Source organism: Oncorhynchus keta, chromosome 28, assembly GCF_023373465.1.
Source record: "Oncorhynchus keta strain PuntledgeMale-10-30-2019 chromosome 28, Oket_V2, whole genome shotgun sequence".
Taxonomy (NCBI): domain Eukaryota; kingdom Metazoa; phylum Chordata; class Actinopteri; order Salmoniformes; family Salmonidae; genus Oncorhynchus; species Oncorhynchus keta.
The window spans coordinates 12,631,964-12,704,052 of NC_068448.1; the positions used below are offsets into that span (position 1 = coordinate 12,631,964).

The 72,089-nt window shown below is 42.7% G+C and overlaps 2 protein-coding genes across 2 annotated transcripts in view; one reads left to right on the plus strand and one right to left on the minus strand.

Moving 5' to 3' along the window:
- The first annotated feature begins 1,074 nt into the window (after nucleotides 1-1,074).
- Nucleotides 1,075-21,726, plus strand: LOC118372732 (rho-related GTP-binding protein Rho6-like). Its single transcript, XM_035758716.2, has 5 exons — nucleotides 1,075-1,319; nucleotides 1,804-1,891; nucleotides 13,739-13,848; nucleotides 14,191-14,325; nucleotides 17,720-21,726. Exons 1-5 carry the CDS (start codon nucleotides 1,200-1,202, stop codon nucleotides 17,963-17,965), a joined length of 699 nt encoding a protein of 232 aa, XP_035614609.1. The 5' UTR covers nucleotides 1,075-1,199; the 3' UTR covers nucleotides 17,966-21,726.
- Nucleotides 21,727-42,843: 21,117 nt separating this feature from the next.
- The window catches only part of LOC118372730 (voltage-dependent L-type calcium channel subunit beta-4-like), a 50,632-nt gene continuing 21,386 nt past the window's right edge, over nucleotides 42,844-72,089 (minus strand). Inside the window, exons 2-14 of the mRNA XM_052484826.1 lie at nucleotides 58,383-58,502; nucleotides 57,084-57,206; nucleotides 56,697-56,818; nucleotides 56,396-56,445; nucleotides 55,970-55,989; nucleotides 54,355-54,435; nucleotides 52,731-52,789; nucleotides 52,468-52,568; nucleotides 51,822-51,973; nucleotides 50,586-50,681; nucleotides 50,249-50,419; nucleotides 49,965-50,020; nucleotides 42,844-48,226 (exon numbers count right to left, since the gene is read on the minus strand). Of these exons, the coding sequence (XP_052340786.1) occupies nucleotides 49,991-50,020; nucleotides 50,249-50,419; nucleotides 50,586-50,681; nucleotides 51,822-51,973; nucleotides 52,468-52,568; nucleotides 52,731-52,789; nucleotides 54,355-54,435; nucleotides 55,970-55,989; nucleotides 56,396-56,445; nucleotides 56,697-56,731 (795 nt within the window). The 5' untranslated portion in view covers nucleotides 56,732-56,818; nucleotides 57,084-57,206; nucleotides 58,383-58,502 and the 3' untranslated portion in view covers nucleotides 42,844-48,226; nucleotides 49,965-49,990. The remainder of the gene's footprint in view (nucleotides 48,227-49,964; nucleotides 50,021-50,248; nucleotides 50,420-50,585; nucleotides 50,682-51,821; nucleotides 51,974-52,467; nucleotides 52,569-52,730; nucleotides 52,790-54,354; nucleotides 54,436-55,969; nucleotides 55,990-56,395; nucleotides 56,446-56,696; nucleotides 56,819-57,083; nucleotides 57,207-58,382; nucleotides 58,503-72,089) is intronic.

The following is a 72,089-nucleotide window of genomic DNA, read 5'->3' on the forward strand; positions in this document are numbered from 1 at the left end:
TGTGGTTCTGATGACAGCAGACTAACTAGATGTAGTCCATCCCACAACTCTGCCCAGTGATTTGAGCCTGTGGTTCTGATGACAGCAGACTAACTAGATGTAGTCCATCCCACAACTCTGCCCAGTGATTTGAGCCTGTGGTTCTGATGACAGCAGACTAATTAGATGTAGTCCATCCCACAACTCTGCCCAGTGATTTGAGCCTGTGGTTCTGATGAAAGCAGACTAATTATCTAACAGTGGAAATCGTCTGATGGCTATTGTCCTCAGCCCTGATGCCTAGAAAAAAGGGTTCCAAATGGGTTCTTTGGCTGTCCTCATAGGAGAACCCTTTTTTGTTTCAGGTCGAACCCTTCTGGGTTCCAACTAGAACCCTCTGTGGAAAAGGTTCTTCGTGGAACCCAAAAGAGTTCTACCTGGAACCAAAAAGGGTTATTCAAAGGGTTCTACTATGGGGAAAGCCAAAGAACTCTTTTAAGGTTCTTGATAGCACCTTTTTTTCTAAGAGTTCTTTGATCTATGGATCTTGCAGAGTTAAGTCAATCTAATGATTGAATTGGTGACCTTAAAGCCTAGATCTAGAGCAACATACCAGACCATACTCAATGTCCTGAGGAATAATATGCCAACTTGATTTAATGACTGACCAACATACTAATACAGTAGCCTGCATATATTATTTGAGTGTAATGAAATGCAAATGAACAGGTAGGCTAAAATAACTGCCATTGGAAATAGTGAGGTTTATGGTTACAACGTTTGTGTTTTCTTTCAGATTTGTGTTGGACTTGGATCTCTCCAGCACGTATTGCCATCTTGACTTGCAGCCCTAGAGAAAAACTGTCTCATAAACAAAGTCATAATAATTTTATGTGGATTATTTAGGTTTAAAATTGTATTTCTATAACTACCTGGCATAAGGCAATATAACCCATTTAATTTCAGCGGTCAGGGACAATAGAACTCTGCGGCTGTGAAAGAAATACAAGAGAGTCAGGAAAACCGCGCGCCCATTGGCTGTTGGAGCGCACTATAAAGAGACGCAGTATCGACTCTCATTACACCAAATGCAAGCATCCTTCTAGGACTAGACCACACTTCAGAATAGGCTACGGTACTCTACCGCTAACAAGGACGTTTTTCTTTTGGTTTTTACTATTTTTCTTTAATAAAGACTTGTGTTCTTGACTGTTACAAATATGAAGGACAGGAGAAATCCACAGCCGTTGGTGGTGAGATGTAAACTGGTTCTTGTTGGGGATGTTCAATGCGGAAAAACTGCGATGTTGCAAGTCCTCGCGAAGGATTGTTATCCAGAGGTATGCGAACATTTGTTCTCCTGTTGCAATACTATCATTTTAAGATACACATTACATATGTTCTGCAAAGATTCCATATTGATTGAGCGCATGTTTCTGAGGGTTTGATCAGCCTCATAAACGGCTCTTTTAAAAGTTGGGAATACATTGACGATGGATCAATTTCTGATAGAGCATCATCCGCTTCAGGCCAGGATGCCTGTATCTACGGCATGTCCAATAATTCCGTTTTCACATCGGATTATATCACATGTTCTACTGTAGGCTTCTGATCACCACATTTAAAAAGACATATGATCATGCATCATTTTTTCCCATTCATTTTTATTGGGCTAGCCTGCTAATTCGTTTACACTCAAATGTTTACGATTGTCGTATTAGAAGACTGTATTTCACTTTAATGTAGATCTGAATTGTGAAAATGAAGTCCATCACTTGTAGCAGGGAGGATATTAACAGACTGCTATGTCATTCCTCTCCTCAGACGTATGTTCCCACAGTGTTTGAGAACTACACAGCGTGTCTGGAACTTGAGGAGCAGCGTGTGGAGCTCAGTCTGTGGGACACGTCAGGTAACTACATACTCTCCTCCTATATCATCAACCTATATCCGCTATCACTAGTGCAGGGGTACTCCAGGCAGAGTAAAACGAACTTGGTTGTACATGAAACATTTTGAGAATCACTGATCTATATGAACTGGCTACGGTGGCCTACATTTTACCAAGCTTTTTAGAGCCCCGAGTAAGACCTTGTTGAGGGGCCCTCCTTTTGAGAACAGAATGTACAGTACTGGTCAAAAGTTTTAGAACACCTACTCATTCAAGGGTTATATATTTTCTACTTTGTAGAATAATAGTGAAGACATCAAAACTATTAAATAACACATGGAATCATGTAGTAACCAAAAAAGTGTTAAACAAATCAAAACATGATTAATATTTGAGATTCTCCAAACAGCCAGTTTGCCTTGATGGCAGGTTTACACACTCTTGGCATTCTCTCAACCAGCTTCACCTGGAATGCTTTTCCAACAGTCTTGAAGGAGTTCCCACATATGCTTAAGTAAAGTCAATTAGATATTTATGCATTTAATTTTCAATATATATTTGCTAAAATTTCTAAAAACATTTTCACTTTCATTAAATTCCATTTTGAATTCAGGCTGTAACAACAAACTTGTTGGCTGCTTTTCCGTCACTCTGCGGTCCGACTCGTCCCAAACTCATCCCAAACTCATCCCAAACTCATCCCAAACTCGTCCCAAACCATCTCAACTGGGTCGAGGTCTGGGGATTGTGGAGGCCAGGTCATCTGATGCAGCACTCCACCACTCTCCTTCTTGGTCAAATAGCCCTTACACAGCCTGGAGATGTGTTGGGTCATTGTCCTGTTGAAAAACAAATGATAGTCTCACTAAGCCCAAACCAGATGGGATGGCGTAATGCTGCAGAATGCCTTGTTAGCCATGCTGGTTAAGTGTGCCTTGAAAACTAAATAAATCACAGACATTGTCACCAGCACTACTTTCATGTGTTAAAGTATTGAGGGACTGTCCTTTCTCTCTGCTTATTTTAGCTGTTCTTGCCATAATTTGGACTTGGTATGTTACCAAATAGGGCAATCTTCTGTATACCAACCCCACCTTGTCACAACACAACTGAATGGCTCAAACGCATTAAGGAACACATTTCCACAATTTAACTTTTAACAAGGCACACCTGTTAATTGAAATGCGTTCCAGGTGACTACCTCATGAAGCTGGTTGAGAGAATGCCAAGAGTGTGCAAAGCTGTCATCAAGGCAAAGGGTGGCTACTTTTTCCTGTGTTGTTCTGTACATTACATTGTAAATAAATTAGCTTGGTTATGTCTGGTGACATTGTCGGCTAGTGTGGTATACACTGAGTGTACAAAACATTAAGTACATCTGCTCTTTCCATGACATAGACTGAACAGGTGAATCCAGGTGAAAGCTATGATCCCTTAATGATGCCACTTGTTAAATCCACTTCAGTCAGTGTAGATCAGTGGTTCCCAAACTTTTTATAGTCCTGTACTGCTTCAAACATTCAACCTCCAGCTGTGTACCCCCTCTAGCCCCAGGGTCAGCTCACTCTCAAATATTGTTTTTTGCCATCCTTGTAAGCCTGCCACACACACATTTAATAAACATAAGAATTAGTGTGAGTTTTTGTTTACAACCGGGTTCGTGGGAAGTGACAAATAATAATATAATAATAATCAATAATGTTGCTCTTTATTTAACCATCTTACATATAAAACCTTATTTGTTCATCGAAAATTGTGAATAACTCACCACAGGTTAATGAGAAGGGTGTGCTTGAAAGGATGCACATACTGTAACTCTGCAATGTTGGGTTATATTGGAGAGCGTCTCAGTCTTAAATCATTTCCACACACAGTCTGTGCCTGTATTTAGTTTTCATGCTAGTGAGTGCTGAGAATGTCCTCTCACGTAGGTATGTGGTTGCATCAGTGCAATTGGCCAAGGCAGGATACTCTGAAAGCAGCCCAATCCAGAAATCTGCCAGTGGCTTCTGATTAAATTACATTTTACAGAACCGCTTGTTGCAATTTTGATGAGGCTCTCGTGTTCAGATATCGGTAAGTGGACTGGAGGCAGGGCATGAAAGAATCCAGTTGTTTGTGTCATCCGTTTCGAGAAAGTACCTGTGTAATTGCGCACCAAACTCACTTAGGTTCTTCTCTGTATCACATTTGACATTGTCTGTAAGCTTGAGTTCATTTGCACACAAAAACTCATACAATGATGGAAAGACCTATGTGTTGTCCTTGTTAATGCAGACAGAGAGGAGCTCCAACGTCTTAATCATAGCCTCAATTTTGTCCCGCACATTGAATATAGTTGCAGAGAGTCCCTGTAATCCTAGATTCAGATCATTCAGACGAGAAAAAACATCACCCAGATTGGCCAGTCGTGTGAGAAACTCGTCATCATGCAAACGGTCAGACAAGTGAAAATGATGGTCAGTAATGAAAACTTTGCTCGTCTCTCAATAAATAAAAAAAGTCAATACTTTGCCCCTTAATAACCAGGTCACTTCTGTATGTTGTAAACGTGTTACATGGTCACTGCCCATAACATTTCTTAGTGCAGAAAATAAACGAGAATTCAGGGGCCTTGCTTTAACAAAGGTAACCATTTTCAGTGTAGTGTCCAAAACATATTTCAATCTGTCAGGCATTCCCTTGGCAGCAAGAGCCTCTCGGTGGATGCTGCAGTGTACCCAAGTGGCGTAGGGAGCAACTGCTTGCACGCGCATTACCACTCCACTATGTCTCCCTGTCATTGCTTTTGCGCCATCAGTACAAATATCAAAACATCTTCAAATCAAATTGTATTTGTCACATACACATGGTTAGCAGATGTTAATGCGAGTGTAGCGAAATGCTTGTGATTCTAGTTTCCACAATGCAGTAATAACCAACGAGTAATCTAACCTAACAATTCCAAAACTACTACCTTATAAACACAAGTGTAAAGGGATAAAGAATATGTACATAAAGATATATGAATGAGTGATGGTACAGAACGGCGTAGGCAAGATGCAGTAGATGGTATCGAGTACAGTATATACATATGAGATGAGTAATGTAGGGTATGTAAACAAAGTGGCATAGTTTGAAGTGGCTAGTGATACATGTATTACATAAAGATGCAGTAGATGATATAGAGTACAGTATATACATATGAGATGAGTAATGTAGGGTATGTAAACATTATATTAAGTAGCATTGTTTAAAGTGGCTAGTGATATATTTTACATCAATTTCCATCAATTCCCATTATTAAAGTGGCTGGAGTTGAGTCAGTATGTTGGCAGCAGCCACTCAATGTTAGCGGTGGCTGTTTAACAGTCTGATGGCCTTGAGATAGAAGCTATTTTTCAGTCTCTCGGTCCCTGCTTTGATGCACCTGTACTGACCTCGCCTTCTGGATGATAACGGGGTGAACAGGCAGTGGCTCGGGTGGTTGTTGTCCTTTATGATCTTTATGGCCTTCCTGTGACATCGGGTGGTGTAGGTGTCCTGGAGGGCAGGTAGTTTGCCCCCGGTGATGCGTTGTGCAGAGCTCACTACCCTCTGTAGAGCCTTACGGTTGTGGGCGGTGATACTGCCCGACAGGATGCTCTCGATTGTGCATCTGTAGAAGTTTGTGAGTGCTTTTGGTGACAAGCCAAATTTCTTCAGCCTCCTGTCTGTGTGGGTGGACCAATTCAGTTTGTCTGTGATGTGTACGCCGAGGAACTTAAAACCTACTACCCTCTTGACCACCAAAGTCCATTTGATGTCACAAAGCTGTCCAGTACTTTAAAAATATCCTCTCCTGTTGTCCTGGTTTCCAATGGTTTGCAGAAGAGGATGTCTTCCTTAATTGACCCCCCCATAAACGTAACAGACATGTACCAGGAGCTGTGCCAGGCCCGCCACGTCTGTTGACTCATCCAGCTGTAACAGACATATACCAGGAGCTGTGCCAGGCCCACCACGTCTGTTGACTCATCCAGCTGTAACATACATATACCAGGAGCTGTGCCAGGCCCACCACGTCTGTTGACTCATCCAGCTGTAACAGACATATACCAGGAGCTGTGCCAGGCCCGCCACGTCTGTTGACTCATCCAGCTGTAACAGACATATACCAGGAGCTGTGCCAGGCCCGCCACGTCTGTTGACTCATCCAGCTGTAACAGACCAGGCTGTGCCAGGCCCGCCACGTCTGTTGACTCATCCAGCTGTAACAGACATATACCAGGAGCTGTGCCAGGCCCGCCACGTCTGTTGACTCACCCAGCTGTAACAGACATATACCAGGAGCTGTGCCAGGCCCTCCACGTCTGTTGACTCATCCAGCTGTAACAGACATATACCAGGAGCTGTGCCAGGCCCGCCACGTCTGTTGACTCATCCAGCTGTAACAGACATATACCAGGAGCTGTGCCAGGCCCGCCACGTCTGTTGACTCATCCAGCTGTAACAGACATATACCAGGAGCTGTGCCAGGCCCGCCACGTCTGTTGACTCATCCAGCTGTAACAGACATATACCAGGAGCTGTGCCAGGCCCGCCACGTCTGTTGACTCATCCAGCTGTAACAGACATATACCAGGAGCTGTGCCAGGCCCGCCACGTCTGTTGACTCATCCAGCTGTAACAGACATATACCAGGAGCTGTGCCAGGCCCACCACGTCTGTTGACTCATCCAGCTGTAACGCATGTCATTCACTGGCTTGTATGCGAAGCAGTAATTGCTTCAAAACATCTCCTGCCATGTCACTGATGCGTTGTGAAACAATGTTGTTTGATGAAGGGGGCAGTAGCTTGGTGCTTTCCCGGGTAAGGAGGCAGTAGCTTGGTGCTTTCCCGGGTAAGGAGGCAGTAGCTTGGTGCTTTCCCGGGTAAGGAGGCAGTAGCTTGGTGCTTTCCCGGGTAAGGAGGCAGTAGCTTGGTGCTTTCCTTGGTGCTTTCCCGGTAAGGAGGCAGTAGCTTAGGTGCTTTCGGGTAAGGAGGCAGTAGCTTGGTGCTTTCCCGGGTAAGGAGGCAGTAGCTTGTGCTTTCCCGGGTAAGGAGGCAGTAGCTTGGTGCTTTCCGGGTAAGGAGGCAGTGCTTTCCCGGGTAAGGAGGCAGTAGCTTGGTGCTTTCCCGGGTAAGGAGGCAGTAGCTTGGTGCTTTCCCGGGTAAGGAGGCAGTAGCTTGGTGCTTTCCCGGGTAAGGAGGCAGTAGCTTGGTGCTTTCCCGGGTAAGGAGGCAGTAGCTTGGTGCTTTCCCGGGTAAGGAGGCAGTAGCTTGGTGCTTTCCCGGGTAAGGAGGCAGTAGCTTGGTGCTTTCCCGGGTAAGGAGGCAGTAGCTTGGTGCTTTCCCGGGTAAGGAGGCAGTAGCTTGGTGCTTTCCCGGGTAAGGAGGCAGTAGCTTGGTGCTTTCCCGGGTAAGGAGGCAGTAGCTTGGTGCTTTCCCGGGTAAGGGGGCAGTAGCTCTTCCGCTTCATCAGATTCACAACTGTCAGTGTCCGTGCTAGCTGGGCTAACAACAACATGTAGATTTACTGATGCTAGCATTGGATGTGCTCGTGGAAGCAGAACAACTTGTGTCATCGACAGGTGCAGGTGTAGTACTGCTGGTAGTAACAGTATTACCAGTAGAGCAGGTATGTGTCTCTGGAAGCAGAACAACTTGTGTCGTGGACAGGTGCAGGTATAGTACTGCTGGTAGTAGCAGGACTACCAGTAGAGCAGGTATGTGTCTCTATGGAAGCAGACCAACTTGTCGTAGACAGGTGCAGGTGTAGTACTGCTGGTAGTAACAGTATTACCAGTAGAGCAGGTATGTGTCTCTATGGAAGCAGAACAGCTTGTCGTCTACAGGTGCAGGTGTAGTACTGCTGGTAGTAACAGTATTACCAGTAGAGCAGGTATGTGTCTCTATGGAAGCAGAACAGCTTGTCGTCTACAGGTGCAGGTGTAGTACTGCTGGTAGTAGCAGTATTACCAGTAGAGCAGGTATGTGTCTCTATGGAAGCAGACCAACTTGTCGTAGACAGGTGCAGGTGTAGTACTGCTGGTAGTAACAGTATTACCAGTAGAGCAGGTATGTGTCTCTATGGAAGCAGAACAGCTTGTCGTCTACAGGTGCAGGTGTAGTACTGCTGGTAGTAACAGTATTACCAGTAGAGCAGGTATGTGTCTCTATGGAAGCAGACCAACTTGTCGTAGACAGGTGCAGGTGTAGTACTGCTGGTAGTAACAGTATTACCAGTAGAGCAGGTATGTGTCTCTATGGAAGCAGAACAGCTTGTTGTCTACAGGTGCATGTAGTACTGCTGGTAGTAACAGAACCAGTAGAGCAGGTATGTGTCTCTATGGAAGCAGAACAGCTTGTCGTCTACAGGTGCAGGTGTAGTACTGCTGGTAGTAACAGTATTACCAGTAGAGCAGGTATGTGTCTCTATGGAAGCAGAATAACTTGTCGTTGACAGGTGCAGGTATAGTACTGCTGGTAGTAGCAGTATTACCAGTAGAGCAGGTATGTGTCTCTATGGAAGCAGGCCTTACTTTTTTTTAACCATTTATCCATCTTCGAGCAAACGGAATGAGCAGCAGGTACGTTTGACTACATACAGACTGTTAGTGGATTTCCTGCGAGAGAGTAACGATTAATGTGATTGGATGTTAATTATTTGACTAGTCTACCTGTATTTGACGTTGTGTTGTTATTTCGCTGAACACTAGATGGTTTAAATTTATTTTTGGCAGTGAAACAAGGCGAGAGAAAAAACTCACCCAAATAAACTATTTTCAGGACCCTGTCTTTCAAAGATAATTCGTAAAAATCCAAATAACTTCACAGATCTTCATTGTAAAGGATTTAAACACAGGTTCCCATGCTTGTTCAATAAACCACAAACAATGAATGAACATGCACCTGTGGAACGGTCGTTAATAAGACACTAACAGCTTACAGACAGTAGACAATTAAGGTCACAGTTATGAAAGAGGCCTTTCTACTGACTCTGAAAAACACCAAAAGAAAGATGCCCAGGGTCCCTGCTCATCTGCGTAAACGTGCCTTAGGCATGCTGAAAGGAGGCATAAGGACTGCAGATGTGGCCAGGGAAATAAATGTCCATACTGTGAGATGCCTAAGACAGCGCTACAGGGAGACAGGACAGACAGCTGATCATCCTCGCAGTGGCAGATCCCATGTAGCAACACCTGCACAGGATCTGTACATCCGAACATCACACCTGCTGGACAGGTACAGGATGGCAACAACAACTGCCTGAGTTACACCAGGAACGCACAATCCCTCCATCAGTGCTCAGACTGTCCGCAATAGGCTGAGAGAGGCTGGACTGAGGGCTTGTAGGCCTGTTGTAAAGGCAGGTCCTCACCAGACATCACCAGCAACAACGTCGCCTATGGGCACAAACCCACCGTCGCTAGACTAGACAGGACTGGCAAAAAGTGCTCTTCATTGACGAGTCGTGGTTTTGTCTCACCAGGGGTCATGGTCGGATTCGCATTTATCATCGTAGGAATGAGCGTTACACCGAGGCCTGTACTCTGGAGAGGGATTGATTTGGAGGTGGAGGGTCCGTCATAGTCTGGGGCAGTGTGTCACAGCATCATCGGACTGAGCTTGTTGTCATTGCAGGCAATCTCAACGCTGTGCGTTACAGGGAAGAAATCCTCCTCCCTCATGTGGTACCCTTCCTGCAGGCTCATCCTGACATGACCCTCCAACATGACAATGCCACCAGCCATACTGCTCGTTCTGTGTGTGATTTCCAGCAAGACAGGAATGTCAGTGTTCTGCCGTGGCCAGGGAAGAGCCCGGAGGTCAATCCCATTGAGCACGTCTGGGACCTGTTGGATTGGAGGGTGAGGGCTAGGGCCATTCTCCCCAGAAATGTCCAGGAATTTGCAGGTGCCTTGGTGGAAGAGTGGGGTAACATGTCACAGCAAGAACTGGCAAATCTGGTGCAGTCCATGAGGAGGAGATGCACTGCAGTACTTAATGCAGCTGGTGGCCACATCAGATACTGACTGTTACTTTAGATTGTGACCCCCCCTTTGTTCAGGGATACATTTTCCCATTTCTGTTAGTCATATGTCTGTGGAACTTGTACAGTTTATGTCTCAGTTGTTGAATCTTATGTTCATACAAAATATTTACACGTTAAGTTTGCAGAAATGAAACGCAGTTGACAGTGAGAGGACTTCTTTTTTTGCTGAGTTTATGTAGTCCCGTTGGAAAATATAAATGGACTGTTTAGAAATGTGATTTTTAAATTTATTTATTTAGCGTACCCCTGACGGCATGGCGCACACCAGTTTTGGAATACCTGGTGTAGATGAAGGTGGGGAGACAAGTTAAAGAAGGTTTTTTAAGCCTTGAGACAATTGAGACATGGATTGTGTATGTGTGTTATTCAGAGGGTAAATTGGCAAGACAAAATATTTATGTGCCTTTGAACGGGGTATTGTAGTTGGTGCCAGGAGCACCGGTTTGTGTCAAGAACTGCAATGCTGTTGGGTTTTTCATGCTCAACAGTTTCCCGTGTGTATCAAGAATGGTCCATCACCCAAAGGACATCCAGACAACTTAAAAAAATAAATAATTATCTGTTATTTTACCAGGTAAGTTGACTGAGAACACGTTCTCATTTTGCAGCAACGACTTGGGGAATAGTTACAGGGGAGAGGAGGGGGATGAATGAGACAATTGTAAACTGGGGATTATTAGGTGACCGTGGTGGTTTTGAGGGTCAGATTAGGAATTTAGCCAGGACACCGGGGTTAACACCCCTACTCTTACGATAAGTGCCATGGGATCTTTAATGACCTCAGAGAGTCAAGACACCCGTTTAACGTCCCATCCGAACTTGACACAACTGTGGGAAGCATTGGAGTCAACATGGGTAAGCATCCCTGTGGAACGCTTTCAACACCTTGTAGAGTCCATGCCCTGATGAATTGAGGCTGTTCTGAGGGCAAAAGGGGGGGATGCAACTCAATATTAGGAAGGTGTTCCAGTGTATATGGTGTACATAACCGCAAGTGGAAAAATATATATATATATTATATCCATTAGATACCAATTGGAAGTCCTTTTTAATCAGACTTAACATGATTATCCATCTAAGCCTCTCATTTCTAACCAGATGAAGAGATAAGAGTCACCTTCCGCTGATGCCAAATATAACAAATATAATCAATAAACAAGAGCGAGAGACTCAAGTAACCAAGACGTGTTTGTTTGCGTGTGTGGCTGTGTGACTGTGTGCATGCCGCTGTGTGAGTGCATGTGTGACTGTGTGTGCCTGCATACATGGTAACATGCGTTTCCATGCATGTGTGTGTGCCCCAACATTGTTTTAACAGAGAATTGTGTAGAGCGGTAGCTGGGTAGGTGGGTGGGCCGCAGGACAGCAATGTGTAAGATGATTGGCAGTTGCGGCCAGCCTTTAAGGAGGGATGGGAGGAACGCCTGATGCAGATGGAGGATTCCAAGGCTGTTGCTGTGGTAACGGCAGAGGGACTGGAGGTATTACGCTGCGCTGAGTGGAGGGAAGACTAGGGGGTGTGTAGAGGGGGCGAGAGGGGGGAGGCGGAGAGAGAGGGGGGTAGTTGCTTAAGGATTCCGAGTACATGAGTGGGAGCGTCTACCTGCTCTGCTGCTCCCAGCCAGCCAGCCAGCCTCGCTGTTCTGTTCCACTTGTTTAATCCAGTGATAAAAATATCAATGTGGATTTAGTGTCTTGATTGTCATCTTCTCCCACTCTGAAACACCAATAGGGGAGAGGAGAGGAGGATAAAGGAGGAGAGGAGATGAGAGGAGGATAAAGGAGGAGAGGAGATGAGAGGAGGATAAAGGAGATGAGAGGAGGATAAAGGAGGAGAGGAGATGGGAGATGGGAGGGGAGGATAAATGAGGAGAGGAGATGAGAGGAGGATAAATGAGGAGAATAGAGGAGAGGAGGATGGGGAGGAGCGGCGAGGTGGATAAGGGAGGAGAGGAGATGAGAGGAGGTTAAGGGAGGAGAGGAGATGATAAGGGAGGAGAGAAGAGAAGGAGGGGAGGAGACGATAGGAGGATATGGAGGAGAGGAGGAGGATAGGAGATGAGAGGAGGATAGCTAGGAGATGAGGAGATGAGGAGGATAGCTAGGAGATGAGGAGATGAGATGAGGAGGATAGAGGAGAATAGGGAGGAGATGAGGAGGAGGATAGGAGATGAGGAGGAGGATAGGAGAGGGAGGAGGAGGATAGGAGATGAGGAGGATAGGGAGGAGAGGAGGAGGATAGGAGATGAGGAGGATAGGAGCGGAGAGAAAAGAGAGAGGGGAAAGGGACAGCAAAGTACAGCTCAGCATGCGAAGTGATACCCCTCAGAGATTACCCCTGGTCTCTGTCCTCTCTTTCTGTCTCTCGCTATATGTCTCCTTGTCTCTGTCTCCCTCTCTATCTCACTCAATTAAATTCAATTCAAGGGACTTTATTGGCATGGGAAACATATGTTAACATTGCCAAAGCATGTGAAGTAGATAATATACTAAAGTGTAATAAACAATACAAATGAACATTAAACATTACACTCACAGAAGTTCCAAAAGAATAAAGACATTACAAATGTCATATTATCTATATATACGCTGTTGTAATGATGTACAAATGGTTACAGTACAAAAGGGAAATTAAATAAACATAAAAATGGGTTGTATTTACAATGGTGTTTGTTCTTCACTGGTTGCCCTTTTCTTGTGGCAACAGGTCACGAATCTTGCTGCTGTGATGTCACACTGGTATGACACCCAATAGATATGGGACTTTATCAAAATTTTATTTGTTTTCAAATTCTTTGTGGATCTGTGTAATCTCAGGGAAATATGTGCCTCTGATATGGTCATACATTTGGCCGAACAGCTCAGTTTCTACCTCATTTTGTGGACAGTGTGCACATAGCCTGTCTTCTCTTGAGAGCCAGGTCTGCCAATGGCGGCCTTTCTCAACAGCAAGGCTATGCTCACTGAGTCTGTACATAGTCAAGGATTTCTTTAAGTTTGGGTCAGTCACAGTGGTCAGGTATTCTGCCGCTGTGTACTCTCTGTTTAGGGCCAAGTAGCATTCTAGTTTGCTCTGTTTTTTTGTTAATTCTTTCAAATGTGTCAAGTAATTATCTCTTTGTTTTCTCATGATTTGGTTGGGTATAATTGTGTTGCTGTCCTGGGGCTCTGTGGGGTGTGTTTGTATTTGTGAACAGAGCCCCAGGACCAGCTTGCTTAGGGGACTCTTCTCCAGGTTCATCTCTCTGTAGGTGATGGCTTTGTTATGGAAGGTTTGGGAATCGCTTCCTTTTAGGTGGTTGTAGAATTTAATGTCTCTTTTCTGGATTTTGATCATTACTGGGTATCGGCCTAATTCTACTCTGCATTCATTATTTTGTGTTTGACGTTGTACACGGAGGATATTTTTGCAGAATTCTGCATGTAGAGTCTCAATTTGGCATTTGTCCCATTTTGTGAATTCTTGGTTGGTGAGCGGACCCCAGACCTCACAACCATAAAGGGCAATGGGTTCTATAAGTGATTCAAGTATTTTTAGCCAGATCCTAATTGGTATGTCAAATGTTTATGTTCCATTCTCTCACTCTCTCTCTGACTCTACTGCGCTCAACTAAATGTTGTTTCTTCTTGGATATGATGTCTCCTTTCTGCATTATCTTGTTAAAACAAAAGAGTCTACTATCATTGACCTTGGACAGTATTTGGTGAGGGTGTTAGACCAAACTATTTTTGTTTTTCTACATGTTCTTCCCTTTACTACATCTGAATGTTGTTCTGGGTGTCTGTAACAAGCCTCTGTCCTCTCCTCTAGGTTCTCCCTACTATGACAATGTGAGGCCTCTCTGTTACAGTGCCTCTGACGCGGTGCTCCTCTGTTTTGACATCAGCCGCCCAGACACCTTCGACTGTGGGCTCAAGAAGGTAATGGCTCCCATCTCTCACTTTATCTTTCTGTCTCTCTCTTTTCTCTCCTTTTCTCTCAACAGTATTCATAACTATCTGCAAGTCCCCAGAGATGTTTTCAATCCAGCTACCAGGCTCAAATCATCTGGCTTTTATTGGACTTTTCAAAACTTGCCATTCAAAACAGAGACCAGGCAACGTATTGCTGCGTTTTAGTTTATAGCTATGTGATTCACCAGGTCTGTAGACTATTTATCTTGGTAATCACGAGGGGAATTACATTTGTAATTTGGCTAACTACCCCAAATCATGACCTGTTCATAATCATGTTGGTAAATATCTGCTCTGTTGTCTCTCCAGTGGAAGACAGAGATCTTAGATTTCTGCCCCAGCACACGCATCCTTCTCATTGGCTGTAAGACCGACCTGCGCACAGACGTCTGCACCCTGATGGAGCTGTCCAATCAGAAACAGGTCCCCATCACCCATGAGCAGGTGAGACTGAGAGGACACACATAGGCCAGGGTTTTTGTTAGCCGGTAATAGCTGGCTTTTTGTTCACTTAAATAAAAAAAAAGCAGATTAAAAAAATTGTCCGGGAGAAGAAGAAAAAACCATTGCTTTTAAAGCTCATTGATGGATAAACCAGTCAATGGAAATACAGTGGGGAGAACAAGTATTTGATACACTGCCGATTTTGCAGGTTTTCCTACTTACAAAGCATGTAGAGGTCTGTAATTTTTATCATAGGTACACTTCAACTGTGAGAGACGGAATCTAAAACAAATATCCAGAAAATCACATTGTATGATTTTAAAGTAATTAATTTGCATTTTATTGCATGACATAAGTATTTGATACATCAGAAAAGCAGAACTTAATATTTGGTACAGAAACCTTTGTTTGAAATGACAGAGATCATATGTGTCCTGTAGTTCTTGACCAGGTTTGCACACACTGCAGCAGGGATTTTGGCCCACTCCTCTACACAGACCTTCTCCAGATCCTTCAGGTTTCGGGGCTATCGCTGGGCAATACGGACTTTTAGCTCCCTCCAAAGATGTTCTATTGGGTTCAGGTCTGGAGACTGACTAGGGCTCTCCAGGACCTTGAGATGCTTCTTACGGAGCCACTACTTAGTTGCCCTGGATGTGTGTTTTGGGTCCTTGTTTTAGGCCCCCTTACTGAGGGAAGGAGGTTGTTGGCCAAGATCTCGCGATACATAGCCCCATCCATCCTCCCCTCAATACGGTGCAGTCGTCCTGTCCCCTTTGCAGAAAAGCATCCCCAAAGAATGATGTTTCCACCTCCATGCTTCACGGTTGGGGTGGTGTTCTTGGGGTTGTACTCATCCTTCTTCTTCCTCCAAACACGGCGAGTGGAGTTTCGACCAAAAAGCTCTATTTTTGTCTCATCAGACCACATGACCTTCTCCCATTCCTCCTTTGGATCATCCAGATGTTCAATTGGCAAACTTCAGACGGGCATGGACATGCGCTGGCTTGAGCAGGGCGACATTGCGTGCACTGCAGGATTTTAATCCATGGCGGCGTATTGTGTTACTAATGGTTTTCTTTGAGACTGTGGTCCCAGCTCTCTTCAGGTCATTGACCAGGTCCTGCCGTGTAGTTCTGGGCTGATCCCTCACCTTCCTCATGATCATTGATGCCCCACAAGGTGAGATCTTGCATGGAACCCCAGACCGAGGGTGATTGACCGTCATCTTGAACTTCTTCCATTTTCTAATAATTGCACCAACAGTTGTTGCCTTCTTTACAAGCATTTCGCTACACTCGCATTAACATCTGCTAACCATGTGTATGTGACAAATAAAATGTGATTTGATTTGATTTCTCACCAAGCTGCTTGCCTATTGTCCTGTAGCCCATCCCAGCCTTGTGCAGGTCTACAATTTTATCCCTGATGTCCTTACACAGCTCTCTGGTCTTGGCCATTGTGGAGAGGTTGGAGTCTGTTTGGTTGAGTGTGTGGACAGGTGTCTTTTATACAGGTAACGAGTTCAAACAGGTGCAGTTAATACAGGTAATGAGTGGAGAACAGGAGGGCTTCTTAAAGAAAAACTAACAGGTCTGTGCGAGCCGAAATTCTTACTGGTTGATAGGTGATCAAATACTTATGTCATGCAATAAAATGCAAATGAATTACTTAAAAATCATACAATGTGATTTTCTGGATTTTTGTTTTAGATTCCATCTCTCACAGTTGAAGTGTACCTATGATAAAAATGACAGACCTCTACATGCTTTGTAAGTAGGAAAACCTGCAAAATCGGCAGTGTATCAAATACTTGTTCTCCCCACTGTACATTTGACTGGGGTCTATAGGTTCATGTGCATAGTTTTGTGGAATTAAATTGGCACACGTGTACAGCATGCAGATACAGAGCTTTTGAGTGGAAAATCTGTCAGACAGCGCGAGAGCTGCTGCTGCTGCTGCTGAATCTTGTGGTGCTTTCAAGACAACTGGGAACTCTGAAAAATACGAGGTCAAATCATGGCGTCAGTGATCGTCAGGTCAGAAAGTCCCGAGTTTTAATTCCGAGTTGGATTTTTCCCAGTCAGACCTAGTTACTTTCCCAGTTGTCTTGAACGCACTGAAGACAGAAATCTTAGATTTCTAAGTTCCCAGTTGTCTTGAATGCGGCATCAAACAGCAACAGAAGGCAGGCTTCATTCGCGCATCACACACAACACTTTGCAGTATTGCTTGAGGGAATATGCATTTTGAAAACATATACTGAATGTTTAATAGATATTATGAGGCACAACGGTGTTTTCCTGCTAATTGTATTATGGAACGCACATTTGAGCGTAGCCTGCTGCTTTATAATGTGAATAAATAGTAGTTTATCAACATTTTAAGCTTAACCTTCTGATCTGTTGCATCAGACATTTATTTTGTATGTAGCCTGGTTTTGGGGTCTATCATCCCACAACTATCCCAGAGTCTGTTTGGAATAGGTGGCCTAAACTTTTCTACTATGGTAGATTGACATCGGCTAGTGATTTAGCTGTTGGTTATTTGTCTTGTTGTCTGAGGAAAACTAAATGTGGACAGGTATTCTATCTTCAAAACATCAGAATTTGTAAGAATGAATTACTGTATTCTAAATGTGATTTCTGTCATGCTGAGCAGCGTGGGTGGACGCACTAATCAGATTACACACCCAATGAGCAGCGTGGGTGGACGCACTAATCAGATTACACACCCAATGCACATGGGTTCCGGTACATTTCTTATGTCTGGTAAATTAAAATGTTGGCGGTCAAATGTCCGGTGCCACATTTTCCTGATGGAGACCTTGACCACACACACACACACACACACACACACACACACACACACACACACACACACACACACACACACACACACACACACACACACACACACACACACACACACACACACACACACACACACACACACACACACACACACACACACACACACACACACACACACGCACACACACACACACACACACACACACACACACACACACACACACACACACACACACACACACACACACACACACACACACACACACACACACACACACACACACACACACACACACACACACACACACACACACACACACACACACACACACACACACACACACACACACACACACACACACACACACACACACACACACACACACACACACACACACACACACACACACACACACACACACACACACACACACACACACACACACACACACACACACACACACACACACACACACACACACACACACACACACACACACACACACGGGCCTGTTCAGATAGAGATGTATGGTGGAACAGAATAAGCTCTCAGCCTCTCTCCTCTGCCCCTTCCTCCCCAGGGTTCCTCCATGGCCAAGCAGCTTGGTACTGAGGCCTACCTGGAGTGTTCAGCGTTCACCTCAGAGAAGAGTATCCACAGTGTGTTCCGTACGGCCTCTCTGGCTTGCATCAACAAGCTCCAGCTCCTCCCCAAGACCAGCCCCACTCAACGCTTATCCAAGAGGCTCCTCCATCTCCCCAGCCGCTCCGAGCTGCTCTCCACCACCTTCAAGAAGGAGAAGACCAAGAGCTGCTCCATCATGTGAGTGGAGACCCGGGGCGGGGGGGCTTTCGCTCCCTTCCAACACGCTGCTCCGATTCCCCAGAACCCCTTGACTGTTTGGTTCGGGGAAGGTGTGGTTGGTTTCATCACGATAGCTTTAACATGAGAAGGCTCTTCCTCCATGCTGACCCCCCCCAACCCCGCCCCAAAAGTCAAATAAACTCAGAACAGGTGGACACCTTGTCCTGAACTACTCTTCAGTGCATATCTAATCTTTTTCACTACTGTAACTTGGCTTTTTGATCATTAGCGAACCATTTTTCTCACCTGTTACAGTAACGGTATGCAACCATGATGGTGTGACATCACTACTATTTAGGAACATGTTGATTTGTCCAAATTGGAGAAATGTGCAACGTGTGACAAAGCTTTAACATTGGGATGTAAAAATGCCTCTCAAGACAATTAAATACCTATTTTAAAAAACAAAATTGAGCATGATAATATCTCAGACATTACTGAAAATTGTATCCCCTCTGTATTACAGAGTGTCAACTATAAGGTGTAGCAACATGAGCAAATCAGTGGTCAAACAGTGTTTGTGATCTTCTTGATTAAGGCCCAACGGGGGCTGACTGTTTGAGAGAGACGTGGAGAGAGGAGTGTTTGATGGGATCATAGCATGAACAGAGGGCCATTACATTTCTCATTGTCTCGGCCGTGAGGAGAGGAGGACTTGACGGATAAGGGCTGATTGCATGAACAGAGGGCCATTACATTTCTCATTGTCTCGGCCGTGAGGAGAGGAGGTCTTGAAGGATAAGGGCTGATTGCGTGAACAGGAAGGTGTCAGGCAGACAGACAAGCAGACAGGCGGACGAACGGACAAGCAGACAAGCAGGCAAGCAGGCAGACCAACAATCAGGCAGACAGACAGACAGACAGATATACACACAGACAGACAGACAGACACCAGTGTGAGCCATCTGCTCTCAGTCAGTGGAGTACCAGGTTACAGAGGAAAAGTACAGAACAGATGGATATTGGAGCTTTGGGAGAAGAAAAGAGGGAAGTGACAAAACAATGTGAATGTACTGGAGCTTCCAGAGATAGAAAACAATGTGAATGTACTGGTGCTTCCAGAGATAGAAAACAATGTGAATGTACTGGTTCTTCCAGAGATAGAAAACAATGTGAATGTACTGGTGCTTCCAGAGATAGAAAACAATGTGAATGTACTGGTGCTTCCAGAGATAGAAAACAATGTGAATGTACTGGTGCTTCCAGAGATAGAAAACAATGTGAATGTACTGGAGCTTCCAGAGATAGAAAACAATGTGAATGTACTGGTGCTTCCAGAGATAGAAAACAATGTGAATGTACTGGTTCTTCCAGAGATAGAAAACAATGTGAATGTACTGGTGCTTCCAGAGATAGAAAACAATGTGAATGTACTGGTGCTTCCAGAGATAGAAAACAATGTGAATGTACTGGTGCTTCCAAAGATAGAAAACAATGTGAATGTACTGGTGCTTCCAGAGATAGAAAACAATGTGAATGTACTGGAGCTTCCAGAGATAGAAAACAATGTGAATGTACTGGTGCTTCCAGAGATAGAAAACAATGTGAATGTACTGGTGCTTCCAGAGATAGAAAACAATGTGAATGTACTGGTGCTTCCAGAGATAGAAAACAATGTGAATGTACTGGTGCTTCCAGAGATAGAAAACAATGTGAATGTACTGGTGCTTCCAGAGATAGAAAACAATGTGATTGTAGCTGAGAATTGTCTGATGAGGAGTGCTTTGATGAAGAAAAAAACACTTCCAGGGAGTGGGGTATTGTTTTAATCGGGGCCATAGGCACAACACAGTTTAATGCAGCTCTGTCAAGAGATCTGTGAAGTTACATCTGGTAATGGTTGGCAGGTCAGTGTTGCAATTCCTTGAGGTGATTATTTACAGGACTGTCTGTTTGAAACTAGAAGATGCTGCTTAAAAACTTGTCTGAATCCACTGGGGAAATGTGATATCCAGTTCACAAAAATCCTACTACAGAAGAGCGTGTAGCATCACAGTATTGGTATTTTGATAATCAACGATGATCAAACAGTATACGGTTTCCATTATACCATTCAAATAATAACCTCTAAGTTTCATCCTGATTTCTGGAAATATGGCTGTTGATTTATTTAATGTTCAACAATGTAGCACTCCACTTCCTTTAGTCTCCTCTCTTCCTAAATGTTTCTACTCTTCCGTCCCTTTCTCTCGTTGTTCTGTCACACCTCAAGTCCCAGCATCATGGAGGGCAGTCCAGTCCAATGTGTCACTAAACTAGGAGCCTTTTTCAGCTTTAATAGTTTGCTTCTTGGTTATAATTGTGTGTGTGCAGTACAGCATTGATCTATCTCGCCGTTAACTATCAAGCAATAATGATTTAAGTGATTGTGATGCAAAGTCAGCTGATCGAGTGGCCAATATATCCTGCTGCTCCTCCATGGATATACATACAGTATGGCAAAACAAACTGAACCATCATTTCTGCTGTAGAATCAAGATGGCGTCCGATCTGGTTCCACTTTCCCTTCTTCTGTCTCGTCAGTAGCCACTGGCATGTAAGGTAACCAATGACATCTCTCGCTGTCCCACTAAAGAGTTCGGAATTTGAGTATGAAGAGGAATAATGCTATTTGAAGATGTCAGTGAGTCTATGCTATCAGTTATGAAGTATCGCTGGGAGACGAGTGAGTTAAAGAAATGAGACTGAGAGAATCTGGTTTTAAACATTCGGCTCTAGTCACTGTTGGCACGATTCAAGCTTTTCCCATTGGGGTACGTTATGTGGAAGCCTCCTAACTTTGAACACTTTTAACAATCTATGTGTGAAAAGGGGCTAGGATATATGGAAATATAATATCTGGAAATATAATATCTGGAAATGTTTAGGGAGGTAGAGGAACTAGTAACAACATAAAAACATGCAGGCCGGCCAAAGAAAGAAGGCGTTTTTTCCATGATTCATTTTGGGGTTTGTGTCTCTTTATTTTGGTATTAAAGCTTGAATTGAATCCTTTTGTGTATGTGTGTGTGACTGAGACAGTGTTTGTTAACCTATGTGGTGAGCTGTGGACGACCCCCATGGTGGTCAGTCAGTCTGTGATTGGATTTGCACAAAGGCTCTAGTTCCTTGGTCACACACTGGAAATCCTCAGCATTGCCTAGCAACAGTTCAACACAGGAAACCAATCCAGACTCAGAATGGCTCATCGGTTGGTTCGTTGCACAGATAGGGAGTAAAGGAGGGCGTAACGTACAAGGAGACATTTCTACAGTCAATGGAAGTGCAGATTCTGCTTCTACCTCAAGGGTTGATCGGAATTTGGATTCAGAATATTTTTTCTTGAGTTTCCTTATAATTGCAAGTTCCAAACTCATACAGGGGCTCAGGTCTTGGATATATAAACAATTCATGGATCATATCAGTTAACATGCAGGCAGTCATTGTGTAGTGCAGCGAGTGTGTGGTACATTGGTGCAGTCCTACTCCTAGCATGTGCTGTTATAGTTTGATTGTACAAATCTTATTTTATAATATGTTTAAAGACATTAAAGAATGTCGCAGGGAAATGTTTGATTCAAACGACGAAAGACAAATATGTTGTTGTTGATGTGAATATTTATTTGATAGTTATTATAGCTGTTATTATTTTTGTAGCTTTTTTGGTTATTTGTTTAAATTCTATTTTGGACATTGGACTTTCTGTCCTTTATTTTGCTCTGTTAATAAAGCTTGTGACTGGGACCAGGCGTTGCTGCAGTACTTATTTCCTAACTACAAAGTTATACATTTGAGTTGCGTTTATGATTGAACTGACAACACATATCTTCAAGCTGTTTATTTATTTCACCTTTATTTAACTAGGCAAGTCAGTTAAGAACAAATTCTTATTTACAATGACGGACTACACCAGTCAAACCCGGAGGACGCTGGGCCAATTGTACGCCACCTTATGGGACTCCCAATCATAGCCGGTTGTGATACAGCCTGGATTCGAACCAGGGACTGTAGTGATGTCTCTTGCCACTCGGGAGCCTGAACTGTAATGCCACATTGTATACAGGTATTTTATGTAGAATTACAGTATTTGTAGAGTTAGGAGTTATTTATAGAGACAGGATATAATTACTGTAATTGCTAAGTTACAATTAAGATATAATTACAGTATTTACAGAGTGACCGTTAGGATTCAAGTGAACTACTGACATTGTCAGTTGCTTGCGTCATGTTTACTATAGACCTCAGGCTCTTATCTAAACCACTGTGTGTGTGTGTGTGTGTGTGTGTGTGTGTGTGTGTGTGTGTGTGTGTGTGTGTGTGTGTGTGTGTGTGTGTGTGTGTGTGTGTGTGTGTGTGTGTGTGTGTGTGTGTGTGTGTGTGTGTGTGTGTGTCATCTGTGTGTCTGTGTGCTGCCTGATGGAAGCTACAGGGTGATTTTATCTGTCTGAGAGGCTATTGACACCATCACAAAGGACAATGATTGCACCCAATGCTCAATCACACATCATTGACCGTGACAATGTCAGCCACTTGACAGCTAGACCCTATCAGTCCTCTTAGTCTGTGTGTGTTTTTGATGTCTGTGTGTGTGTGTCTGTGCGTGTGATGTCTGTGTGTGCGTCTCATTGACTTCCTTAACGCTTCTTCAGGTTTGGTGGGTCCCCTGCGGGACGGTTGAGCTAACGTCGGCTAATGCGATTAGCATGAGGTTGTAAGTAACATTTCTCAGGACTTAGACATATCTGATATTGGCAGAAAGCTAACATTCTTGTTAATCTAACTGCACTGTCCAATTTACAGTAGCTATTACAGTGAAAGAATACAATGCTATTGTTTGAAGAGAGTGCACAGTTTTAAACATGAAAAGTTATTAATAAACAAGAGGTTAAAGAAAGGCCACACCATATAAAGTAGTTAATTGATGATCTGGCACATTAACTCCGGTAGACTGGCCAATCAGCATCTTACCTCATCAGTTTAAACGTGCAGTGAGGTCATCATTGTCAGACAGACAACTCAATGGGAGTCAGTGGTGAACATTTCCTTCTCCATTTAGATTGGCGAGGGAAGAGAGAGTGGATCAGAATAGATTAAATACAAATATTACGATGAGCAATGTCGGCGTGGCATTGACTAAATACAGTAGAATAGAATACAGTTTATACCGTTGAAATCGGAGGTTTACATACACCTCAGCCAAATACATTTAACTCTCACAATTCCTGACATTTAATCCCAGTTAAAATTCCCTGTTTTAGGTCAGTTAGAATCACCACTTTATTTTAAGAATGTGAAATGTCAGAATAATAGTACAGAAAATTATTTATTTAAGCTTTCATTTCTTTCATCACATTCCCAGTGGGTCAGAAGTTTACATACACTCAATTAGTATTTGGTAGCATTGCCTTGGGTCAAACGTTTTGAGTAACCTTCCACAAGTTTCCCACAATAAATTGGATGAATTGTGGCCCATTCCTCCTGACAGAGCCGGTGTAACTGAGTCAGGTTTGTAGGCCTCCTTGCTCGCACACTCTTTTTAAGTTCTGCCCACAAATTTTCTATAGGATTTAGGTCAGGGCTTTGTGATGGCCACTCCAATACCTTGACTTCGTTGTCCTTAAGCCATTTTTCCACAACTTTGGAAGTATGCTTGGGGTCATTGTCCATTTGGAAGACCCATTTGTGACCAAGCTTTAAGTTCCTGACTGATGTCTTGAGATGTTGCTTCAATATATCCACATAATTCTCCTGCCTCATGATGCCATCTATTTTGTGAAGTACACCTGTCCCTCCTGCAGCAAAGCACCCCCACAACATGATGCTGCCACCCCCATGCTTCACGGTTGGGATGGTGTTTGTCGGCTTGCAAGCTTCCCCTTTTTTTCCTCCAAACATAACGATGGTCATTATGGTCAAACAGTTCTGTGTACCAGAGGAAATTTCTCCAAAAAGTACCATCTTTGTCCCCATGTGCAGTTGCAAACCGTGTCTGGCTTTTTAATTGTGGTTTTTAGAGCAGTGGCTTCTTCCTTGCTGAGTGGCCTTTCAGGTTATGTCGATATAGGACTCGTTTTACTGTGGATATAGAGGCTTTTGTACCTGTTTCCTCCAGCATCTTCACAAGGTCTTTTGCTGTTGTTCTGGGATTGATTTGGACTTTTCGCATCACACAGGACCCTGCCTCACACAGGAAGCGGCGCAGGTCCTAATCCAGGCACTTGTCATCTCCCGTCTTGATTACTGCAACTCGCTGTTGGCTGGGCTCCCTGCCTGTGCCATTAAACCCCTACAACTCATCCAGAACGCCGCAGCCCGTCTGGTGTTCAACCTTCCCAAGTTCTCTCACGTCACCCCGCTCCTCCGCTCTCTCCACTGGCTTCCAGTTGAAGCTCGCATCCGCTACAAGACCATGGTGCTTGCCTACGGAGCTGTGAGGGGAACGGCACCTCAGTACCTCCAGGCTCTGATCAGGCCCTACACCCAAACAAGGGCACTGCGTTCATCCACCTCTGGCCTGCTCGCCTCCCTACCACTGAGGAAGTACAGTTCCCGCTCAGCCCAGTCAAAACTGTTCGCTGCTCTGGCCCCCAATGGTGGAACAAACTCCCTCACGACGCCAGGACAGCGGAGTCAATCACCACCTTCCGGAGACACCTGAAACCCCACCTCTTCAAGGAATACCTAGGATAGGGTAAGTAAGGGTAAGTAATCCTTCTCACCCCCCTTCTCCCCCTCCCCCAAAAAAAAAAGATTTAGATGCAAGTGGCTGTTCCACTGGATGTCATAAGGTGTATGCACCAATTTGTGAGTCGCTCTGGATAAGAGCGTCTGCTAAATGACTTAAATGTAAATGTAAATGTAAAGTACGTTAATCTCTAGGAGACAGATCACGTCTCCTTCCTGAGCGTTATGACGGCTGCGTGGTTCCATGGTGTTTATACTTACATTCTATTGTTTGTTCATATGAATGTGGTACCTTCAAGTGTTTGTAAATTGCTCCCATGGATGAACCAGACTTGTGGTGTTCTACATTTTTTTTCTGAGATATTGGCCGATTTCTTTTGATTTTCCCATGATGCCAAGCAAAGAGGCAATGAGTTTGAAGGTAGGCCTTGAAATACATCCACAGGTACACCTCAAATTGACTCAAATGATGTCAATTGGTGTATCAGAAGCTTCTAAATCATTTTCTGTAATTACACCTCCAATTGACTTGACATCATTTTCTGGAATTTTCCAAGCTGTTTAATGTTAAGTCGACCCTCTACTTTTTAGAACATTCTGTTAAAAATCGTGCAACATTTCAGCGCCCTGCTACTCAGGCCAGGAATATAGTATATGCATATGATTAGTATGTGTGGATAGAAAACACTCAGACGTTTATAAAACTGGTTAAATCACGGCTGTGACTATAACAGAACGTGTGTTTCATCGAAAAGTGCAGGAATATCTGATCACTGAAAATGGAAGAAAATATCCATCCGCGACTTCAAGGAATTGTTCAAAGTGAATCGAATTAAATGAGGCCGAGGTTGCAGTGCCTACAGCTTCCACACGTTGTCTAGAGTTTTGTCATTTGATTTGCAATTGATTCTTGGTCTAACTGAATCAAGGGAATCGATTCCCTCCGGTCTCCGACCGGATGTTTTGGTCGAGCTCTCTCCAAGACATTTTTTCGAAACAGACACCTATAGAATTGACATCGCTTCCTGATGAATTTTATCGCTTATTAACGTGTACTAATACCTAAAGTTGCATTACAAAAGTATTTCGAAGTGTTTTGTGAAAGTTTATCGTCGACTTTTTGAATTTAAAAAAATGACGTTACGTTATGAAACGCTATTTTTTTCCGTTTATCACACAGTCTTCATAGATCGATATCTAGGCTATATATGGACCGATTTAATCGAAGAAAAAAAAGACCCAATAGTGATTATGGGACATCTAGGAGTGCCAACAAAGAAGATGGTCAAAGGTAATGAATGTTTTATATTTTATTTGTGCGGTTTGTGTAGCGACGACTATGCTAATTATTTTGTTTACGTACCCTGCGGGTCTTTTGGGGTGTTACATGCTATCAGATAATAGCTTCTCATGCTTTCGCCGAAAAGCATTTTAAAAATCTGACTTGTTGCCTGGATTCACAACGAGTGTAGCTTTAATTCAATACCCTGCATGTGTATTTTAATGAACGTTTGAGTTTTAACTAATACTATTAGCATTTAGCGTAGCGCATTTGCATTTCCAGAGCTCTCGATGGGACGCCTGCGTGCCAGGTAGGACCAAGAGGTTAAAGGCACAGTCAACTAAGTGTATATAAACTTCTGACCCACTGGAATTGTGATACAGTGAGTTATAAGTGAAATAATCTGTCTGTTAATAATTGTTGGAAAAATGACTTGTGTCATCCACAAAGTAGATGTCCTATTCGACTTACCAAAACTATAGTATGTTAACAAGAAATTTGGGGAGTGGTTCAAAAATGAGTTTTAATTACTCCAACCTAAGTGTATGTAAACTTCCGACTTCAACTGTACATTTGAGATGAGTAAAGCAGTATGTAAAGATTATTAACCTGTTGACAGGTTAGTGTTCCCATTTAGGGATGACCCCCTCCCACGTTCAGCTGGAAGGTGGCGCATGGAACGCAAAAATATTCTTAGAAATATTTAACCTCCATACATTAACAAGTCCAATAGCTCAAATGAAAGATAAACACCTTGTTCATCTACCCAGCAAGTCAGATTTCTAAAATTATTTTACGGCGAAAACAGCACATATTTATGTCAAACCACCACCGAAGACACAGCTAATTTGCATAGCCAAGTTGAACAAAATATGCAATCAACAAACGCAGGATTAGAAGAAAAATAATCCACTAACCTTTTGAAAATCTTCATCAGATGACAGTAATAGAACATGTTACACAGTACATTTATGTTTTGTTCAATAATATGCCATTTATATCCATAAATCTCTGTTTACAATGACGCATTGTTCAAAAAATGCTACTCAAATGTCCTGAGAAATGACGATAGCTCCGGCAGATAACGTCAGATAACAAGCAATACACATCATAAACTTTGACTAAATATACATGTTCTACATATAGATAGAAAGATACCCTTCTTCTAAATGCAATCGCTGTGTTACATTTATTTTTAACGTTACAGAATTCGTTCACTAGGCTATAACATGAGACGGCGCTCAGAAATTAGCATTATGTCTCCTCTATCTTGGAGTCCACAGAAACCCAAATTTACCACATAAATATTCCCTTACCTTTGATGCTCTTCCATCAGAAGACCTGGAAGGAATTATACTTACCAAAAACAGCGTTTAGTTTTGAATTCTGTGTCTTTAGGTTATCAAACACGACATATTTAGGTTAAAATGCAGCCAAAATTCAAGTGGATGCGCACCAAAACGTCATAATTACATATTATATGTCGACTAAACTTGTCAAACTAAGTTCAGAATCAAGCTTTAGCATGTTATAAAGGTGGACAACAATCCTGAGCACGAACAGAAACACACACATCAAACACACACAGCAAAAAACAAATAAATAAAAAAAATAAACAAAACATACATGTGTAGTACATCAAAATAAAGCTTAACTTCTTGTTAATCCAGCCACTGTGACAGATTTTAAAAAGGCTTTACGGTGAAAGCAGACTATGCGATTATCTGAGGATAGCACCCCGCATACAAACACATGAAAATCATATTTCAACCAGCCAGGCGCCACACAAAAGTCAGAAATAACGATATAATTCATGCCTTACTTTTGAAGATCTTCTTCTGTTGGCACTCCAAAATGTCCCAGAAACATCACAAATTGTCATTTTGTTCGATAAATTCCTCCTTTATATCCCCAAAATGTCCATTTATTTGGCACATTTGATTCAGAAAATACACCTTTTCCAACTCGCCCAACATGACTACAAAGTATCTAATAAGTTACCTGTAAACTTGGTCCAAACATTTCAAACAACGTTCCTAATCCAAACTTAGGTATCCTAAAACGTAAATAATCGATCAAATTTAAGACGGGATAAACTGTGTTCAATACAAGACAAAAACAAAGTGAAGCGAGTTCCAGGTCGCGCGCACCAAAAGACTTGAGTCCACCTGGAGTGACACATGGAAAGAACAGGGCTACTTCTTAATTTCTCAAAATAATAACATCAGCCAATTTCTAAAGACTGTTGACATCTAGTGGAAGTCATAGGAACTGCAAGCATATTCCTATTAGAAAGGGCTTACCATAGAAACCTAATGGAAAACATAAAAAAAAAATCCTAGTATGGATTGTGCTCGGGGTTTCGCCTGCCAAATCAGTTATGTTATACTCACAGATATTATTCAAACAGTTTCAGAAACTTCAGAGTGTTTTCTATTCAAATGTACTAATAATATGCATATCCTAGCTTCTGGGCCTGAGTGGCAGGTAGTTTACTTTGGGCACGCTTTTCATCCGGATGTGAAAATACTGCCCCCTGTCCCTAAGAAAAAGAGGCCAGTGATTCCACGTGTATGTCTATTGGGCAGCAGCCTCTGAGGTGCAGGGTTGAGTAACCGGGTGGTAGCCGGCTAGTGATGGCTATTTAACAGTCTGATGGCCTTGAAAGAAGCTGTTGTTCAGTCCCTCCTTCCCAGCTTTGATGCACCTGTAAATTAAATTTTATTTGTCACATACACATGGTTAGCAGATGTTAATGCGAATGTAGCGAAATGCTTGTAGCGAAATGCTCCCTTCTTGATGATAGCAGGGTGAACAGTGGTTAACTGGCCAATGTGACCTAACAGCCTGTCTCAGCATCTTATCTTGGTCCCCAGATACCTAGCTCTAATTACTCGGAGGAATCTGTGCCATCAGGTCACATCTGCAAGTCTAATCCATCTCCATGATGTTAAAGCAAAGGTGTGTCCTCGTTTCAGTCGTTTCATCTGTTCTTACTTGTGTATTGGCTGAATCAGAGAATATTTGTTTTTTTCTTGTTTACCAAAGAGTTTCTCTCTCTCTCTCTCTCTCTCTCTCTCTCTCTCTCTCTCTCTCTCTCTCTCTCTCTCTCGGTGCATGCTGGGTGTTTTTGGAGTTTGAGTGTTTGGTGTGGAAAGCTCTATCCTAACTAACTTTCTTGATTCTATTCTTTTCTTTACATGTTATTTTCTATGGTGGAGGGTTAATGCAATATTTGTTTTTAGCGGTATCCAAAGTTTTTTTTTTTTTTTTTCAGTTAGGGTGGAAGAGGACAGAGTAACGTTCCTGGGGGTTGGAGGGTGTAGTGTGCGCAATGGCTTCTCAGCCTAGCGCGGAGGAGACGCTGTCGATACAGCATGGATTCAGGTGTGTTCCTGAGAACGGAGTTAAGGTGGAGGAGGTTCTGCTCGCGGTCGGTGAACAGGTAGGAGCTGAGTTTATACATTCTGCTTCTAGAATGAACAAAGCTGTGGTTGTGTTCATGAAAAGGGCTAATTTGGTCGGTAGGCTAATTGCTAGCGGAATATTTGTAAGGGATGTGTTGGTGTCAATTTCACCTCTCTCTACCCCTTCAACAAGAGTTGTAGTGGCAAATCTGCCTCCGTTTATTACGGATGATCAAATTAGGAAAGAGCTGAGTCGTTTTGGTAAGTTTACTAGCGGTTTCCGTGTACTGTCAGCAGGTTTTCAGGCAGATGCCGTTAAGCACGTTGTTTCGTTCAGGAGGCAAGTGTTTATGTTTCTGAACAATAATGAGCAACAGCTAAATGTGCATTTTAAAGTGAGGCATGGGGAGGGGCTCTATGCAGGTTTTGCCAGCACAGATAGTCTACGGTGTTTTGAATGTGGGGATTTGGGGCACAAGAGCTTTGCGTGCCCACATAAAGGCCATAGACAAGGGGAGGGTACGAGCGCAAGGGGGGGAAATCGAGGTCAAAATGCAGGGGGTAAGGAGATGCAGACAGCAGAGGCTGGGCCTAGTCAGTCTAGAGATGGTGGTGTAGATGAGGCTGGGTCTAGTCAGGCTAGAGATGGTGGAGAAGCAGAGGCTGGGTCTAGTCAGGCTAGAGATGGTAGGGTAGTAGAGGCTGGGTCTAGTCAGGCTAGAGATGGTGGAGAAGCAGAGGCTGGGTCTAGTCAGGCTAGAGATGGTGGGGTAGCTGAGGCTGGGCCTAGACATGCTATGGAGGGTGGTGCAGATGATGCTGGGCCGAGTCATGCTATGGAGGGTGGTATAGCTGAGGCTGGCCCTGGTCATGCTATGGAGGGTGGTGTAGCTGAGGCTGGCCCTAGTCATGCTATGGAGGGTGGTGCAGATGATAATGCGTCTAGTAGTCAGGTTATTCTAGTGGATGAGGAGAGTATAGTGGGGAAGTGTAAGAGATTAGGGGGGGAGGAGGAGGGTGTCAAGAGGAAAAAGAAAAAGGGTGTGGACAAAGGCACCATGGAAATGTTGCCTGTTGCTGTGGGTGAGGCCCTAACCAGAGAGAAAGGGCAGGTGGTCAGGGTGGGAGATAGAGAAGAGAAGGAAAGTGAGTCTGAGGAAGAGGATGAGGAGTTATTTTTTTCAGACTCCTCTTCAATTGGCCCGGAGCTGACAGCCAGTCAACCAGAGGGGTCTAAGTACACGTTGAGAGAACTGACAAGGTTCCTGAATGAGACTAAGGGGAAAAAAGTTAATCTTGAGGCTTTTTTCCTGATCCTAGAAAGTTTGTAAGATCAGTACAACATGCTATGAGAAATGAGGGGCATGGTGTCCTCTCACCCAGGAAACGGTTTAGGTTGAGGAAGTGGGTCACAACAGTGCGTAAAGGTTTACCTTCAGACACTGTTTAAATGTTTAATTTCTTACTGACACTGGGGCTTTTTGAGCTTTGCTATTGGTCTATTTCTCTGCTGGCTTTTCTCCCACTTCTTATGGAGACTCTTCGGGTAGGCTCTCTCAATATAAATGGCGCCAGAGATGCGGGAAAGAGGAGTGTGTTGGGTGAATATGTAAAACAAAAAAAAGTACAGGTGTTGTTTCTGCAGGAGACGCATAGTGATGTGGTGAATGAAGTTGATTGGGGGCTCTGGTGGAAAGGGGCAAGTGTGTTGAGCCATGGGACAAATCTTAGTGCAGGGGTGGCAGTCCTTTTTGCACCGGGTCTGGCTGTAAAAATTTGCTCCTCAAAAGAGGTGTGTAGGGGTAGGTTGCTTGTTGTTAAAGCAGAAATTAACAACATGTGTTTTGTCTTTATAAATGTGTATGTGCCTAACACAGGGAGAGAAAGAGGGGTTCTATTTGGGAGTCTTAGACAGGAACTCTCACAAGTAGCGCCTGAGGAGACGCTGGTGATCGGAGGTGACTGGAACTGTACAATGGATTTTACAAAAGACAGAAATGGGGAAGAGCCTCATTCAGTGTCAGTGGGAGTGTTAAGGGACATCTTTAATCAGTTTGACCTAGTGGATGTTTGGAGAACTAAACATCCAAACACAAGACAGTATACGTGGGTGAAGGTTTTTGGGGCTAGGGTGAGTGCAGCTCGACTTGATCGTTTTTACATGTCCAGGAATCAGAGCAATAGGCTGCTGGGTGCTACCATTCTCCCAGTGGGGTTTTCGGATCACCACATAACCATGGCTCGGCTGTCTATTTCACCAGGGCCCCGGCAGGCATCTTATTGGAAGTTCAATGTAAAGCTCTTACAAGATGTCACTTTTTGCTCAGGTTTCCAGACTTTTTGGGAAAGATGGGGGCAGCGAAGAGAGGAGTATGAGTCTCTGAGTCAATGGTGGGATGTGGGGAAAGTGCAAATTCGGCTTTTCTGTCAACAGTACACAGCTCTCTCATCCTCAGAGGCTAGGAGAGTATTGGGGGAACTAGAGCGGTGTATTAGTGAGATGGAGGTAGAGATGGTGGGGCAAGGCAATGTAGGCCTCCAGGCTAACTTAGCCGAATTACGTAGGGACCTGGGCAGTTTTTTCCAGGTTAAAGCAAAGGGAGCACTTGTAAGAGCTAGGTTCTCCATGCTCAAGGAGATGGATGCTCCCAGCTCCTTCTTCTTTGGTTTGGAAAGACAGAGCAGTGAAGCCAAGGGTATGCATTGTCTACGGCTGTCTGATGGGCGGGTGACCTCTCTGGTGGGGGAGATGCGGGAGCGGACTGTGGAGTTTTATACTGAATTGTATAGGGCAGAAATGTGTGATCCTATGTGTGCTCAGGTCTTGTTCGCAGGACTCCCTAAGCTCTCTCGGGCACAGAGGGATGAAATGGACATTCCTCTGTTGTCACATGAACTGGCAGAGGCAGTAACCCAGATGTCCCCCGGTCGTGCACCCGGGGTCGATGGACTTCCAGTGGAATTTAACAAAAAATTCTGGGGAACAATTGGACAGGATTTCTTTTGCGTGTTGCGAGAATGCGTCGGGGTAGGAGATTTGCCGATGAGCTGCCGTCGGGCGGCTCTGACTCTCCTGCCCAAAAAAGGGGAATTGTGTGAACTTAAGAACTGGAGGCCTGTGGCATTACTCTGTGCGGACTACAAGATTTTTGCCAAGGTCCTCTCTAACAGACTGAAGTCCCATCTGGACTCTATAATACACAAGGACCAGACATATTGTGTACCGGGACGCTCAATCACGGACAACTTGTTCTTGATTAGGGACATGTTGGACTTGTCGAGAGGTTCTAATGTGAACTTTGGACTGGTCTCTTTAGATCAAGAGAAGGCTTTTGATAGAGTGGATCATGAGTATCTGTTTAATGTGATGTCTGTGTTTGGGTTTGGGAAGAGTTTTGTGACCTGTGTGAAGCTGTTGTATGCTGGGGCGTCATGTATGGTTAAGGTGGGAGGGGGGCTCAGTAGGCAGTGGGGTTGTGAAGGGCTTAAAGTGTTGGGGGTGTACCTGGGCTCGGAGAGGTGGGTCAGCAAGAACTGGGAGGGGCTGACACAGGCAGTGGTGTCAAGACTGGCCAGGTGGAGGTGGCTCCTGTCCCAAGTGTCATATAGAGGGAGGGTGCTGATAATCAACAACCTGGTGGCATCTTCCTTGTGGCATAAACTGGCTGTCCTCAACCCCCCCGCCGGTCTGCTTGCAGACCTGCAATGCAAGCTGGTGGACTTCTTTTGGTCGGGACATCACTGCCTGAAGGCAGCAGTTTTGTACATGACCGTCCACGAAGGAGGACAGGGCCTGGTGGAACTGGAGAGCAGGATGGCTGCTTTCCGACTAAAGGCGGTGCAGAGACTGCTGTACCACACTGATGTTGGCTGGAGGGAACCAGCATGCGCGCTGCTGAGGAGAGCTGGCGGATTAGCCCAGTAGCCCAGTCATGTAGCCCTTAGTCCTGTAGCCCAGTCATGGTAGTAATGTCCTGTAGCCCAGTCATGGTGGTAATGTCCTGTAGCTTTGTAATGGTGGTAATGTCCTGTAGCCCAGTCATGGTGGTAATGTCCTGTAGCCCAGTCATGGTGGTAATGTCCTGTAGCCCAGTCATGGTGGTAATGTCCTGTAGCCCAGTCATGGTGGTAATGTCCTGTAGCCCAGACATGGCGATAATGTCCTGTAGCCCAGTCATGGTGGTAATGTCCTATAGCCCGGTAATGGTGGTAATGTCTTATAGCCCAATCATGGTGGTAATGTCCTGTAGCCATGGTGGTCATGTCCTGTAGCCCAGTCATGGTAGTAATGTCCTGTAGCCCAGTCATGGTGGTGATGTCCTGTAGCCATGGTAGTAATGTCCTGTAGCCATGGTAATAATGTCCTGTAGCCCAGTCATGCTGGTAAGGTCTTGTTGCCCAGTCATGGTGGTAATGTCCTGTAGCCATGATGGTAATGTCCTGTAGCCCAGTCATGCTGGTAATGTCTTGTTGCCCAGTCATGGTGGTAATGTATTGTAGCCTTGTCAGCAGTGACAACGAAGACCATGCCAACACATGCCTCCCTGTAGCCCTGGTTCCCTGAAGCCAAACCCTCCATATATAGCAACTGGGGACACACTCTGTGACTTTTACTAGGTCATGGCAGGAGTTGAATAGGTCATGGCAGGAGTTGAATAGGTCATGGCAGGAGGTAAATAGGTCATGGCAGGAGTTGAATAGGTCATGGCAGGAGTTGAATAGGTCATGGCAGGAGGTAAATAGGTCATGGCAGGAGGTAGGAGGTAAATAGGTCATGGCAGGAGGTAAATAGGTCATGGCAGGAGGTAAATAGGTCATGGCAGGAGGTAAATAGGTCATGGCAGGAGGTAGGAGGTAAATAGGTCATGGCAGGAGGTAGGAGGTAAATAGGTCATGGCAGGAGGTGAATAGGTCATGGCAGGAGGTGAATAGGTCATGTCATGGCAGGAGTTGAATAGGTCATGGCAGGAGGTGAATAGGTCATGGCAGGAGGTAAATAGGTCATGTCATGGCAGGAGTTGAATAGGTCATGGCAGGAGTTAAATTAGATTTTTTTAACCTTTATTTAACTAAGGCAAGTCAGTTAAGAACAAATTCTTATTTTCAATGACGGCCTAGTGGGTTAACTGCCTGTTCAAGGGCAGAACAACAGCTTTGTACCTTCTCAGCTCGGGGGTTTGAACTTGCAACCTTCCGGTTACTAGTCCAATGCTCTTACCACTAGGCTACCCTGCTGCCCCGGGGTCATGGCAGGAGTTAAATAGGTCATGGCAGGAGTTGAATAGGTCATGGCAGGAGTTGAATATGTCATGGCAGGAGTTGAATATGTCATGGCAGGAGTTGAATATGTCAGGGCAGGAAGTCGATAGGTCATGGCAGGAGGTGAATAGGTCATGGCAGGAGTTGAATAGGTCATGGCAGGAGTTGAATAGGTCATGGCAGGAGGTGAATAGGTCATGGCAGGAGGTGAATAGGTCATGGCAGGAGGTGAATAGGTCATGGCAGGAGTTGAATAGGTCATGGCAGGAGTTGAATAGGTCATGGCAGGAGGTGAATAGGTCATGGCAGGAGGTGAATAGGTCATGGCAGGAGGTGAATAGGTCATGGCAGGAGGTGAATAGGTCATGGCAGGAGGTGAATAGGTCATGGCAGGAGGTGAATAGGTCATGGCAGGAGGTGAATAGGTCATGGCAGGAGGTGAATAGGTCATGGCAGGAGGTGAATAGGTCATGGCAGGAGGTGAATAGGTCATGGCATTTGAGAAAGGTGTGTGAAATATATAGCTACAGTCTTTCCACTGACGTCCCTTAAAGGCCCAGTCAGTCAAAATGTAGGTTTCCTGCGTTTTATATCATATTGTATGTGAAAGTGTGGAAACATTTGATCAGTGTATTTCCTGATAGTTGCTTTATAAAAATATAATCTTAACAGGACATTCTCATCAGCAGGATTGCAAGGGGGGGAGTTTTGACATTCCATGGTGACATCACCAGATCAGATCTAATTTATTTGTCACATACACATGGTTAGCAGATATTAATGCGAGTGTAGCGAAATGCTTGTGCTTCTAGTTCCAACAATGCAGTAATAACCAACGAGTAATCTAACCTAACAATTCCACAACTACTACTTTATACACACAAGGCGCTGCTGCGCCTTCTTCAGCTGCTGCTGTGCTGTCTGTGTGGGTGGACCAATTCAGTTTGTCCGTGATGTGTAAGCCGAGGAACTTAAAACTTACTACCCTCTCCACTTCTGTCCCGTCGATGTGGATAGGGGGGTGCTCCCTCTGCTGTTTCCTGAAGTCCACAATCATCTCCTTTGTTTTGTTGACGTTGAGTGTGAGGTTATTTTCCTGACACCACACTCCGAGGGCCCTCACCTCCTCCCTGTAGTCCGTCTCGTCGTTGTTGGTAATCAAACCTACCACTGTAGTGTCGTCTGCAAGCTTGATGATTGAGTTGGAGGCGTGCATGGCCACGCAGTCGAGGGTGAACAGGGAGTACAGGAGAGGGCTCAGAACGTACCCTTGTAGGGCCCCAGTGTTGAGGATCAGTGGGGTGGAGATGTTGTTACCTTCCCTCACCACCTAGGGGCTGCCCGTCAGGAAGTCCAGTACCCAGTTGCACAGGGCCCAGAGTCTCGAGCTTGATGACGAGTTTGGAGGGTACTATGGTGTTAAATGCTGAGCTGTAGGTATTCTTCTTGTCCAGATGGGTTAGGGCAGTGTGCAGTGTGGTTGCGATTGCGTCGTCTGTGGACCTATTGGGGCGGTAAGCAAATTGGAGTGGGTCTAGGGTATCAGGTAGGGTGGGGGTGATATGGTCCTTGACTAGTCTCTCAAAGCACTTCATGATGACGGAAGTGAGTGGTATGGGGCGGTAGTCGTTTAGCTCAGTTACCTTAGCTTTCTTGGGAACAGGAACAATGGTGGCCCTCTTGAAGCATGTGGGAACAGCAGACTGGGATAAGGATTGATTGAATATGTCCGTAAACACACTAGCCAGCTGGTCTGCGCATGCTCTGAGGACGCGGCTGGGGATGCCGTCTGGGCCTGCAGCCTTGCGAGGGTTAACATGTTTAAATGTTTTACTCACGTCGGCTGCAGTGAAGGAGAGGTTTTGGTAGCGGGCCGTGTCGGTGGCACTGTATTGTCCTCAAAGTGAGCAAAAAGGTTATTTAGTCTGTCTGGGAGCAAGACATCCTGGTCCGCGACGGGACTGGTTTTCTTTTTGTAATCCGTGATTGACTGTAGACCCTGCCACATACTTCTTGTGTCTGAGCTGTTGAATTGTGACTCTACTTTGTCTCTATACTGACGCTTAGCTTGTTTGATTGCCTTGCGGAGGGAACAGCTACACTGTTTGTATTCGGTCATGTTTCTGGTTTGCGCTTTCAGTTTCGCGCAAATGCTGCCATCAATCCACGGTTTCTGGTTTGGGAATGTTTTAATCGATGCTGTGGATATAACATCGCCAATGCACTTTCTAATGAACTCGCTCACCGAATCAGCGTATTCGCCAATGTAATTGTTGGACGCAAAGCGGAACATAATCCAATCCACTTGATTGAAGCAGTCTTGAAGCGTGGAATCAGATTGGTCGGACCAGTTTTGAACAGACCTGAACGCAGGAGCTTCTTGTTTTAGTCTCTGTCTGTAGGCTGGAAGCAACAAAATGGAGTCGTGGTCAGCTTTTCCGAAAGGAAGGCGGGGGAGGGCCTGATATGCATCGCGGAAGTTAGAATAACAATGTTTCCCCTCCCCACTCAGACCTCTCCCAGACAAAATTCTCGCTTGACTTTTTTTTGTTGCAATTTTAATGGAAATCTATTACAGTAAAGTACTTCATTGTAACCCAGAAATATTTGATATTGATATAAAAACGACTGCATTGGGCCTTTAACATGTTGGGCCCAATTCTTGACTTACAGTGCAACTCACAGTTCTGTGTTAAGATCATCAATGCTTAGGGTGTTGTAGATATGGAAGAGAAAGCGTGGTGTATGACGGCAACATTTCAAAGATCAAGGACAACATAGGTTGGTAATCCTGTTTGATGTTGTTTTCCTATCTCATAGGAAAGTAATTCTTCACCAGTTTCTCCACACACAGTTGTGTGGTATTCTCTCTCTCTCTCTCTCTCTCTCTCTCTCTCTCTCTCTCTCCTCTTCCTCCCCCTCCCTCGCTTTTTAGTCTAAAGAATTCTCAGGCATCTAATGGCAGTTTGTGTGTGTGTGTGTGTGTGTGTGTGTGTGTGTGCGTGCGTGCGTGCGTGCGTGCGTGCGTGCGTGCGTGCGTGCGTGCGTGCGTGCGTGTGTGCGTGCGTGCGTGCGCGCATGTTTGTTTGTGAGTGTGCGCATCACCACACAACTAAAGGAATGAAGTTGGAAGATAAAAGAGGGCCCAGGCTGCAACAGAGCCGGCTACGACTGAGCCTGGGCGCGAACCCAGAGTCTCTGGTGGCACAGCTAGCGCTGCGATGTAGTGCCTTAGACCATTTGCATGACTCTTCCTGATCCTGTGCTTTTCGTTTTGATGTGGACCTGTGAAGTACAGTACATTTGGGAGCACTGCTGCCTGAAATCATCTAACAGTCTTCATAGTATTCAAATGTCTTCTCTTCCTAATTATGTTCAAAGAGGCAAAGCAAGTGATCAGTTAGAAAACAACTTTTTGATGATAAAAATGCACAGATAAATTCAAAGCCCATTATTTCATGGTTCCCAGTCAAATAACAGATGTACTGTAAAGTACTGTAACAACCTTCTGTAAGGCTATATAAGGCTATGAGTCTAAGGTTAACTGAGTGTCAGTCATGTGTGCCAGTCCTCAATTTGTCCTAAATGCTGGTTTACAATTGTATTATACCAAGTATAAACCAGCCTTAAGACTTCAATCTGATGCCGTGCTGATCTAACATAAAGACAACAGCGGAGCAAATCATCTACTTTAGGCCTAATCCGGTGAAATTAAAAACATCCCAATTGAGTTCTAGATGTTCACACGGGACAATGCATGCTGCCTTTTACTAGTGGTTTTGGTTGGCTCACGTGTGGCTGAGGCGTCATCAGATACAGCTCTTCAGGTCAAGCACATCTGATCTACCTCTCTATTGAGTTCAAGTTCCCTGTTTCTTTGGCATATGTAATAAATACATTGGAAATCGTATCCCCCAGAGATGTTGCATTAAAAACAGTGAGATAGAATTGTTATACTTTGTATGAGAGAAAGAAAAGTGTTATACTTTGTACAAAATAAACAATTGTTATACATTGTACAAAAGAAACAATTGTTATACATTGTACAAAATAAACAATTGTTATACTTTGTACAAAATAAATATTTGTTATACCTTGTATTATAGTAATAATTTATATATATTGTATTAGAGTAATAATTTATATATCTTGTTTTAGAGTATTGTATGAAAAATGCGGTGTAAATGATAGAGAGACAGATAGTGTCACGCCTTGGTCTTAGTATTTTGTGTTTTCTTTAATTATTTGTTCAGGCCAGGGTGTGACATGGGTTTATCGTGTTGTCGTATTGTTTTTTTTTGTAGGCATTGGGATTGTGGCTGATTAGGGGTGTGTCTAGCATAGGCTTGGCTGCCTGAGGCGGTTCTCAATCAGAGTCAGGTGATTTCTCGTTGTCTCTGATTGGGAACCATATTTAGGTAGCCTGGGTTTCACTGTGTATTTCGTGGGTGATTGTTCCTGTCTCTGTGTTAGTTATTCACCAGACAGGCTGTATAGGTTTTCACGTTCCGTTTGTTGTTTTGTATATTCATAAGTTATTTCATGTATCGCTATTCTACATTAAAGAACATGAGTAACCACCGCGCTGCATTTTGGTCCGACTCTCCTTCAACAGACGAACGCCGTTACAGACAGACAGACAGACAGACAGACAGACAGACAGACAGACAGACAGACAGACAGACAGTGCTTTTCACTCAGCGTGTATTGAGAGAGGCAGACGACCTATGGGTGCCAACACTGAGAACACTCAGCACATGGATGAATGAGTAAACCTACAACATGATACTACAAAAATCTCCTTTCACAACAGAAATATCCCTGAATAGTTTATACAGCATCTGATATTCAGCAACATTATTGTAAACCAGTCATTTTTCCATTAGGATGAAGAACAACACATAACTCTGTTGTCTTTAGCTCTAGCCGGTAGGTAATTACCCACTGGGCACAGACGACAGTTCATCGTCTAGTTAGGATTTACATTTGGTTGATTTGTCAACTTACCTGAATTCAACAACAACTTTTTGCTAGTCCCATCAGTTTTCCATGTTTATCACATTGTAGGATTTTTTTACAATCACATTGTAGGATTTTTTTACAATCACATTGTAGGATTTTTAATGAATTTATTTGCAAATTATGGTGGAAAATAAGTATTTGGTCACCTACAAACAAGCAAGATGTCTGGCTCTCACAGACCTGTAACTTCTTCTTTGAGAGGCTCCTCTGTCCTCCACTCGTTACCTGTATTAATGGCACCTGTTTGAACTTGTTATCAGTATAAAAGACACCTGTCCACAACCTCAAACGGTCACACTCCAAACTCCACTATGGCCAAGACCAAAGAGCTGTCAAAGGACACCAGAAACAAAATTGTAGACCTGCACCAGGCTGGGAAGACTGAATCTGCAATAGGTAAGCAGCTTGGTTTGAAAAAATCAACTGTGGGAGCAATTATTTGGAAATGGAAGACATACAAGACCAGTGATAATCTCCCTCGATCTGGGGCTCCACGCAAGATCTCACCCTGTGGGGTAAAAATGATCACAAGAAATCCCAGAATCACACGGGGGGACCTAGTGAATGACCTGCAGAGAGCTGGGACCAAAGTAACAAAGCCTACCATCAGTAACACACTACACCGCCAGGGACTCAAATCCTGCAGTGCCAGATGTGTCCCCCTGCTTAAAATATAACTTTTTGGTAAAAACTCAACTCGTTGTGTTTGGAGGACAAAAAATGCTGAGTTGCATCCAAAGAACACCATACCTACTGTGAAGCATGGGGGTGGAAACATCATGCTTTGGGGCTGTTTTTCTGCAAAGGGACCAGTACGACTGGTCCGTGTAAAGGAAAGAATGAATGGGGCCATGTATCATGAGATTTTGAGTGAAAACCTCCTTCCATCAGCAAGGGCATTGAAGATGAAACGTGTCTTTCAGCAAGACAATGATCCCAAACACACCGCCCGGGCAACGAAGGAGTGGCTTCGTAAGAAGCATTTCAAGGTCCTGGAGTGGCCTAGCCAGTCTCCAGATCTCAACCCCATAGAAAATCTTTGGAGGGAGTTGAAAGTCTGTGTTGCCCAGCAACAGCCCCAAAACATCACTGCTCTAGAGGAGATTTGCATGGAGGAATGGGCCAAAATACCAGCAACAGTGTGTGAAAACCTTGTGAAGACTTACAGAAAACGTTTGACCTCTGTTATATACCCTTTGTTGACAATGACAAATTATTGAGATAAACTTTTGTTATTGACCAAATACTTATTTTCCACCATAATTTGCAAATAAATTCATTAAAAATCCCACAATGTGATTTTCTTGATTTTTCCCCCCTCATTTTGTCTGTCATAGTTGAAGTGTACCTGTAATGAAAATTACAGGCCTCTCTCATCTTTTTAAGCGGGAGAACTTGCACAATTGCTGTCTCTCTCTCTCTTTCTCTCTCTCTCTTTCTCTCTCTCTTTCTCTTTCTCTCTCTCTCTCTCTTTTTCTCTCTCTCCCCCTCTTTCTCTCTCTCTCTCTCTCTCTCTCTCTCTCTCTCTCTCTCTCTCTCTCTCACTCTCTCTCACGCTCTCTCTCTCTCTCTCTCTCTCTCTCTCTCTCTCTCTCTCTCTCCCCCTGATGTAGATAATAGGGTTGTAAACTCTGATGTATGGAATAGGATTGTAAACTCTGATGTAGATAATAGGGTTGTAAACCCTGATGTAGATAATAGGGTTGTAAACCCTGATGTAGATAATAGGGTTGTAAACCCTGATGTAGATAATAGGATTGTAAACCCTGATGTAGATAATAGGGTTGTAAACCCTGATGTAGATAATAGGGTTGTAAACCCTGATGTAGATAATAGGATTGTAAACCCTGATGTAGATAATAGGATTGTAAACCCTGATGTAGATAATAGGGTTGTAAACCCTGATGTAGATAATAGGGTTGTAAACCCTGATGTAGATAATAGGGTTGTAAACTCTGATGTATGGAATAGGATTGTAAACTCTGATGTAGATAATAGGGTTGTAAACCCTGATGTAGATAATAGGGTTGTAAACCCTGATGTAGATAATAGGATTGTAAACCCTGATGTAGATAATAGGGTTGTAAACCCTGATGTAGATAATAGGGTTGTAAACCCTGATGTAGATAATAGGGTTGTAAACTCTGATGTATGGAATAGGATTGTAAACTCTGATGTAGATAATAGGGTTGTAAACCCTGATGTAGATAATAGGGTTGTAAACCCTGATGTAGATAATAGGGTTGTAAACCCTGATGTAGATAATAGGGTTGTAAACCCTGATGTAGATAATAGGGTTGTAAACCCTGATGTAGATAATAGGGTTGTAAACCCTGATGTAGATAATAGGATTGTAAACCCTGATGTAGATAATAGGGTTGAAAACCCTGATGTAGATAATAGGATTGTAAACCCTGGTGTAGATAATAGGGTTGTAAACCCTGATGTAGATAATAGGGTTGTAAACCCTGATGTAGATAATAGGATTGTAAACCCTGGTGTTGGGAATAGGGTGCCATTTGGGACTCAGACAGTGTGTCTAGTCCCACAGCCAGGAGGCCACGTAATGGGACTCAGACAGTGTGTCCTAGTCCCACAGCCAGGAGGCCACGTAATGGGACTCAGACAGTGTGTCCTAGTCCCACAGCCAATGCGGCCACGTAATGGGACTCAGACAGTCTGTCCTAGTCCCACTGCCAGGACGCCACTTCACCACTGGCACTGACATCTCTTGTAACGAAGCCAAAGACATTACATTTGAAACCTCTCTGATGTCACATAGCCTTGTTTAGCCTGCTGGCTGGCACACAGGACATGAACGGGGAGACAGTGACCACAGCATCAGAGAGGGAGAGAGAGAAGGGGTGGGGTGGGGGGATTCTGGACCTCCCTGATCAAAGGCTTTAACCTTCTTGCTGGCATACTGGACATGGGCGGATTGACAGGGACCACAGCATCGGAGATACAACAGGATGAGAGAGAGAGAGTGAGTTCTGTCCCTAACCAATCATCATCCTCCCCCTAGTCTCCCAGGTAACAGACATGATACAGTCTAACAAGGTAAACACTTCCATCTGCTGGTGACATAGTGGTTGTTTCTGTCCAATCACGCAACTACTGTTGAATACTGGACAAATTATGTGGTGGGGGATTTTCTGAAATAACAAAGCCAGAGCATTTGTAAACATCAGTCAAATGTTCTGTTTATTCATTTATGTTCTTATTTTTCATAATGTGCTATTGAAAACAGATGCATTCTCTACATTATCGGGTACAGCAGGTTAGTAGGACATTTCATATGTTGACTTTTCTGAACATTGTTGTTATTACACCAGACATCATATTCAGTATTGGAGGTGTTGGTGGGTACAGCAGAGTTACATTTAGTGCATGTATTGCAGTATAAATATAAATCAGACATAAAAATAAAAATAGTGCAGTTTTTACCCCGTCTTAAACAGAAGAGGAGTCTTGATAGGTTCAGCTACTGTTTTGTCGAAGCTAGAAGACTTTGTATTGCATACAGAATTTAGGTATGTCGGGGAGAAAAACGATTGAAAATTATAATAGTAAAAAATTGTGCTTCGGATATCCAAAGATTTGACTTGTTTAAAAAATATATATAAATTACCTGCAATAAAAATGGAATGCAAGTGAGATTGATTCAGATTGTTGTGTTTCAGCAGTGAAACTGTGCTTGGTTGGTGTATGTGTGTGTGTTGTGTAGTTCTCAAGCCTTATAATGTCTCTCAAAACTGCAAAAATGTTAGGTTAGAGGTCAGTCAATGGAAATAATTACAGTGGTTGCATCTGAACGGCCTCCTGTCCCCTGTAGTGCACATCGTTTGACCAGGGCACATGGCTCTGCTCAAAAGTAGTGGACACGTTCAGTGTTTCATACTAAAAAGAAAGAAAACACACTATTTATATATAAATACATGCTTATGAGGCTTTGAAGACATGAGCATATAAGTAGGTCTACAGTACATTTCCTAGATGTTGTCTGACAACATTTGTAGATTTTGTGCACCTTAATATTACTGAGGAAGAACTGAGAATTAATTATAAACTGTGTGGTTCGAGCCCTGAATGCTGATTGTCTGACAGCCGTGGTATATCAGACCATATACCACGGGTATGACAAAACATATATATTTTTAAAGTTGGTAACCAGTTTATAATAGCAATAAGGCACCTTGGGTTTGTGGTACATGGTACAATATACCACAGCTAAGGGCTGTATCCAGGCACTCCGCGTTGCGTTGTGTATAAGAACAGCCGTTAGCCATGGTATATTGGCCATATAGCATACCCCCTCAGGCCTTATTGCTTAAATATACAATATATACAAATATGTAATGATACATAAATACTGAATACATAATGTGATTGTCATCCATTCATTTTCTCTTCAGAATGACAAGTGAAAAGCTATAGTGACTTATTATGGTCCTGGAAAGCCCTTCTACTTAGAAAGAAACATGACATGTTCTTGTAAAATAAATATGAGATGTCCTTTTACTTGTAAAATAAATATGAGATGTCCTTTTACTTGTAAAATAAATATGAGATGTCCTTTTACTTGTAAAATAAATATGAGATGTCCTTCTACTTGTAAAGTAAATATGAGATGTCCTTCTACTTGTAAAATAAATATGAGATGTCCTTCTACTTGTAAAATAAATATGAGATGTCCTTCTACTTGTAAAATAAATATGACGTTCCTTTTACTTGTAAATTAAATATGAGATGTCCTTCTACTTGTAAAATAAATATGAGATGTCCTTCTACTTGTAAAATAAATATGAGATGTCCTTCTACTTGTAAAATAAATATGATGTTCCTTTTACTTGTAAAATAAATATGACGTTCCTTTTACTTGTAAAATAAATATGAGATGTCCTTCTACTTGTAAAAAATAAATATGTTGTCATGCACATACATTTAATTAACGGTGGTAGTAATTCATTTCATTAATGTATAGTTTTATGTAATGACAAAGCAATACTTATGTGAGTGTTTTTCTGTACTGAGATGCGTGCTGCTCTGTGCTTAAAGCTCGTGTTTTCTTGGGAAAGCTTCAGGTCTGTACTACTATGCAAAGAAACATACATGTAGCTCCTTTAAAGAAACCTTATAAAGGTGTTTTATAATTTAACTAGTAGTTTTGAAAGTAGCGCTCATGAGCCAAAACGGGTTGGTGAAAATGGTGCACAACGTCATCCCTTTCGTATGATGCTGTGCACAACGTCCTCCCTTTCGTATGAAGCTGTGCACAACGTCCTCCCTTTCGTATGATGCTGTGCACAACGTCCTCCCTTTCGTATGATGCTGTGCACAACGTCCTCCCTTTCGTATGATGCTGTGCACAACGTCCTCCCTTTCGTATGATGCTGTGCACAACGTCCTCCCTTTCGTATGATGCTGTGCACAACGTCCTCCCTTTCGTATGATGCTGTGCACAACGTCATCCCTTTCGTATGATGCTGTGCACAACGTCCTCCCTTTCGTATGATGCTGTGCACAACGTCATCCCTTTTGTATGATGCTGTGCACAATACGCAATACTAAGCCTTGTCTCAAGATAGTAGGTTGGTGGTTGAAGATTTCCCTCTAGTGGTTTGGGGGCTGTGCTTTGGCAAAGTGGATGGGGTGATATCTTGCCTGTTTGGCCCTGTCCGGGGGCATCGTCGAACAGGGCCGCAGTGTCTCCTGACCCCTCCTGTCTCAGCCTCCAGTATTGATGCTGCAGTAGATTATATGTCGGGGGGCTTGGGTCAGTCTGTTATATCTGGAGTATTTCTCCTGTTATTATCCGGTTTCCTGTGTGAATTTAAGTATGCTCTCTCTAATTTTCTCTCTCTCTTTTACTATCCCTTTCTCTTTCTTTCTCTCGGAGGACCTGAGCTGTAGGACCATGAATCAGGACTACCTGGCCTAATGACTCCTTGCTGTCCCCAGTCCACCTGGCTGTGCTGCTGCACCAGTTTCAACTGTTCTGCCTGCGGCTATGGAACCCTGACCTGTTCACCAGATGTGCTACCTTGTCCCAGACCTGCTGTTTTCAACTCTCTAGAGACAGCAGGTGCGGTAGAGATACACTGAATGATCGGCTATGAAAAGCCAACTGACATTTACTACTGAGGTGCTGAAATGTTGCACCCTCTACAACCACTGTGATTATTATTATTTGACCCTGCTGGTCTTCTATGAACATTTGAACATCTTGGCCAAGTTCTGTTATAATCTCCACCCGGCACAGCCAGAAGAGGACTGGCCACCCCCCATAGCCTGGTTCCTCTCTAGGTTTCTTCCTAGGTTTTGGCCTTTCTAGGGAGTTTTTCCTAGCCACCGTGCTTCTACACCTGCATTTCTTGCTGTTTAGGGTTTTAGGCTGGGTTTCTGTACAGCACTTTGTGACATCAGCTGATGTAAGAAGGGCTTTATAAATACATTTGCTTGATTAATTGAAATTATAATCCTGAAATTCGTATGATATGTTGCTAATTCCAATTCGTAACAATATGTTACGAATATGTTACAATATGTTACGAATTGGTAAAGATTGGAAGCTCATACAAATGGTGTTTGATCTACATATGGTCAACACATCATCATTCTCTTTTCTCCTCAAGCAGAGAGCTATCCATAGTGAATAGATTACCTATTATATTCAGATTCATTATGAGTTGACATTCTATTATGGTATTACAATTGGGTAACATTGAATACTATGTCACTTCAGGTGTCGTGACACAAGCCCACCACTAGAGGTCCCTCGCTCCACACACATGAATGACAGGAAGTGCTATGGACACCCTTTGGCCAAGGATTATGGATATACTGACAAGATATACGTCTCTCCTCCCTAACAATGGGAGTCGTTGTCCACAAAGCGGCACAGCGGGCTGTCTAGCTCCCGCCTATCCTTTGTTTGGATTGGTTGATTACATCTCATTATTATAATCATTTTTTGAATATTCAATGAGGGTTGTTGACATCAACCTCCTGTATTCAATGGAGAGAGACGCTATGCTACTAGCCTCATGCCATGAATATGCATAGCCATTTCGAGACAACTTCGATATAAAGTGTTTTTTCCAACTTATATCAGTACACTAGTAACAATTTAAGCATTACAAAACTTCTATTTGATCAAATAAACCTCACGTAGCAAATAACCCATAAATTATTTTGTTGACCAAATTCAACACTCTCTCATTGACCTCCAAAAACGCATTGCTTGATGGGTGAAACAACATAAAAACGCCACCTGCTGGAGGGAGACCGATTTGCTGCCGAGTTGGGCCTCTCTCTTCCTCTTCCTCTCTGCTTTGTCACAGTCCTTGTGATTACAGTGGAATGGCTAGATTTACATCATAATTCGTAAGAACTGAATTATAGTGGAAGCATCAGTTATAGGCTACTCACCACTGGAGCACTGGGACTTTAACTTAATTAATTATCAGAACTTTAACTGATCTTGTTATAAGAAGTGCTAATCAACTGCTCAAATAGCCTACATTGAGTGTGATGTAGTGTCTGAGGAAACAGATCAGACTGAATCCTGCCAGTAGGAGGAGAGCTACAGTAAAGTCCTGTACTGTAGGCTGCACAGTGATACATTCTGGACAGTCTGGAATTGGTTTTAGGGAGAGTGTTCGTGTGTTGCCTATAAGTTTACAACTTCCCTACAAATGGTTAACGTATCTCCTCAAGTACTTATTATCTTTTTGGTCATTAAAAAAATGTATATATACATTTCAGGTAGACATGCAAAAGTGTCTGGTCTGACTCCTCCTATCTCGGTCCCTATCTGCGATCTGATTGGTGGATTCAATGGCAAAACTACTCTGATCTTCTGTAGATCCATAATGTTGATACATGATAAATATACATAAGAGTTGTAGATGACAGTGTGCAAGTTTGTGCTTTGATAATGTGCTTTGATGTGCTCTGATTCATATATGTTTGATTCCTCTGTGTCACTATATAACACCTACAAAAAACAGTTAGCTACGGAAACACAATACAAAACAGACCAGGGAAAAAAACAAGTTATCAAGCAAGCGAAAGCGAGCAATATATGCCGTTAAGAGATCAATGGAACGCAGACCGCGGGGAAACAGCAAGGAAACCATCTAAAAACACATTCTAAAAATCTGATTATACAAAGTGGATATTCTTCAAATCTGTCAAGATATTTGTGTTCTAACAGGCCCACAATGTGGTTGCTACTGTTTTCGCTGCATAATATTTAGAAATAGTCCTTTTCGTGATTATAAAAAAGTCTGTTAAATGCTCATTTCTGTTCGTAGAAGCTGGTAGCGTAGCTAGCATATAGAAATCGGTGGTGGTACTTGAAGCCGTTTTTAAGTGTAAATCAGTTGATTAGTGATGATGACATGAACCTGTATTGGGGTTGACATCCATACAAGCATTTTAATCCGATTTTCACTCTAAAATAGTGTCAAATACACATATAAACAATAGCCTAAATGTAGGCTAATTTTTATGGAGGGCAATGAGGAGATCCTGAATGGCGTTGATATGGGATTTCGGTGGAGTTGGATTGGTCTCTTTACCACATCTATAAAGAAAGAGAAAGGTAAGGTTAAGTACACACATTACATAGTGTGTACCAGCCCAGGTGCCTGAACACATGTGAATACAATGGTGACCACTCTGCCCAGTGGGCCCTAATTCCAGCAAATACTCAGTCAAATCTTTAAATCCTGACTTTCTGATCCCACAGTCACTAATAAGCATTACATTACACTTGATGTTTCAGCATGTGAACTGAACCAACCCATCTGTGTCTGGAGACAGTTTGGGTTGTACCTACACTACTGTTCAAAAGTTTGGTGTCACTTAGAAATGTCCTTGTTTTTGAAAGAAAAGCACATTTTTCTGTCCATTAAAATAATATCAAAATGATCAGAAATACAGTGTAGACATTGTTAATGTTGTAAATGACTATTGTAGCTGGAGAAGGCTGATTTTTAAAAATGGAATATCTACATAGGTGTTACAGAGGCCCATGTACTTGTCCTCCTCTACTTGTCCTCTACTTGTCCTCTTGCGCAGTTGTGCACCGGGGCCTCCCACTCCTCTTTCTATTCTGGTTAGAGACAGTTTGCGCTGTTCTGTGAAGGGAGTAGTACACAGCGTTGTATGAGATCGTCAGTTTCTTGCCAATTTCTCGCATGGAGTAGCCTTCATTTCTCAGAACAAGAATAGACTGAAGAGTTTCAGAAGAATGTTCTTTGTTTCTGGCCATTTTGAACCCACAAATGCTGATGCTCCAGATACTCAACTGGGCTAATGAAGGCCAATTTTATTGCTTCTTTAATCAGAACAACAGTTTTCAGCTGTGCTAACATAATTGCAAAAGGGTTTTCTAATGATAAATTGGCCTTTTAAAATGATAACTTGGATTAGCTAACACAACGTGCCATAGCAACACAGGAGTGATAGTTGCTGATAATGGGCCTCTGTACACCTATGTAGATATGCCATAAAATATCTGCCGTTTCCAGCTACTATAGTCATTTACAACATTAACAATGTCTACACTGTATTTCTGACAAATTTCATGTTATTTTCTAATGTACAAAAAAAATGTGCTTTTCTTTCAAAAACAAGGACATTTCTAAGTGACCCCAAACTTTTGAACAGTAGTGTAACTGTTTAGGTGGTACCGCTAAGTGGTTTTGAGTGCTGCTAGGGAGGGTTCGGGTGGGTTCGGGTGGGGGTGTAAGGGTAGCGTTTTGTCCAGGACAAGATGACTGTCCGGTTGCAGTGACGAGACACATCACGCCACGCTGGGAGTAGTCAAGGCACTGGGAGGACTCTCCAGCAGGGGGCAGCGTGGAGGTGGGGGTCCGTCTTCGTTAGGGGGTGTTCTCCTTTTCCTCCTCCTCTTCCTTGTCATGCTCCTCTCTCTCTCTCTCTCTCTCTCTCTCTCTCTCTCTCTCTCTCTCTCTCTCTCTCTCTCTCTCTCTCTCTCTCTCTCTCTCTCTCTCTCTCTCTCTCTCTCTCTCTCTCTCTCTCTCTCTCTCTCTCTCTCTCTCTCTCTCTCTCTCTCTCTCTCTCTCTCTCTCTCTCTCTCTCTCTCTCTCTCTCTCTCTCTCTCTCTCTCTCTCTCTCTCTCAGATACAAGCTGCCCTGCCCCCCTGTTGCCCTCTCCAGGATAGAGAGGGGCTGGCCTGTGGAGATGGTGCCTATCTGACCCACAGCAGTGGCTGTTCCTTTTAGAATCAGATAGAGTATAATAGAATAGAACAGAGAAAAGGGTTAGGGAGGGATAGTGAGAAGGTCCTACTCACCCAGACCTGTGGTAGCTAAGGAGTGATCATTCTATTAACTCTTGAGTCTCGGAGAACTGCAAACACAGAAAGACAAGGATGAATGAGAGAATAGCTAACAGCAGAATGACAACAGGTCCAGGAACAGATTATTTAGTGGCGTTCAAGTACTTATTTTTTTCCCGTTACAGTCGCTCTGTACAATTGACAATCTCAGGAAGCGCATTAATAAGATGCACAGCACAACGGCAAACAGCACAACCTGGAACTATTGGTCATCACACACCACGCTGAGAGGAGCTCACCTGTTGGCTGGAGTTAGCGGAGGGCGGGGTGACCTCGCTCTGGTCCAATAGGGGGTTGAGGGGGGCGGAGCAGGGCAGGTGAGTGGCGCGCCAGTAGATGTCCAGGTATTCTGCCAGGTGTTCACATGCATCCTCCAGCTGGTTCTCATCCAGGATCACATCAAACATCTCCTGAGAGATGAGATGTTAACACAATGTCAAAAACTAAATGGTAAGCCTCAAGGGAATGCTATTAACACCCCTATCAGCTGAGTGTAAGCCTACCGTTATGTTTGACGGACAGAGTAATGTAGATTGTTGTACAAATAAAAGTATTAGTATTATTTTCATTACATACGGGTGGACACTGTGCTAGTTTGTCCCCTGCCATCATCTGTACATTGAGGTGTTTACTTTGAGATTTCCCCCGAGATTTAATGAGCCTCTGAAGAACCTGGGAGAGAAGAGAAAATAATTAACTTGCTGGCTGACTTGCTGGCTGACTGACTAACTGGCCGGCTGAATGACTGACTGGCTGGCTGGCTGGCTGGCTGGCTGGTTGGATGAATGAATGACTGACTGAGTGGCTGACTGACTGGCTGACTGGCTGACTAACTGGCTGGCTGGCTGGCTGAATGACTAACTGATTGACTGACTGACTGGCTGGCTGAATGACTGGCTGGCAGGCTGGCTGACTAACTGGCTGGCTTAATGACTGACTGGCTGGCTGACTAACTGCCTGGCTGGCTGAATGACTGGCTGGATGGATGGATAACTGGCTGGCTGACTAACTGGCTGGCTGAATGACTGACTGACTGGCTGAATGGCTGGCTGACTGGCTGACTGACTATATGGCTGGCTGGCTGGCTGGCTGGCTGGCTGGCTGGCTGGCTGAATGACTGACTGACTGACTGACTGACTGGCTGACTGACTGAATGACTGGCTGGTAGGCTGGCTGACTAACTGGCTGGCTTATTGACTGACTGGCTGGCTGGCTGAACAACTGGCTGGATGGATAACTGGCAGACTGGCTGGCCGGCTGAATGACTCACTGGCTGGCTGGCTGGCTGGCAGACTGACTGACTGGCTGGCTCACTGACTGGCTGGCTGACTGCCCTGACTGACTGAATGGTTGGCTGACTGACTGACTGGCTGAATGACTGACTGCCCTGACTGACTGACTGGCTGAATGACTGACTGGCTGACTGGCTGAATGACTGACTGGCTCACTGATTGGCTGACTGACTGACTAACTGACTGACTGGCTGACTGACTGACTGGCTGAATGACTGACTGACTGGCTGACTTACTGGCTGACTGACTAACTGACTGACTGGCTGACTGACTAACTGGCTGACTGGCTGGCTGGCTCGCTAACTGACTAACTCGCTGGCTGACTGGCTGGCTGTCTCACTGACTGACTAACTGACTGGCTGGCTGGCTGGCTGGCTGGCTGGCTCGCTGACTGACTAACTGGCTGGCTGACTGACTGGCTGTCTCACTGACTGACTAACTGACTGGCTGACTGACTGGCTGACTGACTAACTGGCCAACTGGCTGACTAACCGTGTGCTGGTAGTGGATCAGTCCTTACCTTTGGAGAGGACACCTTAACGTAAATGATGATAGGAGCCAGGGATGTTTTGAGGAGCTGTGCTGGGTGGTTGATAGTGTCTGCGTCCAGAACTACGAGCTGTAGAGTCTTAGCCAGCTCAAAAATCCTCTCAATCTCACTCTGGACCTCAGCTACCACCCCAAACCACACAGAGAGACAGAGAGAGAGAGGGCTGAGTACAGAGAAAATGTGATCTGTCCTGAGTCATATACAGATGTTGGAACTTAATTTGAGACAGTTTGCTACAGCAGGAAAATAATATTAAAGCAACAGGAAATGTGAATCATTATGTGGATTATAATTTATGGCCCTTTTTCTAGGGGTTGATTAATTTTTCTTAAGGGAAAATCAAGCCTGAAAAATCAAAGTGGAAATTACAAACTTCAGAAGCCTTTTTAAATCTCAAATACACTACAAGTTTTACATTTCCTTATTACACGAAAGTTCTGCAACAGTGTGATCAAATTAAGATTCTACACCTGTAGTACATCTATCAACATAACAGTCTAAACCATGTACTCAGGACTGACAGAGGGTTATTACACACCCTAAATGAAGATGAAAAACAAACAAATGTCTACATTAAAGATGATGAGTGCTGCAGGACAAGTCCTCCTGTTCTTACCAAGACTGGAGCGTGTGTTGGACCTCTCCATGATAGCCTTCTTGTTCAATACAGACCTTTTGGCCAATGACAGATCAGCAGTCACCCGCGTGATAGAGATTCTAAAAACATAGATCGTTAGATGGATGGATGGATTCCATTTTTTTTTACAATATAAGAATACAATTCCAGCCAGACAAGCGGATACACTGCATTCAAAATCATAAAGGATTTTTACAAAACAGTTATAACACTTATTCCATAGTGGTTCTGGCTGTACCCACCTTCCATCAAACCTGTGTTTCAGGAAGTCAAACAGGGCCTTCTGCATCATGTCTGTTACCTGGGAGACAGAGGGGAGTGTGATGATTGGTTAGGAACAGAGAGAACACTGATCCCTGTGTTGTATCTCTCTCTCTCTCTCTCTCCGTCTCTCCTCCTCTCTCTCACCACCCTCTCTCTCTCTAGCTTCTCCTCTCCCTGTCTCCACCTGTCTCCCCCGCTTCCTCCCTCTCTGAAATACTTAGAAAGTGAAGGAACACAAATATGTATGGTGTATTAAATAAGGACAGAACTTCGTGTGTGGCCTGTTTTTGTGACCATTAGGAAGTAGAAAACATGGATCTGAGTGTTCCTTCCTTTTCATCTGCAGACATGTTAGTCTGACTGGCTGTGGAGCTTAGAGAGAGATGTTAGTCTGACTGGCTGTGGAGCTTAGAGAGAGATGTTCATCTGACAGGCTGTGGAGCTTAGAGAGAGATGTTAGTCTGACGGGCTGTGGAGCTTAGAGAGAGATGTTAGTCTGACTGGCTGTGGAGCTTAGAGAGAGATGTTAGTCTGACTGGCTGTGGAGCTTAGAGAGAGATGTTAGTCTGACTGGCTGTGGAGCTTAGAGAGAGATGTTAGTCTGACTGGCTGTGGAGCTTAGAGAGAGATGTTAGTCTGACTGGCTGTGGAGCTTAGAGAGAGATGTTAGTCTGACTGGCTGTGGAGCTTAGAGAGAGATGTTAGTCTGACTGGCTGTGGAGCTTAGAGAGAGATGTTAGTCTGACTGGCTGTGGAGCTTAGAGAGAGATGTTATTCTGACTGGCTGTGGCAGTGGAGCTTAGAGAGAGATGGAAAATGAATGTCTTGTGAAATAGGGGATACAACCAAGCACTTCTCCTGCTTCTGCTCTCCTGTTGTCTATGGGAGAGAGTGAGAGAGAAAGAGAGAGTGAGAGAGTCGGAGAGAGGCTGATGTATGCCCCTGGAGCATCCACAAAACCCATTTCACCAGAGAAATGCATAAATATTTCATAGACACACAAAACAAACTGCTTGTCTCTCAGTCTGCATCCACACAGGAGAGAGAGAGAGAGAGAAAATGTTGAAGCATGCAGAGATTTGATTAAATTATAAGCCTTATTGTTGTGCAGATGTGTTTGTTGGGCTAAGAAGCTCAATACAGTCACATTGATGACAGTATCATCTTATATCCCATTCCTGACATAACCTACACATCATCTACTCTATATATTGTGCATGTACATCAGGCTGGGATTGTGAGTGGGCAGTACATATTCTTACTGTATCATAATGTAGTGTCTTTTTGGCTCCCGAGTGGAGCAGTGGTCTAAGGCACTGCATCTCAGTGATTGAGGTGTCATTACAGACACCCTGGTTCGAATCCAGGCTGTATCACAACTGGCCGTGATTGGGAGTCCCATAGGGTGGAGCACAATTGGCCCAGTGTCGTCCGAGTTTGGCCAGTGTAGGCTGTCATTGTAAATAAGAATTTGTTATTAACTGACTTGCCTAGTTAAATTAAATTAAATAAAAAATCTTAATTGAGCCAATAAAATCTTAAAGCTTAATGGGCCAAGGAAGGTGTGGTGCGTGTGTGTGTGCGTATCGACCAGCCTCTCACCTCATAGCCTTTCAGTGACGGCCCCACCAACACCACCGGTCTCATGGAAGGAACAACATCATAGGGTGGGAGATGCTCTGTCTGCAGGGGAGACACACACTGGGCTTGAAACGGGTCAACACACACTGGGCTTGAAACGGGTCAACACACACTGGGCTTGGAACGGGTCAACACACACTGGGCTTGGAACGGGCCAACACACACTGGGCTTGGAACGGGCCAACACACACTGGGCTTGGAACGGGCCAACACACACTGGGCTTGAAACGGGTCAACACACACTGGGCTTGGAACGGACCAACACACACTGGGCTTGGAACGGGCCAACACACACTGGGCTTGAAATGGGCCAACACACACTGGGCTTGGAACGGGCCAACACACACTGGGCTTGAAACGGGTCAACACACACTGGGCTTGGAACGGGCCAACACACACTGGGCTTGAAACGGGCCAACACACACTGGGCTTGGAACGGGCCAACACACACTGGGCTTGAAATGGGCCAACACACACTGGGCTTGAAACGGGCCAACACACACTGGGCTTGGAACGGGCCAACACACACTGGGCTTGAAACGGACCAACACACACTGGGCTTGGAACGGGCCAACACACACTGGGCTTGGAACGGGCCAACACACACTGGGCTTGGAACGGGCCAACACACACTGGGCTTGGAACGGGCCAACACACACTGGGCTTGGAACGGGCCAACACACACTGGGCTTAAAACGGGCCAACACCCACTGGGCTTGGAACGGGCCAACACACACTGGGCTTGAAACGGGCCAACACACACTGGGCTTGAAACGGGCCAACACACACTGGGCTTGGAACGGGCCAACACACACTGGGCTTGGAACGGGCCAACACACACTGGGCTTGGAACGGGCCAACACACACTGGGCTTGGAACGGGCCAACACACACTGGGCTTGAAACGGACCAACACACACTGGGCTTGGAACGGGCCAACACACACTGGGCTTGGAACGGGCCAACACACACTGGGCTTGGAACGGGCCAACACACACTGGGCTTGGAACGGGCCAACACACACTGGGCTTGGAACGGGCCAACACACACTGGGCTTAAAACGGGCCAACACCCACTGGGCTTGGAACGGGCCAACACACACTGGGCTTGAAACGGGCCAACACACACTGGGCTTGAAACGGGCCAACACACACTGGGCTTGGAACGGGCCAACACACACTGGGCTTGGAACGGGCCAACACACACTGGGCTTGAAACGGGCCAACACACACTGGGCTTGGAACGGGCCAACACACACTGGGCTTGGAACGGGCCAACACACACTGGGCTTGGAACGGGCCAACACCCACTGGGCTTAGAACGGGCCAACACCCACTTTGCAGCATAACTAGAACCCTGAGTTTTACTATTACTATTATTTTTAGTAAGGCCCTGGTCAGATCATGTAGTTAGGGATAACTCTGGGCCCTAAGCGTAACCCTCCAGTCATTGACATTAGAATCTACCAGTGTCATCAACTAAGAGCAAAACAGTTGGTAGTAGAGAGTATGTTATGACACAGCTATTCTTAATTCTAGCTCTGATACACAGTAGGATCATCTGCATTACAAACATACCTGCTTCTGCTTCTGTTTGGCTTGTAAAAACAAGAGAAAACACATTTAGCACGAAAGCTGAGAGCATATGGTGTATTGTCTGAAGACAGGATATCCTGTAGCAACCTTCCAGACCCTTTCGTACTCATCCAGTAAAATGCAACACCACTGTCAGGGTTGGAATCAGATTTTCAGCATCCTTCCTGAATTGACTCAATTGAAATGGAGTTGACCTCAACTCTGAATGCTGTGCATTTGGTTGATTGCTCTGAGTTTAAGGCTGGGTTTCTGTAAAGCACTTTGTGACAACTGCTGATGTAAAACAGCTCTATCAAATAAAATTGATTGATTGATTATGGATAAACATGCTTTGCTACATAATGAAAATCAATTGTTTCTGGTATGAGGGAGAAGGAGGAGGTCAGTCACCCAACAGCAGTCACTCACCTGCACTAGGTGGTGTGGATCTCCAACCCGACGATGAGTTCGCCGCTTTCCTGCAGGACAACAACATGGTGCCGATGAGCAAGACGAGGATTCAAGGACTATACAAGTACCTTAACTCTCCTTGAATCATCTCCTTGAACCCTCCCCTTGCATCCTTATGATACTCAAGGAATCGTTTAAAAGTCCTTGTTGAAGTTTTGAGGAGGCAGGGAGAGGATTGTAGAAGACGACACAAGGAATAGAGGAAAGACTACTGAGAAAGAGACTCTGTATGTAGCAGGGAGAGACAATGAACCCTGACCTCTGGGCCTGTTTCTGTTCCTGTTTGATCCGCATGGCCTCCAGTTTCACCGGGCTGGGGATGAAAGTTATGTCTGCCCCTTCCTTCACCAGCCGACCAATCCACCAGTCATTGCTGTATTTCTGCAAAGAGACAAAAATGGATTCCAGTCAAGTCCAAATGAAACGGTTGTCACTGCTGTTTCGACAATATGGCAGCAGTGGTTGTAACCGCCGTGATAGAGATGCCTGTGGTTGTCATGGCCATACATATTGTGAATGTGTAAGGACTGGGTTACAATAGCTACTGTTTAAGATTACTGCAACAACTAAAGAAATGTCATTCTAGTGGTGATGGTGAGGACGTGATAGTGATCGTTGATAATGACGCCTACTGAACTCCTCTCACCTCTTTTATGTGTAGAAAGTCTTTGGTTTCAAAGTTGATAGCAGCACCTTGGACAGGACAGTCAGCATCTAGAGCACCACAGTAGCTCACGTTGGTCTTCACTGCAAATGCTACGGGTTTTGACTGGGGAGGACAGACAGATACATAAAACAGTGTTTACGAAAGGTTGCATTGACCTGACAATATCCCATCCTATGGGGGTCTCTCCTTGAGTCTCTCCTTGAGTCTCTCCTTGGCTCTCTCCTTGGGTCTCTCCTTGGGTCTCTCCTTGAGTCTCTCCTTGGCTCTCTCCTTGGGTCTCTCCTTGGGTCTCTCCTTGGCTCTCTCCTTGGGTCTCTCCTTGGCTCTCTCCTTGGGTCTCTCCTTGGGTCTCTCCTTGGGTCTCTCCTTGGCTCTCTCCTTGGGTCTCTCCTTGGGTCTCTCCTTGGCTCTCTCCTTGGGTCTCTCCTTGGGTCTCTCCTTGTGTCTCTGGACCTGACTAAACACTGCTTTATTTTTATATTCAACCTTTATTTTACCAGGTAAATTACCTGAGAAGAAGTTCACATTTACAGATGTAGGATCTTAATTTGATCACTCTTCTGTTGCTGAGAATTGTCCGGCACAAACTTGTAATGTATTCAAGGTTTTAAAAGGCTTCAAAAGTTAGTAATTTCCCATTTAAAATGTCCAACAGTCATTATAATCCACATAATAATTCACAGTTCCTGTTGCTGCAGGATTATTTTCCTGCTGTAGCAAACTGGCTCAAATTAAGATCCTACATCTGTTCGACCTGAGGAATAGTTGCAGGGGAGAAAAGAGGTTGAAGAAGTGTTGTTCACCTTAGCTCTCTCCATCTACAGTTCGGCCTGATTAAACTCCTGTTTACATAAACAAGCTAATTAACTAACTAAACTCCCGACTCTACTAACCCTGGCTCTCTAGGCCTGTGTCACGAATCCTGTTTCCTGAGTCTGTTTTTTCCCACTCACCTTCTTCCTACTCTCCTTGTCCTGGTCTGCTTCTGGGTTTGATTTTGAAAGAACGTGACAGCCTGACTATCGGGTGAAGGAGAGGTTGCCTTCTTTGGCTCTCTCTCTCAGCTGCAGTTGTGTCTGGCACTCGACTTCAAACCAGACTTATTCCTGACTAAGGGCTTGATTAAATTCATAGTGCTGATGATCAGCACTCTAGTGCGATTTAAACGTAAACGTAATATCCAGATTGAGCTGAGATACTATGCGAGAACATTGCCTTTACATTTCTAGCATGTTGGCTGTCTCCAACTGACTAGGGGTTAGAAGCCAGGTTATCTACCTTGGCTCTCTCCAGCTGCAGTTGGGCCTGGCGCTCGGCTTCTAGCCGAGACGCCTCCGGGTCGTCCTCCAGGGACACGTCGGAATCTGAGGGTCTACTAGTGTAGGAATCAGCTGAACCCTAGAGAGAGAGAGCGAGAGAGAGAGAGAGAGAGAGAGAGAGAGAGAGAGAGAACAGAACAGAAGGTTTACAAAGAAATTGTGCTAAGACTCCATGTTTTCAAATTATCCACCAAGATGATATCAGTCTAAATAACTTGCTACTTGTTCTAAAAACACCTACTAAGGCCAAATCCAAGCTCTCAAAGTAGCCCATTGCGTCACTGAGTTGATAACCTGTCTGGCCTTGCCCTGGACCAATGTGACCTGTCTGGCCTGGCCCTGGACCCATGAGACCTGTCTGGCCTGGCCCTGGACCCATGTGACCTGTCTGGCCTGGCCCTGGACCCATGTGACCTTTCTGGCCTGGCCCTGGACCCATGTGACCTGTCTGGCCTGGCCCTGGACCCATGTGACCTGTCTGGCCTGGCCCTGGACCCATGTGACCTGTCTGGCCTGGCCCTGGATCCATGTGACCTGTCTGGCCTGGCCCTGGACCCATGTGACCTATCTGGCCTGGCCCTGGACCCATGTGACCTGTCTAGCCTGGCCCTGGACACATGTGACCTGTCTGGCCTGGCCCTGGACCCATGTAACCTGTCTGGCCTGGCCCTGGACCCATGTGACCTGTCTGGCCTTGCCCTGGATCCATGTGACCTGTCTGGCCTGGCCCTGGACCCATGTGACCTGTCTGGCCTGGCCCTGGACCCATGTGACCTGTCTGGCCTTGCCCTGGACCCATGTGACCTGTCTGGCCTGGCCCTGGACCCATGTGACCTGTCTGGCCTTGCCCTGGACCCATCTGACCTATCTGGCCTGGCCCTGGACCCATGTGACCTGTCTGGCCTGGCCCTGGACCCATGTGACCTGTCTGGCCTTGCCCTGGACCCATGTGACCTGCGTAGCTATTGCCAGTTCCAGTTCATGTTAAGTTCCTGTAGTGCTTTCCAATGCAGTCGTGTCTGAGGAGCGTGTGTGTGAGGTGAAGACTGCAACAACATACATCTACTAATGTTCCTCTGTCTATAAACAGTGAGATGCTGCCACACCATGCTTTAACCTCCCATCTAAACAGTATTATCAGGTTTATATCACCCACCAACAGTCAGTCACCACACAATGTGCTGCTCTTAGATGGTGCATAGATGGTGTGATGGTGCATAGATGGTGTGATGGTGCATAGATGGTGTGATGGTGCATAGATGGTGTGATGGTGCATAGATGGTGTGATAGTGCATAGATGGTGTGATGGTGCATAGATGGTGTGATGGTGCATAGATGGTGTGATGGTGCATAGATGGTGTGATGGTGCATAGATGGTGTGTCCTTTGTTCCGTTTTCTTGTGTATTTATTGGTGTGTTTTTTATTGGTTGGTGTAATAACGTTTCGCTATGGGGGAGGAATAAAGTACTATCTTATCTCAGACATAACTTTGGAGACATGAACAGGATAACCAGGGTAGGTATCAAGTTAAGCCATTCAAATACCTCAACACCTTCTGAAAGAAATCTGGGATGAGCATCACATCTATAGCAGAAGACATTGATTCCCTCATCGTATTGGCTCACTGTCAGCTAAACCTGTCATGGGTAAAAATAGATCTGCCCCTCGGCCCCTCCTCAGTCAGTCTGAAACCCAGCGTGCTGTACACTCACCATCACCATCCTTCAATCCCCCCCATCTCTTCTCATTCCCAGCTGACCCACACACACACACACACGAGAGGAAGACTGACTCCCCCCATGCCAGACTGATACACACCCACACACCACTGCCAAATATAGCTCAATAACAACGGCACAGTGGCAGGCCTCTCCACCCTTCCCTCCCTTTCTCCTCTCCCAATTTTTTTTGTCAGTCTCGATACAGAGCCCAGATTTTTTTCACCCCCACTCACCTTCTTTCCCCTCTCCCTCCGTACCCCCTCTCCCTCCATACCCCCTCCCATCCTAAACACACCAGGCTGGAACCAGCGATCCAGAGACCAGTGTGGATATCATTTAAATATCAAAGCGAGCCGGAGGGGCTTGGATCTAAAGATACTTCCGCAACAGGAAGAAACAAAGCTGAATTAACAAGAAAGTTCAGTTTGGTTAATAGTGCTGCGGATGGGAACAATACATAATAGACTGAGTTTTAACATATCATCTATAATTGTATGTTAAACGCTTTATAACTGGTAATAAGAAACTATGAGACTTTATAATGCCTTATAATAATGATTATTAGTGTTGCGGATGAGAGTGACTAATACACTGAATGCTTGTGTTATACACATGCCTTTCTGCTTGCAGTAATGCCCTCCGTCTATACGCCATCCTGTAGGCTTAGTTCATTAATTATTGATATCCATAGAGCCGAAGCGCCTCTAGACTTTTGGGGGCCCCCCCTCCACCTTGCGGGTAAAACATTGTTGGAAGACTATTTTTGAGTAAAGTTACTATTATTACTCATCTCTGTGTCCTGCGCCTGACTCCGTCTTACCCACATCACCTAGACTCTGATAGAAACAAGCACCAAAACCTTGATGGCTCCAGAGGGATAAATAGGGAAATAATTCAAACGTAATGGGGACCAGGTGTGTACAATACAGACAAAACAAATGGAAAAAGAAATGTAGATCGGTGGAGGCTAGAAAGTCGGCGACATCGTGACATGGCGAGACTACTTTCCCTAACAATCTAAAACATGTCAGCTGACACGGGATAATTGAGTGGTTGTCAGCGACTGACATAACAAGTGGACAACTGATGATGGCTGATGCAGAACCAAATGTAGAAATTGCACCTGGTGTATTACACTTTTCTCACGTTTTGGGACCCCGACTGAGTTCCTTAAGAAAAGGTTCTGCATAGAAGAGACGTGGACATGTATATAGGAAAATACAGTAACCAAAACGCATGACGTCACATACTGTAGAAGGGATTCTTATAACAGACCTTTATCCACTAACCATATCCATTCTGGTGCAGAAGGAGCACACTGAAAACTAGATAGAGATGTGGCTCTTGCAGAAAAGAAGAAGGTAATCAATATAATGCTAGAGACCAACACTACTTCTACGTAATCAATCATGTTTAATCAATGTAGCAGTTTTAAATCAAATATCCTGTTATTCAAAAAAAAAAAAGATCATGGCTCATGTCATGTTTATATGCTATCTGAGGGGCCCGACCTTGGTGTCTTAGAATATTCCGATTTTCACTTCTCCGCTCTGTGAATCTTAGCAGTACAAAACCTGTGGTTCGCTTTGCAGAGAACTATTTATTGTCAAACACTCAAACTCCAGTTGAATGAGATCATTTCCCGATTTGAACAATTATCCAAAGCTTGGGCCACTGTGTTGTTCAGAAGACTACTGTAGGCTACCTTCAGTGCAGACACAAGTCACAAAACGTTTCATTCCTTTTCTTCCCCTCAGAAAAAACATGAGCCTTTAACAACAATCACTGTATCTAATACCGGAGCTTTTAAAGATCACCTAAAAGACCTAGCTGCCAACCACAAAACACTGAGATCAGATCAATACAGTCATATAATACTGGGAGAGGCACAGGATCCTAGAAGGGGATGACATTCAGAGAGATGGTTATATGATTGCCATAGCCTGAGGGCCATCCCATGACCATTAATTCCCTGAAGAATTTACATTGTATATAACTGACAGTAATACATAGTGGAACCATCATCATAGTATTTACATTGTATATAACTGACAGTAATACATGGAACCATCATCATAGTATTTACATTGTATATAACTGACAGTAATACATAGTGGAACCATCATCATAGTATTTACATTGTATATAACTGACAGTAATACCTAGTGGAACCATCATCATAGTATTTACATTGTATATAACTGACAGTAATACATAGTGGAACCATCATCATAGTATTTACATTGTATATAACTGACAGTAATACATGGAACCATCATCATAGTATTTACATTCTATATAACTGACAGTAATACATGGAACCATCATCATAGTATTTACATTGTATATAACTGACAGTAATACATAGTGGAACCATCATCATAGTATTTACATTCTATATAACTGACAGTAATACATGGAACCATCATCATAGTATTTACATTGTATATAACTGACAGTAATACATGGAACCATCATCATAGTATTTACATTGTATATAACTGACAGTAATACATGGAACCATCATCATAGTATTTACATTGTATATAACTGACAGTAATACATGGAACCATCATCATAGTATTTACATTGTATATAACTGACAGTAATACATAGTGGAACCATCATCATAGTATTTACATTCTATATAACTGACAGTAATACATGGAACCATCATCATAGTATTTACATTGTATATAACTGACAGTAATACATAGTGGAACCATCATCATAGTATTTACATTCTATATAACTGACAGTAATACATGGAACCATCATCATAGTATTTACATTGTATATAACTGACAGTAATACATGGAACCATCATCATAGTATTTACATTGTATATAACTGACAGTAATACATGGAACCATCATCATAGTATTTACATTGTATATAACTGACAGTAATACATAGTGGAACCATCATCATAGTATTTACATTGTATATAACTGACAGTAATACATGGAACCATCATCATAGTATTTACACTGTATATAACTGACAGTAATACATAGTGGAACCATCATCATAGTATTTACATTGTATATAACTGACAGTAATACATAGTGGAACCATCATCATAGTATTTACATTGTATATAACTGACAGTAATACATAGTGGAACCATCATCATAGTATTTACATTGTATATAACTGACAGTAATACATAGTGGAACCATCATCATAGTATTTACATTGTATATAACTGACAGTAATACATGGAACCATCATCATAGTATTTACATTGTATATAACTGACAGTAATACATAGTGGAACCATCATCATAGTATTTACATTGTATATAACTGACAGTAATACATAGTGGAACCATCATCATAGTATTTACATTGTATATAACTGACAGTAATACCTAGTGGAACCATCATCATAGTATTTACATTGTATATAACTGACAGTAATACATAGTGGAACCATCATCATAGTATTTACATTGTATATAACTGACAGTAATACATGGAACCATCATCATAGTATTTACATTGTATATAACTGACAGTAATACATAGTGGAACCATCATCATAGTATTTACATTGTATATAACTGACAGTAATACATGGAACCATCATCATAGTATTTACATTGTATATAACTGACAGTAATACATAGTGGAACCATCATTATAGTATTTCCATTGTATATAACTGACAGTAATACATAGTGGAACCATCATCATAGTATTAGTATTTACATTGTATATAACTGACAGTAATACATAGTGGAACCATCATCATAGTATTTACATTGTATATAACTGACAGTAATACATAGTGGAACCATCATCATAGTATTTACATTGTATATAACTGACAGTAATACATAGTGGAACCATCATCATAGTATTTACATTGTATATAACTGACAGTAATACATGGAACCATCATCATAGTATTTACACTGTATATAACTGACAGTAATACATAGTGGAACCATCATCATAGTATTTACATTGTATATAACTGACAGTAATACATAGTGGAACCATCATCATAGTATTTACATTGTATATAACTGACAGTAATACATAGTGGAACCATCATCATAGTATTTACATTGTATATAACTGACAGTAATACATGGAACCATCATCATAGTATTTACATTGTATATAACTGACAGTAATACATGGAACCATCATCATCGTGTTTACATTGTATATAACTGACAGTAATACATAGTGGAACCATCATCATAGTATTTACATTGTATATAACTGACAGTAATACATAGTGGAACCATCATCATAGTATTTACATTGTATATAACTGACAGTAATACATGGAACCATCATCATAGTATTTACATTGTATATAACTGACAGTAATACATAGTGGAACCATCATCATAGTATTTACATTGTATATAACTGACAGTAATACATAGTGGAACCATCATCATAGTATTTACATTGTATATAACTGACAGTAATACATGGAACCATCATCATAGTATTTACATTGTATATAACTGACAGTAATACCTAGTGGAACCATCATCATAGTATTTACATTGTATATAACTGACAGTAATACATAGTGGAACCATCATCATAGTATTTACATTGTATATAACTGACAGTAATACATAGTGGAACCATCATCATAGTATTTACATTGTATATAACTGACAGTAATACATAGTGGAACCATCATCATAGTATTTACATTGTATATAACTGACAGTAATACATAGTGGAACCATCATCATAGTATTTACATTGTATATAACTGACAGTAATACATGGAACCATCATCATAGTATTTACATTGTATATAACTGACAGTAATACATAGTGGAACCATCATCATAGTATTTACATTGTATATAACTGACAGTAATACATAGTGGAACCATCATCATAGTATTTACATTGTATATAACTGACAGTAATACATGGAACCATCATCATAGTATTTACATTGTATATAACTGACAGTAATACATAGTGGAACCATCATCATAGTATTTCCATTGTATATAACTGACAGTAATAAATGGAACCATCATCATAGTATTTACATTGTATATAACTGACAGTAATACATAGTGGAACCATCATCATAGTATTTCCATTGTATATAACTGACAGTAATACATAGTGGAACCATCATCATAGTATTAGTATTTACATTGTATATAACTGACAGTAATACATAGTGGAACCATCATCATAGTATTTACATTGTATATAACTGACAGTAATACATAGTGGAACCATCATCATAGTATTTCCATTGTATATAACTGACAGTAATACATGGAACCATCATCATAGTATTTACATTCTATATAACTGACAGTAATACATAGTGGAACCATCATCATAGTATTTACATTGTATATAACTGACAGTAATACATGGAACCATCATCATAGTATTTACATTCTATATAACTGACAGTAATACATGGAACCATCATCATAGTATTTACATTGTATATAACTGACAGTAATACATGGAACCATCATCATAGTATTTACATTGTATATAACTGACAGTAATACATGGAACCATCATCATAGTATTTACATTGTATATAACTGACAGTAATACATAGTGGAACCATCATCATAGTATTTACATTGTATATAACTGACAGTAATACATGGAACCATCATCATAGTATTTACATTGTATATAACTGACAGTAATACATAGTGGAACCATCATCATAGTATTTACATTGTATATAACTGACAGTAATACATGGAACCATCATCATAGTATTTACATTCTATATAACTGACAGTAATACATAGTGGAACCATCATCATAGTATTTACATTGTATATAACTGACAGTAATACATGGAACCATCATCATAGTATTTACATTCTATATAACTGACAGTAATACATGGAACCATCATCATAGTATTTACATTGTATATAACTGACAGTAATACATAGTGGAACCATCATCATAGTATTTACATTGTATATAACTGACAGTAATACATAGTGGAACCATCATCATAGTATTTACATTGTATATAACTGACAGTAATACATAGTGGAACCATCATCATAGTATTTACATTGTATATAACTGACAGTAATACATGGAACCATCATCATAGTATTTACATTGTATATAACTGACAGTAATACCTAGTGGAACCATCATCATAGTATTTACATTGTATATAACTGACAGTAATACATAGTGGAACCATCATCATAGTGTTTACATTGTATATAACTGATAGTAATACATAGTGGAACCATCATCATAGTATTTACATTGTATATAACTGACAGTAATACATAGTGGAACCATCATCATAGTATTTACATTGTATATAACTGACAGTAATACATGGAACCATCATCATAGTATTTACATTGTATATAACTGACAGTAATACCTAGTGGAACCATCATCATAGTATTTACATTGTATATAACTGACAGTAATACATAGTGGAACCATCATCATAGTATTTACATTGTATATAACTGACAGTAATACATAGTGGAACCATCATCATAGTATTTACATTGTATATAACTGACAGTAATACATAGTGGAACCATCATCATAGTATTTACATTGTATATAACTGACAGTAATACATAGTGGAACCATCATCATAGTATTTACATTGTATATAACTGACAGTAATACATGGAACCATCATCATAGTATTTACATTGTATATAACTGACAGTAATACATAGTGGAACCATCATCATAGTATTTACATTGTATATAACTGACAGTAATACATAGTGGAACCATCATCATAGTATTTACATTGTATATAACTGACAGTAATACATGGAACCATCATCATAGTATTTACATTGTATATAACTGACAGTAATACATAGTGGAACCATCATCATAGTATTTCCATTGTATATAACTGACAGTAATAAATGGAACCATCATCATAGTATTTACATTGTATATAACTGACAGTAATACATAGTGGAACCATCATCATAGTATTTCCATTGTATATAACTGACAGTAATACATAGTGGAACCATCATCATAGTATTAGTATTTACATTGTATATAACTGACAGTAATACATAGTGGAACCATCATCATAGTATTTACATTGTATATAACTGACAGTAATACATAGTGGAACCATCATCATAGTATTTCCATTGTATATAACTGACAGTAATACATGGAACCATCATCATAGTATTTACATTCTATATAACTGACAGTAATACATAGTGGAACCATCATCATAGTATTTACATTGTATATAACTGACAGTAATACATGGAACCATCATCATAGTATTTACATTCTATATAACTGACAGTAATACATGGAACCATCATCATAGTATTTACATTGTATATAACTGACAGTAATACATGGAACCATCATCATAGTATTTACATTGTATATAACTGACAGTAATACATGGAACCATCATCATAGTATTTACATTGTATATAACTGACAGTAATACATAGTGGAACCATCATCATAGTATTTACATTGTATATAACTGACAGTAATACATGGAACCATCATCATAGTATTTACATTGTATATAACTGACAGTAATACATAGTGGAACCATCATCATAGTATTTACATTGTATATAACTGACAGTAATACATGGAACCATCATCATAGTATTTACATTGTATATAACTGACAGTAATACATAGTGGAACCATCATCATAGTATTTACATTGTATATAACTGACAGTAATACATGGAACCATCATCATAGTATTTACATTCTATATAACTGACAGTAATACATGGAACCATCATCATAGTATTTACATTGTATATAACTGACAGTAATACATAGTGGAACCATCATCATAGTATTTACATTGTATATAACTGACAGTAATACATAGTGGAACCATCATCATAGTATTTACATTGTATATAACTGACAGTAATACATAGTGGAACCATCATCATAGTATTTACATTGTATATAACTGACAGTAATACATGGAACCATCATCATAGTATTTACATTGTATATAACTGACAGTAATACCTAGTGGAACCATCATCATAGTATTTACATTGTATATAACTGACAGTAATACATAGTGGAACCATCATCATAGTGTTTACATTGTATATAACTGATAGTAATACATAGTGGAACCATCATCATAGTATTTACATTGTATATAACTGACAGTAATACATAGTGGAACCATCATCATAGTATTTACATTGTATATAACTGACAGTAATACATGGAACCATCATCATAGTATTTACATTGTATATAACTGACAGTAATACATAGTGGAACCATCATCATAGTATTTACATTGTATATAACTGACAGTAATACATAGTGGAACCATCATCATAGTATTTACATTGTATATAACTGACAGTAATACATGGAACCATCATCATAGTATTTACATTGTATATAACTGACAGTAATACCTAGTGGAACCATCATCATAGTATTTACATTGTATATAACTGACAGTAATACATAGTGGAACCATCATCATAGTATTTACATTGTATATAACTGACAGTAATACATAGTGGAACCATCATCATAGTATTTACATTGTATATAACTGACAGTAATACATAGTGGAACCATCATCATAGTATTTACATTGTATATAACTGACAGTAATACATAGTGGAACCATCATCATAGTATTTACATTGTATATAACTGACAGTAATACATGGAACCATCATCATAGTATTTACATTGTATATAACTGACAGTAATACATAGTGGAACCATCATCATAGTATTTACATTGTATATAACTGACAGTAATACATAGTGGAACCATCATCATAGTATTTACATTGTATATAACTGACAGTAATACATGGAACCATCACGTTGTTGTTGTTTATTTATTATACATTCTTTATTTATTTTTTAATCTTATTTGTATTTATTTAAATGTATCGACTGAAGAGGCCACAATACAACAGCAGAAGTGTTGAACCTGTATACATGATTATATGTGCTATTATTATTACTACTGGAATGAACTGGATTTCATTATCCTCATTGCATTGTACTGTATTTACTAAAATGGTAGTAGTATAGATATTAGAGACAGTAATGCTACTCGTGGTAATGGTGGTAGTAGAGATATTAAAGATAGTAATGCTACTCGTGGTAGTAGAGATATTAGAGATAGTAATGCTACTAGTGGTAATGATGGTAGTAGAGATATTAGAGATAGTAATGCTACTCATGGTAATGGTGGTAGTAGAGATATTAGAGATAGTAATGCTACTCGTGGTAATGGTGGTAGTAGAGATATTAAAGATAGTAATGCTACTCGTGGTAGTAGAGATATTAGAGATAGTAATGCTACTAGTGGTAATGATGGTAGTAGAGATATTAGAGATAGTAATGCTACTCGTGGTAATGGTGGTAGTAGAGATATTAGAGATAGTAATGCTACTCGTGGTAGTAGAGATATTAGAGATAGTAATGCTACTCGTGGTAATGGTGGTAGTAGAGATATTAGAGATAGTAATGCTACTCGTGGTAATGGTGGTAGTAGAGATATTAGAGACAGTGATGCTACTACTGGTAATGGTGGTAGTAGAGATATTAGAGATAGTAATGCTACTAGTGGTAATGGTAGTAGTAGAGATATTAGAGATAGTAATGCTACTAGTGGTAGTAGAGATATTAGAGATAGTAATGCTACTAGTGGTAATGGTAGTAGTAGAGATATTAGAGATAGTAATGCTACTAGTGGTAGTAGAGATATTAGAGATAGTAATGCTTCTAGTGGTAATGGTAGTAGTAGAGATATTAGAGATAGTAATGCTACTAGTGGTAGTAGAGATATTAGAGATAGAAATGCTGTTATTCAATTTTCCATGTTTTGCCTTTTTATTATTTATTCAATTGTTCTATCATTGACTGTTACCATTTTATTGTTGTTATTTTATTGCTTTGCCAATTTTGACGCAATGTTCTTCATGCCAATAAAGCAGCTTGAATTTGAGAGAGAGAGAAAGAGAGAGAGAGAGAGAGAGAGAGAGAGCAAGACAGAAAGAGAGAGAGGAGAGAGAGAGAGAGAGAGAGAGAGAGAGAGAGAGAGAGAGAGAGAGAGAGAGAGAGAGAGAGAGAGAGAGAGAGAGAGAGAGAGGGAGAGAGAGATAAACACGAGGTAGTGACATGCAGTAGCAGTAACATCGTCTGTCCAGCAGGTAGAGCTGTACACATTGCAGTCAGTCAGTGAGACAGGCTCTCTTAGTAGCAGCATGTTTTAATACCACTTTCCCCAAATAACAGTTCAGAAATACTCATGGCCTATTTCCATTCAGCCACTGACGGCCACTCAGTTTTCTGAAACCACATTTTTGTTGATTGAGATAACAAGTTTTAGTTTGAAAATGAATTGGTCATAAAAGCTATACATGATAAACTAAATGAATATCTCTCAAGACATGCCATGGCACTCTCCAAGCTCATCTTTAAACTCGAGACTCAACTCCGCCCTGTGCAACTGCATCCTGGACTTCCTGGACTTCCTGGACTTCCTACCGGCCGCCCCCAGGTGGTGAAGGTGGTAAACAACACCTCTGCTTTGCTGATCCTCAACACTGGGGCCTCACAAGGGTGCGTTGCATGCTCAGTCCCTTCCTGTCTCGCTGTTCACCCATGACTGACAAGCTGAAATGGTCCACCCATACAGACAGTGTGGCGAAGAAGGTGCAATAGCGCCTCTTTAACCTCAGGAGGCTGAATACATTTGAAACCTTCACAAACTTTTACACGCCTTTTACACGCCTCCAATTCAATCACCAAGTTTGCAGATGACACATCAGCAGTAGGCTTGATTACCAACAATGATGAGTCAGCCTCCAGGGGGAGGTGAGGGCTCTGGGAGTGTGGTGCCAGGAAAATAACTTCTCACTCAACGTCAACAGGCTGAATACATTTGGCTTGTCACCTAAAACCTTCACAAACTTTTACAGATGCACAATTGAGAGCATCCTGTCGGGCTGTATCACCACCTGGTACGGAAACTGCTCCGCCCGCAACCGCAGGGCTCTCCACAGGGTGGTGCGGTCTGCCCAACTCACCACTTGGGGCAAACTACCTGCCCTCCAGGACATCAACACCACCTGACGTCACAGGAAGGCCAAAAAGTTCATCAAGGACAACAACCACCAGAGCCACTGCCTGTTCACCCTGTTATCATCCAGAAGGTGAGGTCAGTACAGGTGCATCAAAGCTGGGACTGAGAGACTGAAAAACAGCTTCTATCTCAAGGCCATCAGACTGTTAAATAGCCATCACTAGCGTATTAGAGGCTGCTGCCTATATACATAGACTTGAAATCACTGGCCACTTTAATAAATAGAACACTAGTCACTTTAATAATGTCTACATATCTTGCATTACTCATCTTATACTGTCTCCTACTGTATCTTTTTCTATGCCGCTCTGACATCGCTTGTCCGTATATTTTTGTATTCTTAATTCCATTCCTTTACTAGATTTGTGTGTATTGGGTATATGTTGTGTAATTGTTAGATATTACTTGTTAGATATTACTGCACTGCCGGAGACAGAAGCGCAAGCATTTCTCTCCACCAACATCTGCTAATCATGCGTATGTGACCAATACAATTTGATTTGATTTGTTGTACTATTCTATATCTTTTAACCGAATTGAAACCATTTCATAATTTCCAAACTCAGTATTAACCACAAGTATCTGAAACAAGATAGAAACATGCAAAGTACAAAGTGGAGCAACAAAGTCCAGGGAGGTAAGATGAAAAGACAGACCGTTCCTGTATATCTGAGGGGGAGGGGAGGGGGGACAAAAGGAGGGAGGAAGAGAGGGAGGGGGAATGCTGACGAAGTGAATGAACAAGAATAGACTTTTTGCTGAGGTAGGTAGAGTACGTGGAAAACATGAGGAAGGGTTGAGCACAAATGAGAG

Coding starts and splice junctions, on each gene's coding strand:
- LOC118372732 (XM_035758716.2), top strand. CDS start 1,200: ATGAAGGACAGGAGAAATCCACAGCCGTTGGTGGTGAGATGTAAACTG. Junction 13,849..14,190: donor TCGACTGTGGGCTCAAGAAG/GTAATGGCTCCC, acceptor TTGTCTCTCCAG/TGGAAGACAGAGATCTTAGA. Junction 14,326..17,719: donor TCCCCATCACCCATGAGCAG/GTGAGACTGAGA, acceptor CTTCCTCCCCAG/GGTTCCTCCATGGCCAAGCA.